Source organism: Pelobates fuscus, chromosome 4, assembly GCF_036172605.1.
Source record: "Pelobates fuscus isolate aPelFus1 chromosome 4, aPelFus1.pri, whole genome shotgun sequence".
In the NCBI taxonomy this organism is placed as follows: Eukaryota; Metazoa; Chordata; class Amphibia; order Anura; family Pelobatidae; genus Pelobates; species Pelobates fuscus.
The window spans coordinates 322,987,509-323,059,597 of record NC_086320.1 but is presented as its reverse complement, the minus strand read 5'-3'; the positions used below and the strand labels follow the sequence as shown (position 1 = coordinate 323,059,597).

General features: G+C 44.1%; 1 protein-coding gene across 2 annotated transcripts; it reads left to right on the top strand.

The window, feature by feature from the left end:
- Window positions 1–32,502: 32,502 nt before the first annotated feature.
- Window positions 32,503–56,769, top strand: TRA2A (transformer 2 alpha homolog). 2 transcript variants are annotated; one of them, XM_063452372.1, is made up of 8 exons: window positions 32,503–32,735; window positions 42,034–42,167; window positions 45,902–46,109; window positions 47,110–47,298; window positions 54,222–54,337; window positions 55,365–55,508; window positions 55,987–56,054; window positions 56,330–56,769. In XM_063452372.1, the coding sequence occupies exons 1-8, from the start codon at window positions 32,700–32,702 to the stop codon at window positions 56,338–56,340; spliced, it is 906 nt and encodes a 301-aa protein (XP_063308442.1). In that variant the 5' UTR covers window positions 32,503–32,699; the 3' UTR covers window positions 56,341–56,769. The 2 variants fall into 2 exon arrangements, with proteins under 2 accessions (XP_063308442.1, XP_063308443.1); XM_063452373.1 differs by having other exon boundaries at window positions 32,504–32,735; window positions 45,902–46,067.
- Window positions 56,770–72,089: the final 15,320 nt, after the last annotated feature.

Here is a 72,089-nt window from a genome sequence, read left to right as displayed (position 1 = left end):
TCGGCTTGGGAGAGGGACCTAGGCCCGACAGAGGACCTGTCTGACTGGGCAGACATTTGGGAAGCAACTGCCACAATCTCCATATGTGTTAATCATAAGGAACAAACCTATAAAACTTTAATGAGGTGGTATCTCACACCACTCAAACTGAAACAGATGGGCAGGTCTGACACAGACTAATGCTGGAAAAGATGCGGACACAAGGTAACTTACTTCCACCTGTGGTGGGAATGCACCTCAATTGCCCAACTGTGGCAACAGGTTGCAGACATGGTGTCACGGATCTTACATACGAATATCCCACTAAACCCATGGATATGGCTTCTGTCCAAACCACACTCAGACACACCCAGAGCACAAAACAAACTAATCGCCCGCATCGCGCTACCCACGAGACGAGCCCTGTCCGAAAAGTGGGGAAGCCTGGACACTCCCTCCATAGACACGGTGCAACGCAAAATCACATCCACCATAAAAATGGACGAACTGTCCACACTAATACACGACACAACAAGACACTTCCAAAAAATCTGGGACCCTTGGTATTGCGAATTCCCGGTTTCCACTTAGCTGCATAGAAACAACTACACTACAGAAAGAACCTATAGATACCAAAGTACACTTAAACACAAACACAACGAACACGCAGGTCCTATAGCATAACGCTTCCCTATCTGGATCCCCCTCTCCTTTTTTTTTTTTTTTCTCTCTCTCTCTCTTCTGTTCTCCCTCCTCCTTTGCTTCCGTCTCCGTACCCACTAGTCCTAACCAGGCCCACTCCAACAGGTCTGACCACTCTCCCAACACCATGCCTCGTTCGGTTTAACACGACCTGGGCCCAAGCACAGTATGAATCACAGTGAACACACTACTGCCGGCTCCTCAAGAAGACCAAGCAACTCGCTTCCTGCTCACCACACCGACTACATGATGGTCTGTGCATAACTAGGCCAAAACCCCATTGGGCGACATACAGGACTTGGTAACGGAGACCAGAAGAAACCCATCACCCCGTTGAAAGTGTATTATACCTTCTCTGACCCGCCCCGCCCTCCCCTATTCTATTTGGTCGCCTTACCCACACCCAAGGGAGGAAGACCGATTCTCATCTCATTCTCATCCCCCTCTAAAACACAAAAAACGAGTTTACTGGTTTTTATTTCAATTACCGTTGTTGCTTTGATTTCCCACTTTTATAATGACAAACCACAGAGGTTAACTTACGCGCCTTGAGCTATATCGGACATATAAGTGAACTAGTGACCTCACAAGCTCACTGAACCACACCAAAGCACTGAACCTCTGTGTCAAGTCGATTTATCCCCCATTGTTAAAAGTTGAAAAACTCATGTTCAATATTGATTGTAACCGTCTTGCATTGTCTCAAAACTGTAAGCATTGCACTTTGAAAATAAAGAATTTTGAGGAAAAAAAAAACAAAAAAACAGACAACAGATTTACAATATTGTTAAAAATCAATAGTAAATTCACCCTCTGCCATGCTGCAGCTGCACTTATCTTTTCACATCTCTTCCTGGCTCAGATTAAATTGCATAAACATGTGCTAGTAGTTGTCAAGGCAACTTGTGATCGTGTTTTTTTTTTTTTTTCAATCTAAACAGTGACTCCTTTGGATCTCTGCTAAAGCTTACCTCTGGAGGATATTTTAGGCCAAGACTTATTCTCTATCCTAATAACAGCAGGGAGTGAGAAAGAGCCAAAGGGGAAGTACACTTTTTAGAGAACGGGGGGTAACCCCAAAGGTAACATAGCGACAAGGAAAGGCAAAAGTGTACCTATGTATATTAAATGATTGCTCAAAATTACGTTAATGCGGAGAGAGCTAAGGTGAGCTATACACAGAGTATTCAACTGTGGGACAACGTCTACCTTAGGTACGATGCTCAGCAAAAAAAGAGAAAAGAAAAAGAAAAATAAATAAATTTTATTAATAAATATAAAACCACAACGTGCTAGTGTACACAACTGTAAACCTAAGTTAGTGTTAACCAAAAACCCAACATAAGTGTAGTAAGTGAAAAAATATATTAAAAAGAGAGAACAATCTCTTCCAGGACCTCTATCTTATTCATATATAGTGAGGAATATCAGGACTTATTGAGTTTATTCCAGGCCGCTGGGTAGGTGTGTAAAAGACCTCAAACCCTACTTGAGGTAACTCCCGGGCAACACTTATATTGTAGGTCCATATAATAAGGTTTCGTCCTGAATTGGGAATATATAGGTAAAGATAGACCGAGGGAACAGGCACTTTTGCACCTTGCCCGCGGAAAAATAGTTGCGGTCACAATTTGTATACACACTGCTGTGTAGCTAAATTAGTAATTTGTTAGCGGTCTAGTTGTAAGATACTTAGTGGCCGTAGGATTGTCCATATGGTATCTGCAGCCTAAAGACTTTGATAGTCAAATATTACATAGATTGTCGGCTGTTTGTATAATTAACGGACTCCTCACATGAACCCTAGTAAGGTGCTGAACACGGTGCAGTGATTATAAGGAAGAGGAAAGCTTCCTCCCCGTGCCTACACAAGCACTTGGCGATACAGTCACTTTACAGACAGAATATCCAAAGGTATAATGACTTAGTGCGGAAACCAAGCACAGTCAATAAGCGGTCTAATGAAAGGAACCGCCACTCCCCGTGCCTTCGAGGGCACCTAACACCCAACCCGCTCGAACAAGCAAAGTAGACTGAGTATATAAATTAGCTTAGTATGGTTACTAGAGCGGAGTTGGTCAGTCGTCTTATGAGGAGAGAAATTTGCTAGTCCCCGTGCCTTCATGGGCACCTAACAGTAATCCCACTAAGTCGTTTAAGATTGTCTTAGTTAATCAAAGTAGATAGTTAATTTCAAAAGTCATTATTGCTAGGTGAGAAGGCTGGTCTGCCTGTGTAGCCAAGTTATTCTGCCATCGCCCTGGATAACTGTGCCTTCGAGGGCACCTAAATGCTAACACCCCTGGAAGAGATGTCTATCCTCAGTGTGGCGAGGATCTGATAAGAACTTCTAACTAATAGTGCGCTGCCTGATGGCTCGAATGGGCACACAAGCCTTCGAATATAGGAGAAATTCAATATAGTTAGAGAGTAGCGTGGTCGCTGGTTACAGTGCTTAACACTAAATCATAGGAGAAGCACTGAAGGACACCCTGACGCGCGCGTTTCGCCCGACCTGGCTCGTCAGAGGGGTCAGGTCGGGCCAGGTCGGGCGAAACGCGCGCGTCAGGGTGTCCTTCAGTGCTTCTCCTATGATTTAGTGTTAAGCACTGTAACCAGCGACCACGCTACTCTCTAACTATATTGAATTTCTCCTATATTCGAAGGCTTGTGTGCCCATTCGAGCCATCAGGCAGCGCACTATTAGTTAGAAGTTCTTATCAGATCCTCGCCACACTGAGGATAGACATCTCTTCCAGGGGTATTAGCATTTAGGTGCCCTCGAAGGCACAGTTATCCAGGGCGATGGCAGAATAACTTGGCTACACAGGCAGACCAGCCTTCTCACCTAGCAATAATGACTTTTGAAATTAACTATCTACTTTGATTAACTAAGACAATCTTAAACGACTTAGTGGGATTACTGTTAGGTGCCCATGAAGGCACGGGGACTAGCAAATTTCTCTCCTCATAAGACGACTGACCAACTCCGCTCTAGTAACCATACTAAGCTAATTTATATACTCAGTCTACTTTGCTTGTTCGAGCGGGTTGGGTGTTAGGTGCCCTCGAAGGCACGGGGAGTGGCGGTTCCTTTCATTAGACCGCTTATTGACTGTGCTTGGTTTCCGCACTAAGTCATTATACCTTTGGATATTCTGTCTGTAAAGTGACTGTATCGCCAAGTGCTTGTGTAGGCACGGGGAGGAAGCTTTCCTCTTCCTTATAATCACTGCACCGTGTTCAGCACCTTACTAGGGTTCATGTGAGGAGTCCGTTAATTATACAAACAGCCGACAATCTATGTAATATTTGACTATCAAAGTCTTTAGGCTGCAGATACCATATGGACAATCCTACGGCCACTAAGTATCTTACAACTAGACCGCTAACAAATTACTAATTTAGCTACACAGCAGTGTGTATACAAATTGTGACCGCAACTATTTTTCCGCGGGCAAGGTGCAAAAGTGCCTGTTCCCTCGGTCTATCTTTACCTATATATTCCCAATTCAGGACGAAACCTTATTATATGGACCTACAATATAAGTGTTGCCCGGGAGTTACCGCAAGTAGGGTTTGAGGTCTTTTACACACCTACCCAGCGGCCTGGAATAAACTCAATAAGTCCTGATATTCCTCACTATATATGAATAAGATAGAGGTCCTGGAAGAGATTGTTCTCTCTTTTTAATATATTTTTTCACTTACTACACTTATGTTGGGTTTTTGGTTAACACTAACTTAGGTTTACAGTTGTGTACACTAGCACGTTGTGGTTTTATATTTATTAATAAAATTTATTTATTTTTCTTTTTCTTTTCTCTTTTTTTGCTGAGCATCGTACCTAAGGTAGACGTTGTCCCACAGTTGAATACTCTGTGTATAGCTCACCTTAGCTCTCTCCGCATTAACGTATTTTTGAGCAATCACTCAATATACATAGGTACACTTTTGCCTTTCCTTGTCGCTATCCTAATAACATTTTAATGTATTTTAGACATCACAATGAATAGAGAATTAGGGAGAATTGTGAATATATTTTCAGTAGTCTGGCAAAGAGATGAGCTTGGTAGTCACCTCGTCATCAATGAACTAGGGCTGGTGTGGCCAAAAGGTCTATTGCGATCTACCAGTCGACCTATAAATGATGAATGGGAGATCGCCATCCTTACAGTTATCTAACAATAAGAGGATGAATAAGTCATTCAATTTAAAATTCACTTTCCAATATAAAAAAAAAAAAAAAAAAAAACACAGTGCAGCAGAGCAATCAAGCAAGAGCTATACAGGAATAAAGCTTCACCCCTAAAGCTTTGTCATACGACACAATTTTCACCTACCGCTAAGTCACCTCATTTTCACTTTCCATCTTACTGCTCCTTGGTTGTGATTAAACAGCTATGCAACTGTTTTCTGTCATCACCCTGTGTTCATACCATAGCAGGGAGACTACCAGGTTCAATTTGACCTCTTCCTAAAATTATCCCAGCCAGTATGTAATATTATTAATTATAAACCGCCAACAAGTTCCACGGTGCTGTACAACAGGTATAAGTCATTTACCTATTTTGATTGAAGTAATACTCCTCAAATCATAGAGCTGTCAACAATTTCTAACAACTTTTATTGCCTGGTGATATTATGTATTAAATATAAAATTATTTCTAACCAGTGGGTGGCAATGGCCATGGGTTGAGGCTGACTGGGGAGGTAAGAAGACCCCCCTTGCAAGCCCACGCAGGACCCACTCTGTGTGCCGTGATGGGCCAGATCAAAGTCCTCCTTAACCGGCCCGCTCCTACCTTACTGTGGCAGAGGAGAGAGAGGATTAGAGAACTCTAGCCTGCAGCTCCGCTGTGTTCCTCTTCTCGCAAGCTCAGAGCGTTGCCGTGGTTTCCATGGCAACACTTGGATCTCGCGAGAGTGAACTCTAGCCCCAGGAGCTGCAACCTAGAGTTTACTCACCATTAGGACCACCAGGGATTACAAGCAATGTTCCCCCTCCTGGCCAAGCTAAGAATGGGGGGGATATAAAGTATATTGTTTATTATATATATATATATATATATATATATATATATATTGAAGCAAAAGGGCTGCACTCACCTGAACATGCATAAATGGGGCTAATTTGTACAATACACAAGATCCAGCACACTTACTTATCCACTAAACAGCAACTTCAAAGTTCACAGATTGTATTAGTTTTTCTAAAAAAAAAAAAAAAACACCTAATCTAGGCAAAAATAATGGGGGTTTAGTTACAGTCTATAATCATACAATGCATAAGTCTGGCCCAACGTCAATGTACCCCATCTTTGACAGGCCCTACTCTATCCGCCTAATGTCTGCTTTTATGAGATTAACCCACTTACTTGGGGAAAGAATTCCATCTGGGGCTCTCTGCAATACAAGACTAAGTAGGCCCTGGTACGAGGCACCTGTGACAGGGAGGCACGTCGTACTCTATCAGCCTAATGTCTGCTCTTATGGTTTATGCATTGTATGATCATATACTGTAACTTAACCCCCATTATTTTTGCCTAGATTAGGTGTTTAAAAAAAATAAAATAAAATATGTGCGCTTTGAAGTTGCTGTTTTGTGGATAAGTGAGTGCGCTGGATCTTGTGTATTGTGTGTGTTTATATATATATATATATATTCAGAATACTGAAGAGATTATACATCACCAATAAATTCAAGAAGATGAACGGCTCCTGATTCAGTACAAACCTCCCTTATTTTATATTCAACATGCACGCATATACTTGTCAACTAAAAGTGTGTTTCCTTTCTCAAGTACAGGTAGTAAGAAATATGCCTGTCTTTCTTGGCTCAGGACTCGGCTTTGGAAATTGCATACATCAACACAACAATAATTACCAGACCACCTGCTTGGTAATTGAACACAAATTTGGTGTTCTTGAATCCACATTCCTATGCCTTTACAAGTAAAGTGGATTTCTATTGTACCCTCCAAGGAAGGCGGTGATATCATGCTCCACATGCTACATTATTGCTGCACAATATAGCCCTGCGGGGTTGTGCAACAATACAGTCAACTGCTTTAGGAACAGTAATAACTTGCTTCAAGAGGACATATTTCCTGATGTTGCTGTGGATCCTTGTGAATGAGGTATACAGATTAGGGTGCAATTATTCACCTTACACTTTGTACATAACTTAATGTATTCATGCAATTGTAATAATTATCCCACATATACATTGTTATTATAATTCATTTTACCCACAAAATCCAGATTGTAATATGATAGGTCTCCTTGCAAGTGACTTTTGTTTTCTCCCACTCAGAGGTGAAGAATCTTAGGTGTCAACCATGCATGCCTAAAGGAACACTCCAAGCACCATTAACACTAACCCTCCTTCTTAGTACGCATTCAAACTGTGGCGGAATTCCCTTGAGTACTCAGGTTTGCCCAGCCAAGGTTACCCTTTACCTTGTTATTATAGCACCAGAGTGATTATGCTCTCTTCTGCAGTATATACCGCTAGTTGAGACTTAGTGAAGGGTGAACAATACAATTGCAACTTCCCGACGCCTTCGTGTTTGTACCTGATCAGTTAATTAAATTAGTGGTTTGGCACCGGGGCACAAAAAACATCAATAACTTTGGCTCCCATGCCCACATCACCACACAACCGTTGTCCCCATGAAGCTTGTGTCAGAGCGCCCACTTAGGCCAAAAAGCACCTAGATTGAATATGGCTAGCCCAAGTTAGGTGGAAGTCCAAGATTCAGTGGGTCACGGCTAGCCTCTGATCCAGCACTGGGTTCCATGAAGTTGGGTTGGGTTGATGGCGCTTTGCATCAGTCCATGAAGCTCACACAAGTCCTTGTTACCGTTAGATGCCTCGCCACATTTCCTGTCTCCCCTCCAAGAAGTACCCTGATTGTTGTTTCCGAGAGCATCCTAGGCAAAGTTTTACAAGACCGCGACTGTGACAGACGCTGCTTCCCGCGTACATTTGCTACGGACTCCTGGAGGAGTGTAGAAGCCGACCTCCTGCCCACCAACTAATGTCCAGGTCTGGAACACCATTTGGGAGTTACGCTGTCCAGCCGCAACTAGTAGCTTTCCCTTGGTGCCCCTGGTTCGGCACTCTCCCTTATGCGAATTGAACCAAACACTGGCTCTCTAGCGGCCGTTTACATGAACCAAACCCACGAATAGTCGCAGCGGCACTTAGCCGCGACCGCTATGGAACTAAATTCGGCATGGAGACTTCATGGGTTCCCGGTCACCAATGTTATGGAACTGTTTTCTGCATGAGGTGACCATGCTGTTCTTGGACAACTTGGTTCGCGGTTTTGAACCACTTTGAAATCCCCCCCTGGGAGGGGCTTGTGGTGAAGACAATGGAGACCCCCTGGGGTCTGTGTATGAAAAGGCTTTGTTTGGATGCATTAAACCAGTTGTACTCCCAGAACTGTGTGTCATCCAGTTGCTGGAGAGGAGGGTGAATATCTACTTGGTGTTTTTTGTTCCTGATTTTACTCTTGGGTGATCCAGCCGAGAGAAAGTCCCTGCTAGGACTAGGGCTCTGCTACAGCAGCAACCCCACAATCCGATCAGTAGTTCCAGGCAATATGTGGGTAACTACCTGTCAGGCGCTACTCCTGGGCAAGGAAAGAGGGGAGGCACGTATTGGAGGGGGAAAATGTCAGTGATAACATAGTTACATAGTTACATAGCTGAAAAGAGACTTGCGCCCATCACAGTTTCTTTGGGAGGAGGTGGTGGCTGGGAGCCATGTCCTAGGTGACCGAGTGGTCAGTCACACAAAACTTTTTAGAATGGTTTAACTTCTTAGCTGGGGTCTTCTGGGTGCCACTCTCTGCCTCCACCAATTTTGACAGAAAGACAGAAACTAAAAAAGCTCCTGAGCAAGAGCTTCCATTAGCTCTCCTGACCTAAGCCTTGAAGTGCATGGTTAGCTCATTGGATGAGAGTGTCAGCTGATTGCTCTCAGTGAGTGAGCTAAGGCATACATCTCCGGGCTTAGATAAGACAGAAAGCTATTGGTTCCATAACTGAAGTAGCAAAGACAGAAAGAGGTGCCCAGCGGATCGCAGGTAAGAAATGAAACTGGAAAAAAAGTAAAACTGATGGATTCCTTCACAAGGAGAAATAAAAAGCCTCAATCTGCAAAAACAAGGAAAATAAATGAACCTTTATTCAATTAAGGTAACATCTTGGCTTGGGCATGCCAGGGAAGTACTGAATCAATTCTGATGCATTTTGTGCCTACTCTGGCACTTTTTTTTTTATTTCCTGCAGTAGTCCATTTTTTTCTGTTATGAAGAAGTGAGAGGAGGGTTGGGGTGCCTCTGCACTCATGACCATAGTCACGACAGCCACAGAAAACATTTAGAACATTTATTTTGAAATCCACTAATTTGTTCTAATGTAATAAAAGGATTGATTGGTTGATTTTACCTACACTAAAAAGTCCAGAGATTTCACACAGTCCAATATAGCAAGTTTGTCAAGTTCCACTGTAATAGCAAGTAACCACATGTAGCAAACAGGTTGCTAACAGTCACACTACATAAAATGAAACAGTTAATAATTGCAATAAAGTTGCTTCTGTCTAGGCACAGAGTGATCCTTTAAGGGATACTATAGGCACCAAAAGAATTTTGGCTTCAATAAACACTATAGTGCCAGGAATGCAAACATGTATTCCTGTCACTATAGTGCCTGTGTGGCTGTTTAGGTCGGAACCCCCTAGATGGTTCTGAAAAGGTAATTTTACACACCCTTTTCCCCACGCCATGTCAGTCTCGCCTCGACTCTGTGGCTGAAATCTTCAATCTTAATGATCTCAGCCAAACTAATACTTTCCTATAGGAAAGCATTGGGAGGCCATTGTGCATGTGCAGCAAAAAGCCACAATCAGCATATCCTCTTAGAGATGCATTAAATCAATGCATCTCTATGGGAAACAATTAGTGTCTCCATGCAAAGCGTGGAGATGCTGAACACCAGTGCTACACACTGTACAGCACTGACAGAGGAAGCACCTCTTCTGACAGTCTGATTGGCTGCAACTAGAAATGTTACTAGGCACCAATGTAAACACTGCCACTTATCTGAAAGGGCAGGGTTTACATTGAAAATACTGCAGGGACAGGCTATAGACAACAGGATGACTATATTAAGCTGTAGTTGTTCTGGTGGCTATAGTGTCCCTTTAACTAAGCAGTTTTTGTTTTTTTTTAGTTTTTGCACCAAACTGTTAGAGGGGACATGTAAGTGCAAAACGTAAGATCAGAAGTCAGCACTCCAGAACCCTAAAGCACTTTAGCTTCCTGAAAAGCTTTATCTGTGAAGAGCATGTCCTATTTTTTCATTTTGGAAAAAGTGCAGATTGCAAAAGAAATGTACACTTTTATAAATTATACTGGTTACTAGACTTGGCCATTCTTATTCAGACAAATGCATTTTCGGGTGCAAATTTGATTTTATTTCGTCCATTCGTTCAATTACCGAATGGGGAGCAAAAGGAACAAACAAATTGGCCCCTAACAGTTACACAGTTACATAGCTGAAAAGAGACTTGCGTCCATCAAGTTCAGCCTTCCTCACATATGTTTTTGCTGTTGATCCAAAATAAGACATAAAACCCAGTCTGAAGCGCTTCCAATCTTGCAACAAACTAAGAAAAAAATCCTTCTTGACCCCAAAATAGCAGTCAGATATCTCCTTGGATCAAGCAGATATTAGCCCACTAATTAGAAATTATATCCCTGTATGTTATGTTTTTGCAAGTATTTATCCAATTGCTGTTTGAACATCTGTATGGACTCTGATAAAACCACCTCTTCAGGCAAAGTATTCCATATCCTTATTGCTCTTGATGTAAAACAACCTTTTCCTTGCCTTAGATGAAATCTCCTTTCTTCCAGCCTAAATGCGTGACCTCGTGTCCTATGTATAGCTCTGTTTTTGAATAGATTTTCAGATAATGGTTTGTACTGGTCCCGAATATATTTGTATAATGTTATCATATCCCCTCTGAGGTGCCGTTTTTCCAAACTGAAGATATTTAAATTCTTTAACCTTTCTTCGTAACTAAAATGCTCCATTCCTTTTATCAATTTTTTAGCTCGTCTCTGCACTTTTTCTAGTGCCATGATATCCTTCTTTAAAACAAGTGCCCAAAATTGCACACCATTTTCAAGGTGTGGTCTAACCAGCGATTTATAAAGAGACAAAATTACATTTTCATCCCTATAATTTATGCCCCTATTTATATATGACAAAACCTTACTGGCCTTAGAAACTGGAGATTGACATTGCATATTGTTGCCTAATTTGTTGTCTATAACAATTCTCAAATCCTTCTTGTGTGTGGTTATCCCTAATTCACTACCATTTAGGGTGTAAGTTGCTTGTGCATTATTGACCCCAAAGTGCATAACTTTGCATTTCTCTACATTAAATTTCATCTGCCATTTTAGTGCCCAGCCCCTCAATCTATCTACATCCTTCTGCAGCAAAGCAATATCTTGCTCACATTTTATTACTTTAAAAAGTTTTGTGTCATCTGCAAACACTGAAACATGACTTTCAATGCCTATTTCAAGATCATTTATAAATGTTAAATAGAAGTGGTCCCAAAAAAGAACCATGAGGGACACCAATTACCACTTTTGTCCACTTTGAAAATTTACCATTAATGACAACTCATTGTACTCTATCCTTAAGCCAATGTTCTACCCAAGAACAAGAATATCCATCTAGACCAATTTATTTTATTTTGAAGACTAACCTATTGTGAGGAACCGTATCAAGTGCCTTGGCAAAATCCAAGTAGATCACATCCACTGCAACACCCTGATCTATACTTCTACTTACCTCTTCGTAGAATGCCATTAGGTTAGTTTGACATGACCTATGTTTCATAAAACCATGCTGATTATTGCTAATAACACAGTTCTTCCCAATGAATTCCTGAATATTATACCTTAATAGCCCTTTAAATATTTTCCCAGTCACAGAAGTAAAGCTCACAGGTCTATAATTTCCAGGCAAGGATTTTGAACCCTATTTTTTTTTAATTCTTTATTTTCTGTTGTGCATAGAATAACAATAGGCTTGTTCAGCCACAATAGCATTCACAAGCATTATAGTAACATAGTAAACATGGTGTGGCCAGGGCAGGCCTTTGGGGTGTGCGAGCTGTGCGGCCGCACAGGGCGCCATGCCAGTAGGGGGCGCCATGCTGCTGACACAGCTCACACATGGCCCCAGTGAAAGCTGTGAGTGAATGCTCAGAGTCAGAGCTCTCCCCTAATGCTGGTCACGCTGCACAGCAAAACCAGCATTATAGGAGTGCTCTGAGCACCCCTAACACAGCACCCGGATTTTATTATCCTCCACTCTGGTGTATTAGAGAGCCGGGGGCGGAGCTACACGACCGGCGGGGGCGGGGCTACACGACCGGCAGGGGCGGAGCTACACACACTGAACCCTCTGCCTGGTAAGTGAGAGGGGGAAGCAGGAAGGAGTGCCTGCTCCCTCACATAGCTTCACACTGCCCTGCTCCCCTCCACCTACCCACTGGGCTCCTGCTCCCCCCCACCTACCCACTGGGCTCCTGCTCCCCCCCACTGTGCCCCTGCTCCCCCTTACCTACCCACTGGGCTTCTGCTCCCTCCCACCTACCCACTGTGCCCCTGCTCCCCCTTACCTACCCACTGGGCTCCTGCTCCCCCCCACTGTGCCCCTGCTCCCCCTTACCTACCCACTGGGCTCCTGCTCCCCCCCACTGTGCCCCTGCTCCCCCTTACCTACCCACTGGGCTCCTGCTCCCCCCCACCTACCCACTGTGCCCCTGCTCCCCCTTACCAACCCACTGGGCTCCTGCTCCCACCTACCCACAGTGCCCCTGCTCCCCCCCACCTACCCACTGTGCCCCTGCTCCCCCCCACCTACCCACTGTGCCCCTGCTCCCCCCACCTACCCACTGTGCCTCTGCTCCCCCTTACCTACCCACAGTGTCCCTGCTCCCCCACCTACCCACTGGGCTCCTGCTCCCCCCCACCTACCCACTGGGTCCCTGCTCCCCCCACCTACCCACTGTGCCCCTGCTCCCCCTTACCTACCCACTGGGCTCCTGCTCCCACCTAATCACTGTGCCCCTGCTCCCCCCCACCTACCCACTGCGCCTCTGCTCCCCCTTACCTACCCACTGGGCTCCTGCTCCCACCTACCCACTGTGCCCCTGCTCCCCCCACCTACCCACTGGGTTCCTGCTCCCCCCACCTACCCACTGTGCCTCTGCTCCCCCTTACCTACCCACTGTGCCCCTGCTCCCCCCACCTACCCACAGTGCCCCTGCTCCCCCCACCTACCCACTGTGCCCCTGCTCCCCCCACCTACCCACTGTGCCCCTGCTCCCCCCACCTACCCACTGTGCCCCTGCTCCCCCTTACCTACCCACTGGGCTCCTGCTCCCACCTAATCACTGTGCCCCTGCTCCCCCCCACCTACCCACTGTGCCTCTGCTCCCCCTTACCTACCCACTGGGCTCCTGCTCCCACCTAACCACAGTGCCCCTGCCCCCCCCACCTACACACTGTGCCCCTGCTCCCCCCCCTACCCACTGGGCTCCTGCTCCCCCTTACCTACCCACTGTGCCCCTGGGACTGTGTGCAGCGTAAATATCACACACATATATGACACAATACAACCATTACAAATATTACACACAACCTACACGCCTATCTCACACAGACACCACGCACTCTACATAATATTATTATGCACCTGGTAGAGGCGCCGACCAGATTCTTAGCATACTGAATCACCAGAGATCATCATGCCCCCCCTCCCTGCAAGGTAACAGGGAATACATTTTTGTTTTTAAATAATTATTACTTTAATACATATTATATATAAACATAACAAATATTGACACACACTACACATGGATGATGGGGTATGACTGGCGGGGGGGGGGGGGGATGCTGTGATGAATTTTCGCACAGGATGCCTAAAGGCCTAAGGCCGGCCCTGGGTGTGGCGTGTGAGTAGTCAGCACATTTTTTAGATTTTGTTAGAGAAGCTGAAGACAGTGGGTAAACATAACATGTCAGCCTTTTAGCTTTTCTTTTGTCTGCGTCGTGCGCATGTTTTATAGAATAATGGTTAACTCGCTGTGCCAGATGACTCAGTTTCACGGGGTTAAGTCCCGGGCTATGGGCATCCCTGCATTCCACCAGTGCCTTAATGCGTTAGGTGGAACATGGTATGCATGGGTGTGGTGTGTTCATTAGTAGTGTTGCGCTCTGTGTTTATGCCAACATTACCAGTGGTTCAGTACCCTATGCCCCAGAGTGCCCGTTTAGATGGGATATACTACCAAGGAGGGGTACAATACTAAGATGGGAGCTATGTAGCAGGCAGTTAGATGTGCATGAAGTGTCATGTGGGATGTATGTTTGCGTCTGCTAAGGCATAATTGTATAACTGTAACACAAGGAAAATAACAAATGAGGAGAGGCAGGATACATGTTTGTGTATGTATATGCCATATCCCTTGGCTAGAGTGGGTGGCTATGGAGTCTTTGCGGTGGCGACAGTTTAACCAATGCCTGCCTGAGGATGCACAGAGTCCCGAAGCCATATAATGTGCTGCAGGCTGTCCCAGCTTGATTTGGGTGTCGGCAGGTGGGGGCTATCTCTGGGGGGTTCCCCTTGGTACCTTCATCGTAGTGTACACTCTGGTGTATTCTGTCAGGATCGGGACAGGGATCCAACACGCAGAGTACAAACAGGTGGTAGGTACGTATACCGGACCTTAGAATGGCCGGACTTAACGTAAGGAGTAAGTAGAGAATGGTCTAGGGACAAGCCGAGGTCGAGGGAACGAGAGGACAGGTAAGCGAGAGACAAGCCGAGTCAAAGGGTAACAGAGATAAACAGAGTAGTACAAACAAGCCGGGTCAGAACCAAAGGGACAACTAGAATACAAGAGCACTGAGTGACTAGACAGGCTAGAACCACGACAGGGCAATGAGCAGATGCCGAAAGCCTTACTTTATACCTTGATTCTAGAGGGTAATCACGCCCCCGACGAGTCCTGATTAGTGCTCGGGACTTGACTGACAGGTCGACCCGGGTTGGCGTCATGACGTCGACTACTGAGCGTCGCGTCATATAAGGAAGTGGATCCCTCGCGGTCGGCTTGTAAATGGCCGAGAGGACCGCGAGGAACGGAAGAAACAACCCCTCTGGGAGGATAAACGTCTAAGTCTCTCACCTCCTCTGAGGTAGAGACTACAGGTACCCTGACAGTACCCCCCCCCCTCAGAAACGCCCACCGGGCAGAAGGAACCGGGACGAGATGGAAAACGGGAGTGAAAAGCCCTGCGGAGGCGAGGAGCATGTACATCCTCCTGAGGTACCCAAGTCCTCTCCTCAGGACCATATCCCTTGCAGTCAATAAGATATTGTAACTTCCCCTGGGAGATTCGAGAATCGATGATGGAGTTGATTTCATACTCCTCCTGACCCTCAACCTGAACAGGGCGAGGCGAGGATATAGTGGAGGAAAATCTGTTACAGACTAGCGGTTTCAGTAAGGAAACATGAAAGGAGTTAGGAATGCGTAAGGCAGCTGGAAGAGCTAGGCGATACGCAACTGGGTTAATTCGAGTCAGAACCCTGTAAGGGCCAATGTAACGAGGAGCAAATTTCATAGAAGGAACCTTTAAACGAATGTTTCTTGTACTCAACCATACCCTATCACCTGGAACAAAAACCGGAGCCGCCCTTCTGTGCTTATCAGCGTGTTTCTTGAACAACATGGAATTATGTAGGAGAATTTGTCGAGTCTGATCCCACAACTTCCTCAAATTGGCAACATGAACATCAACCGACGGTACCCCTTGGGAAGGAGAAACCGAGGGAAGAATGGAAGGATGAAAGCCATAATTCATGAAGAAGGGGCTGGAACAAGTAGAATCACAAACGAGATTATTGTGTGCAAACTCCGCCCAAGGAATCAAACCGACCCAATCATCCTGGTGTTCAGAAACAAAACAACGCAAATATTGTTCAATCTTTTGATTGGTACTTTCAGCAGCTCCGTTAGACTGAGGGTGATAGGCAGAAGAAAAATTCAATTTGATGCCTAGTTGAGAACAGAAGGATCTCCAAAATGTGAAACAAATTGGGAACCTGTCACGGTAATATACCCCAACACGCAGGAATAGTTCACAGTCAAGAGACAAGAAACAGAGTTCGTCTTACCGGACCTTAGAATGGCCGGACTAGGACGAGAGAAAGACAGAGTCAGAACAAGCCGAGGTCAAGGGAACTGAGAGACAGCGTAACGTAGAACAAGCCGAGGACTGGTACACAGAGGACAAAACAGCGGATAAGCAAGCAAGGATAAGGAGAGAGCGGAGTCAGGAACAAAGCCAAGGTCAAGCACCAAAAAACCAACTGAACGATACAAGCACTAAAGGGAACTGGACAGAAACCACGATAGGGCAAAGAGCAAGGGAAACAGGTGAGTATAAATACCCTTAAGGTTCACTTTGATTGGCCCCTGTCATATCCACGCCCCCAAAACGTGAGTGTATGGGGAATGTGGCCTGACAGGGGCCAATGGGAGACTGATTCTAATTTAGTCTCCCACTGTCCCTTTAAGAGCGCGCCCGAGACGCGCGGCGCGCTCTTAGTGTCGGGCGGGACATGTGACCGCTTCTCGCGGTCACTGCCCGCCTGACTGATCCCATCGTTGGCTGAGCCGCGCGCGGCTCGTGCAGGAGCAGGACCGCGCGCGGCGAGAAGGGAGGACCCCGGCCGGCCCCTGGAGAGGGTAAGTACCGCTACAGTACCCCCCCCTGAAGACACGCCCACCGGGCGGGGAGGAGCAGGCCTGGCAGGAAAACGAGCGTGGAAAGAACGCACAAGGCGAGGAGCGTGAACAGCGTCAGCGGAAATCCAACTGCGTTCCTCAGGCCCATAGCCCTTCCAATGTACCAGATATTGGAGGCGACCCCGAAGCAAGCGAGAGTCAATTACAGCCGCCACTTCAAACTCCTCATGGCCCTCCACCGAAACCGGAGGAGGAGGGGGGACATGCCGAGTAAAACGGTTGCACAGGAGGGGTTTTAACAAGGAGGTATGAAACACGTTAGGAATGCGTAAATTTTTTGGAAGATCCAATGCATACGAGACAGGATTAACCACATGCAAGATACGAAAAGGACCAATAAAACGAGGGGCCAACTTCATAGAAGGCACACGAAGACGAATATTGCGAGTAGAAAGCCAAACCCGGTCTCCCACAGCATAGGATGGAGCCGCCCTGCGATGCTTGTCAGCGTGAACCTTCTGGCGAGCAGCTGAGGCCACCAAAGAACACTGAACCTGCTCCCAAGTATTACGTAGACTAGCCAAATGTTCGTCCAGAGCTGGCATGCCCTGTAAGGAGAATGCAGCTGGAAGAACCACGGGATGCCGGCCATAAACAACGTAAAAAGGGCTGTTACCGGAGGATTCATGAGCAGCATTATTACGAGCAAACTCAGCCCAAGGAAGCAGGTCAGCCCAATTGTTCTGATGGTGGGACACGAAACAGCGAAGATACTGCTCCAGAGATTGGTTGGCACGTTCAGCAGCTCCATTAGACTGGGGGTGGTAGGCTGAAGAAAACGAGAGGGAGATACCCATCTCTGCACAAAACGCTCTCCAGAATCTGGAAATAAACTGGCTACCCCTATCGGACACGATCGAAGTGGGAATACCATGCAACCGAAACACCTCCCCGGCAAAGATAGAGGCAAGTTCCTTAGATGATGGCAATTTGAGAAGAGACACAAAATGAGCCATCTTAGAAAAACGATCCACAATCATCAGGATGACAGTTTTACCATTAGAGGGAGGTAATTCAACAATAAAATCCATGGATATATTGGACCATGGCCTCTCGGGTATGGGCAACGGATGCAACAACCCACAAGGAACTCTGTGGGAGGACTTCATACTGGCACAAGTGCTACAGGCATTAACGTAATCGGTGACGTCCTTGCGCAAGGAAGCCCACCAGAAATATCTAGAAACTGCTGAGACTGTCTTAGAAATACCAGGGTGTCCAGCAGTTCTAGTGTCATGATATAATGACAAGATGTCTCGTCTCTCTGGTATATCAACGAATAGCTTATCAGCAGGCCTCTCCTCAGGAGCCAAGTTTTGTTTAGCCTGAATAGTTTGTAAGAGAGAAGATGAAATAGAAAGAACAGTAGTCGCTATTATTCTGTCAGGCGGAATGACAGGGGTAACATCGACCTCGAGTTTGTCAGTAGTTTCGAATTGTCTGGACAGAGCGTCAGCTTTAGTATTACGATCACCCGGTCTGTAAGTGATTATGTAATTAAAACGAGACAAAAAGAGAGACCACCTGGCCTGCCTAGAAGACAATCTTTTTGCTTCACTAAGGTATGAGAGGTTTTTGTGATCCGTTAAAATGAGGATAGGATCCCTGGTACCCTCTAGCAGATGTCTCCATTCCTTGAGCGCCAAAATGATAGCAAGGAGTTCACGATTGCCTACATCATAATTCCTCTCTGCTTTGGACATCTGTCTGGAAAAGAAGCCACAAGGGTGTAACGGCTTTTCAGGTGAATCTCTTTGAGACAAGATAGCACCTACCCCTATCTCAGAAGCATCAACCTCAAGAATAAAGGGCAGTGAAGGGACAGGATGCTGTAAAACAGGAGCAGAGGCAAATGTAGCTTTCAAGAATTCAAAGGCCTCGAGTGCTTCTGGTTTCCAGACATGAGTATTACCATCCTTCTTGGTCATTCTGGTTATAGGCGCTACAATGGCAGAAAATCCTTTAATAAAACGCCTATAATAATTAGAGAACCCCAGAAAACGCTGAATGGCTTTCAAACCCTGGGGCAGAGGCCATTCCATAATGGCAGACAGTTTCTTGGGATCCATACGAAAACCCTTGGCAGAGATTATATAACCCAAGAATTGGACTTCAGATTGATCAAATGAACATTTTTCGAGTTTGCAATAGAGACCGTTAACCAGAAGAGTTCTCAACACTAATTTAACATGCATGTGATGAGTCTGTAAATCATTAGAATAAATTAATATGTCGTCCAAGTATACTATAACGAATGTATGTATAAATTGACGTAGGACATCATTAATAAATTCTTGAAAAACTGCTGGGGCGTTACAAAGACCAAAGGGCATCACAGTGTACTCGTAGTGGCCACTCCTGGTATTGAAAGCAGTCTTCCACTCGTGATCCTTTTTGATACGTATGAGGTTGTAAGCACCCCTAAGGTCCAATTTAGTAAAAACTGTGGCCTGTTTAAGCCTATCAAAAAGTTCTGTGATCAAAGGTATGGGGTACGCATTTTTGACGGTGATTTTATTAAGGCCCCTATAGTCAATACAAGGCCTTAATTCGCCATCTTTCTTAGACACAAAGAAGAACCCAGCCCCTGCCGGGGAAGAGGATCTTCTTATAAATCCCTTCTCTAGAGATTCCTTGATATATTCCTCCATAACCAGATTCTCCTGAGGAGATAAAGGATATATTCTCCCTTTGGGAGGCATCGTACCAGGTAATAAATTAATTGCACAATCGTAAGGCCTGTGAGGTGGCAATCTTTCAGCCTCCCTTTTATCAAAAACAGATTTAAGAGACAGGTACTGAGAGGGTATGACCGTAGGCACGGGAGGAATATGAGTAGAATTCAAAGGGGTGACTTTAACAACACAAGACTCTTGGCAAGAATCACTCCAAGAAACTATTTGTCCTGACTCCCAATCAATGGTGGGATTATGAGTACGTAACCAAGGATACCCTAACACGAGGTGAGAGGAAGGAGAAGTAATGATCTGAAACCTAATGGTCTCAGAGTGTAACACCCCTGTAGACATATGTAGGGGAACAGTCTCATGTGTGATAATTGGAGAGCATAATGGTCTACCATCTATGGCCTCAACGGCCAAGGGTGTCTCCTTCTCTCTGGTGGGTATGTTATTCTCCTTGACAAAACTGGAATCAATAAAGTTTTCGGCCGCTCCGGAATCAACCAGGGCTAGTATATTCCCTGCTATGCAGTCACTATCAAGGTGCAGGGAAACAGGAAGAAGTAACTTATTAAGAGGCAAATGTGAGGACTGTGATGTCACACCCAAGGCCAGTCCTCTATACGGTCTTAGGTGCGATAGTTTCCCGGACGCACGGGACATTCTTGTCTCATATGACCCCTCCTACCACAATAAGGACAAAGTCCCTCCTTTCTCCTATAAAGCTTTTCAGCGTCGGTAAGTTTAGCAACCCCTAACTGCATAGGTTCCTCCTCAGAACCTTTAGATCCCTCGGGAATCTCAGCTCTAGGGGAGTTAAAGGGAACAAAATGTCTATTTCTGGACCTGGTATATAACCTGTCACGGATCCTGTTATCTATATCGATAAGATAGTCAATCAGGTCCTCCAGGGGTACAGGGAGGTCCTTAGCTGCTACCTCATCTAAGATAGTATCAGACAGACCTTCCATAAAGGCAGTAGTAAGGCCATTATTAGTCCAATCTACCTGTGAGGCAAGTGTCCGGAACTGAATAGCATAATCGGCTACAGATTTAGATCCTTGCTTTATTCTCATTAATGCCCTGGCGGCATTTTTTGACCTTTTAGTCGTGTCAAATGTTCTACGGAACGCTGTGAGGAAGCTATTGAAGTCGTGTACCATAGGCCCATTAGCCTCCCAAATAGGATTTGCCCATTCTAGTGCCTTATCCGTAAGCTGGTGCATAAGAAAACCCACCTTAGATCTGTCAGTGGGAAATGAACGTGGGTACATTTCGAAGTGGAATTCCACTTGATTAAGGAATCCCCTACATGTCTTAGCGTCCCCTCCATACCTAGGTGGCGGGGTTAGATGTGCAGAAGCATTAGACATATTAGCTGTGTCCGGTATAGGGTTTACAGGAGGCGTAGGTACAGGTACCGGAACAGATCTGGATAACAGTGTCTGGATGGCTTGAGCCATTTGATCCATACGGTGATCCTGTTCTGCGAATCTAGCCTCATGAGTGGCCATCTGTTGACCTAAACCTGCGGGGTCCATGGCCCTATCGTAATGACACGGTAATATACCCCAACACGCAGGAATAGTTCACAGTCAAGAGACAAGAAACAGAGTTCGTCTTACCGGACCTTAGAATGGCCGGACTAGGACGAGAGAAAGACAGAGTCAGAACAAGCCGAGGTCAAGGGAACTGAGAGACAGCGTAACGTAGAACAAGCCGAGGACTGGTACACAGAGGACAAAACAGCGGATAAGCAAGCAAGGATAAGGAGAGAGCGGAGTCAGGAACAAAGCCAAGGTCAAGCACCAAAAAACCAACTGAACGATACAAGCACTAAAGGGAACTGGACAGAAACCACGATAGGGCAAAGAGCAAGGGAAACAGGTGAGTATAAATACCCTTAAGGTTCACTTTGATTGGCCCCTGTCATATCCACGCCCCCAAAACGTGAGTGTATGGGGAATGTGGCCTGACAGGGGCCAATGGGAGACTGATTCTAATTTAGTCTCCCACTGTCCCTTTAAGAGCGCGCCCGAGACGCGCGGCGCGCTCTTAGTGTCGGGCGGGACATGTGACCGCTTCTCGCGGTCACTGCCCGCCTGACTGATCCCATCGTTGGCTGAGCCGTGCGCGGCTCGTGCAGGAGCAGGACCGCGCGCGGCGAGAAGGGAGGACCCCGGCCGGCCCCTGGAGAGGGTAAGTACCGCTACAGAACCTCTATCGGAAACAATTTCGGAAGGTATCCCATGTAAGCGAAAAATCTCTCTCGCGAATATCTCCGCCAATTCAGGAGAAGTCGGGAGTTTAGTTAAGGGCACGAAATGAGCCATCTTAGTAAACCTATCAACCACCGTGAGGATCACAGTCTGTTTTTTAGAAACAGGCAAATCTACAATGAAGTCCATAGCCAAACAGGACCATGGTCTCTCTGGAATGTTCAAGGGATGTAAGAAACCACATGGAAGCGTATGAGGTTGCTTAGTCTTCATACAGACCTCACATGCTCCGATGAAATCCCTAATATCCTTCCGTAAAGAAGGCCACCAGAAATCTTTAGAGATCAAGGAACATGTCTTGCGAATACCCGGATGCCCAGCCGCCTTACTGTTGTGAAAACACTGTAAGAGTTCCAGTTGGAGTTCAGGGGGAACGAAATGCCTTGCCCCAGGAGTCTGTCTAGGCGCCAGATGCTGCAACTTCATGATCTGACCAAGCAACGGAGAGTGAATCTTGAGACTCGTGTTGGCGATAATATTGCACCTGGGTACTATAGAAGACAAAACCGGCTCAGATATTGCAGAAGGTTCATATTGGCGAGACAAAGCATCGGCTTTAGAATTCTTAGAACCAGGTCTATAAGTGAGCACGTAATTGAAATGCGTGAGGAATAAAGACCAACGAGCTTGCCTGGAGGACAAGCGCTTGGCCTCCCCAATATAGGACAAGTTCTTGTGGTCTGTCAAAATAGTAACAGGATGTAAGGTGCCTTCCAATAAATGTCTCCACTCCTTTAAATCCATGATAACTGCTAGTAGTTCCCTGTCACCAATGTCATATCTGCTCTCAGGACCTGATAGTTTCTTGGAAAAAAAAACACATGGATGTAAGGGCTTATCCACACCTAACCTTTGGGACAGGATAGCACCTATACCTGTCTCTGAGGCGTCTACCTCGAGTAGGAAAGGCAGAGTCGTATCAGGGTGAACTAAAATTGGTGCAGAAGCAAACAGTTCCTTGAGTGTTTTGAAGGCAAGAAGGGCTTCAGTAGACCAGTTCTTAGTGTCAGCCCCCTGTCTGGTCATATTGGTAATAGGAGCTAAAATTGAAGAGTATCCCTTAATAAAGCGCCTATAATAGTTGGAGAATCCAATAAACCTATGAATGGCCTTGAGGCCCCTGGGTAAAGGCCAATCTAAAATGGACTGGAGCTTATCCGGGTCCATCTTAAACCCTTCCCCAGAAATCACATAACCAAGAAAGTTTATCTGGGATTGGTCAAAGCTGCATTTCTCCAATTTGCAGTACAGGCCATGTTGAAGAAGCTTGCGCAATACCCTTCTGACTTGTCTGTGGTGAGTCTCAATCTCTCTAGAGTGTATAAGTATATCATCCAGATATACAATAACGCAGTCATGTTGAAATTCCCTAAGAACTTCATTGATCAGGTCCTGAAATACTGCCGGTGCATTACAGAGACCAAAAGGCATTACTGTGTATTCATAGTGCCCATAACGGGTATTGAACGCCGTCATCCACTCGTGTCCCTGCTGAATTCTCACCAAGTTATACGCCCCTCTGAGATCTAACTTGGTGAAAATCTTGGAGCCTTTTAGACGATCAAAGAGCTCGGTAATCAAAGGAATTGGGTAGGCATTTCTAATGGTTATTTTGTTCAAACCTCGATAATCAATGCAAGGTCTTAGTGTACCATCCTTCTTCTTAACAAAAAAAAAAACCCAGCCCCGGCAGGAGAGGAGGATCTCCTAATGAATCCTTTTTCAAGGTTCTCACGAATATACTCCTCTAAGACTAAGTTCTCTTTAGTGGACAAAGGATATACATTACCCCTGGGAGGCATAGTACCAGGTAGTAGATTAATCTTACAATCAAAAGACCTGTGTGGAGGTAAAGTATCAGCATTCTTTTTGTCAAATACTGCCTTTAAATCCAGGTACAGGGGCGGTATTTGTACCTCTGTAGAGTAGGTAGAATTAATCGGTGTGTTAACTGCGCAAAGCGGTGACACTGTCCGTAAGCACCTGTCCTGACAACCCTGACCCCATGAGACTATCTCCCCTAGTTCCCAATCAATAATAGGGTTATGTTTTTTTTAACCAAGGATGCCCCAGGACTATGGGAACAGAAGGAGACGAAATAAGCAATAAAGATATGTCCTCCTCGTGTAAGATACCAACAGTTAATTTAACGGGTATGGTTTCACGAAAAATAACAGGCTCAACTAAAGGTCTACCATCTATGGCCTCAACGGCCAAGGGTGTTTCCCTTAACTGGGATGGGATAGCGTGTTTGGTAACAAAATTTGGTCGATAAAGCTCTCAGCAGCTCCGGAATCTATCAATGCCATAGTTTCTAGTACTCCCTTCTCCCAAGTTAAAGAAACGGGTAGCAGAAGCCTGTGATCTTTATAATTATGATTAGAGGACAAAATAGAAACACCCAAGGCCTGTCCTCTAGAGAAACTTAGGTGCGAGCGTTTCCCGAGCGATTAGGACAATTTAGACGTAAATGACCTCTGACTCCACAGTACATACACAACCCCTCCCTTCTCCTGTACTGTCTCTCCTCTTCTGAGAGGCGAGTATTGCCTATCTGCATAGGTTCTGGAAAAAGTGAGGTTGTGGATTCAGAACTTTGAAATGAAGGAGCTAGTTTAAAGGAAGGTCTACGGTTTCTCTCTCGAGTGTTCTGCCTCTCTCTTAAACGTTCATCAATGCGAGAAATAAAAGAAATTAAATCCTCCAAATTTTCAGGAAGCTCTCTAGTAGCAACCTCGTCAAGGATTACGTCTGATAACCCGTTTAAAAATACATCTATATAAGCCTGTTCATTCCACTTAACTTCTGCCGCCAAGGACCTGAACTCTAATGCATAATCCACAAGTGTTCGGTTATCTTCTCTAAGGCGCAACAGTAATCTAGCTGCATTGACCTTTCTACCTGGAGGGTCAAAAGTTCTTCTGAAAGCAGCTACAAAGGCATTATAATTATATACTAACAGATTATCATTTTCCCACAATGGATTGGCCCATCTCAGAGCTTTCTCAACAAGTAATGTGATAATAAATCCAACCTTCGCCCTATCTGTAGGATAGGAGCGGGGTTGTAATTCGAAATGGATACCTATTTGGTTTAAGAAACCACGACATTTCTCTGGAGAACCACCATAACGTACAGGTGGAGTAATACGGGAAGAAGCACCTACAGTGGCTACCTCTAGACCTGAACTCACAGGGGAGATAGAAGTATTACGCATCTCTTCTGGTTGATTACTAGAACGAGATAGTAACTCCTGTAGTGCTAGAGCCATCTGATCCATTCTGTGATCCATGGCGTCGAACCTAGAGTCAGAAGGACCAACCTGAGTGTTTGTACCTGCAGGATCCATTGGCCCTGTCGTAATGTCAGGATCGGGACAGGGATCCAACACGCAGAGTACAAACAGGTGGTAGGTACGTATACCGGACCTTTGAATGGCCGGACTTAACGTAAGGAGTAAGTAGAGAATGGTCTAGGGACAAGCCGAGGTCGAGGGAACGAGAGGACAGGTAAGCGAGAGACAAGCCGAGTCAAAGGGTAACAGAGATAAACAGAGTAGTACAAACAAGCCGGGTCAGAACCAAAGGGACAACTAGAATACAAGAGCACTGAGTGACTAGACAGGCTAGAACCACGACAGGGCAATGAGCAGATGCCGAAAGCCTTACTTTATACCTTGATTCTAGAGGGTAATCACGCCCCCGACGAGTCCTGATTAGTGCTCGGGACTTGACTGACAGGTCGACCCGGGTTGGTGTCATGACGTCGACTACTGAGCGTCGCGTCATATAAGGAAGTGGATCCCTCACGGTCGGCTTGTAAATGGCCGAGAGGACCGCGAGGAACGGAAGAAACAACCCCTCTGGGAGGATAAACGTCTAAGTCTCTCACCTCCTCTGAGGTAGAGACTACAGGTACCCTGACATATTCCCGCTGTTGGCGCGGCAGTCTCTTGTGGGGGTTCCCGTGTCCCGCTCTGTGTGGGCGAACAGGATCGCGGGCAGGCTGGAGGTGTCGATTTCTCCAGCGCCCATTGCCAACTCTCTTCCGCTTGATGGTTGCCTGTCGTCGGCGGGTGCTGGTTGATGGTGCTTCTGGTAGGGTCACCTCTGCCTTCCGGGGTTGCGCTTGCTCTATTCTGTCAGCTAATTTTTCCCAAAATGCTGCGAAGGTGCGTTCTAGCCGGGTCAGGATGTCAGGTTCCCCAGCACTGTGGTTAGTTGCGCCATTATGGTTTTCCCTGTTGCTGCGGGCTGTCCATGTGGGCTAGTCGCTTGTTTCCATGATGGCCGGGCTTTCTCCTGTGTTTGGACCAGGATGACCCCCACCGGTCCGGGGGGGGAGGAGTGTCGTGTCTCCCGGGCTGCTAGCGAGAGGACAGGGAAAGCGCCCGTCTCTCCCCAAATCCAGCGCCTGCAGGCCGCGGTCGTACATCTCGGGTCACCTTGTGCCGATTCTCTCTCTCAAGATGTCTGGAGGTTCTGGAGGTCTTGCTGAGCTCCGATTTGGTAGCCTCGTGAAGGTGAGACCCTTTAAAGTCGATTCTTAGGGCGATTAATTGTTTTTGCTGCAGGAGTACAGTGATCATGCGTCTGGTCAGGAAGCTGGTCAGGCTCCGCCCCCCTGAACCCTTTTTAAATATAGGAACAACATCTGCCTTTCTCCAATCCTCCGGTACAATACATGAAACAAAAGAATCTTGAAATAGTAAATTCAGAGGTTTACTTATTTCCCCACTTAGCTCCTTAAGTACTCGTGGGTGAATACCGTCAGGCCCAGGAACTTTATTTACATTCATTTTTTTTAACTGCTGTAGCACCTTGTCTCGAGTCATCCAATCACAAGTCATCTGCAAGTTTTTTTTATTTTTTAAAATTCTTTATTTTTGAGTGCAGAGTTTAGTACAGGCGTAAACAGTGACTTGTTCAGTATTACATATCATATTAAATATTTGGCACAGGTAGTCAAGAGGTACTGCACTTTTTTTTTATAACAAGATAGGAACACAAGTAAGACAGGTTATGGCATATTAGTGATGCACAAGGTTTAACCCCTTAAGGACACATGACATGTCATGATTCCCTTTTATTCCAGAAGTTTGGTCTTTAAGGGGTTAAACAGATGGAATGGATGGGAATTTTGTAATTTAGGTACTGTTCCAAAGATCACTGTGACAGTATTGACAGTGTTTAGGAAGAGTTAGTTTCTTGTGATCCACTTTTCTACCTCTGTGAACTGGTCTTGGAGCACAGCCTCAAGCTACGGTAGATTGCATTTCCTTGCATAGTTTACTATGTCGTATGCGTACATTTGAGGATTTGCAGACATTAGGCAGATCATTTATAAATAATGTGAATAGTAGGGGGCCGAGAATGGAAACTTGGGGAACACTACACGTGACTGGGAGAGGAAGACAGTCTCTGTCAGAAATGCACACATATTATGAGCGATCCGATACATATGATCGAAACCAGGTTAGCGGATGATTACCAATACCTGAGTTTTTTAGTTAGTGCAGTAGAATGTCGTGGTCTACGGTGTCAAAAGCCTTTGCAAAATCAGGGAAAATAGCTCCTGTTAGGTCTCCTTGTTCCATGCCAGTTTGGATGTCATTGCAAACTTTTAAGAGAGCAGTTGTAGTGGAGTGACTCGGCCAAAAACCTGATTGAGCAGGGGTCAGATAGTTAGATTGTTGGTAATTCTCACATAGTTGCATATGGACAAATTTTTCTAAGATTACTGACAACACAGGGAGCAATTATGTTGGGCGATAGTTAAAAAAAACAAAGTAGGGTAACCACTTTTATGGATGGGCACTACTCTCGCAGTCTTCCAAAGTTTGGGTATGTATCCAGACACCAAGGATTCGCTAATTAGGTTTGTGACGGGTTTAGCTGTTGCCTGAGCTTCAACAGCATTGCTGGGATTTGATCAGGTCCAGACTGTTTTTTGTCTTTTAGATTATTAAGGGGTTTCTTAATGACACTAATAGAAACAGGTCTAAAATTAAACTTTTCTTTATTGGGTCTTTGCAAATTTAGTAGAGCCTGATCCACATTTGTAGTTTCAGGATGCTTGTCATTTATTAGCTTGGCAATCAGGGTGGTGACGCATCCGACAAAATAATTGTTAAAGGCATTTGCTACATCTAAGGGAAGTTGCAGAGTTTGGTTGTCCACTTTGGCACTAGAGGTTTGGGGGTGGATTGGGGGAGTTTGTAAGTTATTTATGACTTTCAAAAAGTTTCTAGGGTTTGTTATGTTATTGTTTAGATTTTCACAGAATTAATGGGACTTGGCCAATTGTTTGTTTGTTTTGTGCATATATTTCGCCATTGTCTATATACGCAGTGATCGTTCATAGAGGCAGTGCGTTCAAACTTTGACTACAATGAATCCCAAAACTGGTACATTTGAATGAAGTCAGCTGTGATCCAATTCATATGTGCCCCTTTTACTCTCACCTTATGCAGCGGGGCATGCAAATTCCAAACTTGTAGGAGTTCAGACTGAAAGAAGTCTAGATCTGGGATAAGGTTTCATCTGTTCTTGATTTAATTTAGAAAGTATTCAAGATTAAATTTTTTGAAGGACCTGGTAATTTTTACCTTTGGAGAGCATTTAGAAGCCTTTATTTTGCGCACGCAGTACACATAGTTGCATACGCTAAAAAGAGACAGGTATCCATCAAGTTCAGCCTTCCTCACATTTGTTTTTTGCTGTTGATCCAAAAGAAGGCAAAAAAAATCCAGTTTGAAGCACTTCCAATTTTGCAACAAACTAGGAAATAAATTCCCTCTTGACCCAAGAATGGCAGTCAAATCTATCCTTGGATCAATAAGCTATTATCCTATGGTTGAAAAAATATATAATTGAATATTCTGATTTTGCAAGCATGCATCTAGTTGCTGTTTAAACATCTGTAAAGGCTCTGATAAAACAACTTCTTCAGGCTTATCCTTACTATTCTTATGGTAAAAAAACCCTTTCCTTTGCCTTAGCCTAAATTTTCTTTCTTCCAGTCTAAACGTATGACCTCGCGTCCTATGTAAAGTCCTGTTTGTGAATAAATTTACACACAATGGTTTGTATTGACCCCAGATATATTTGTATAATTTTATCATATCCCCTCTCAGGCAACGTTTTTCTAAACTAAAGAGGTTTACATTTGTTAACCTTTCTTCATAGCTAAAATTTTCAATTTCTTTTATTACATTTTGTAGCTTGCCTTTGAACTATTTTTAGTGCCATAATATCCTTCTATAGAACAGGTGATTTATAAAGAGGCAAAATGATATTCTCATATCGAGAATGAATGCCCTTTTTCATGCATGACAATACCTTACTGGCCTTAGCCACTGCTGATTGACATTGCACAATCAATTGTTGCATAGTTTGTTGTCTATAACAATGCCCAAGTCCTTCTCATGTGTTGTTATCCCTAATTTGCTTCCATTAAGGGTACAAGTTGCTTGTGCATTCTTTACGCCAAAGTGCGTAACTTTGCATTTTTCTATATTAAATTTCATCTGCCATTTGAGTGCCCAATTCCCCAGTCTATTTAAATCCCTCTGCAGCAAAGTAATATCTTGCTCACATTGTATTACACTGAAACATGACGTTCAATGCTTTTTTCAACAGAACAGAACCCCGAGGAACACAACTTACCACCTCTGTCCAGCAAATCTACCATTAATGAAAACGCTCTAAACTCTATTTAAATTCAACGTTCTACCCAAGAATAAGAATTTTCATCTAGACCGATTTCTTTGAGTTTGAACACTAATCTATTGTGTGGAACTGTATCAAACGCCTTGGCAAAATCCAAATAGATCACATCCACTGCAACATCCTGATCTATAGTTCTACTCACTTCTTTGTAGAATGCAATCAAGTTAGTTTGACATGACCTCTGCTTCCGAAAACCATGCTGATTTTTGCTGAAAACCACATTCTTCTCAAGGAATTCTTGAATATGATTCATTATATACATAAGGATAGCAAATCAGGAAATTATCTATTACACTGCTTAAAGCTCCAAATTTAAGCGCATATTCTAATTTTAGAAAAGTCTGTTATTCTTAAATCTAAAACTTTTTTTGTTTGAGTGACTCTTCTTATATTAAACCACACTGACTGGTGATCACTAAATCCTAAACTTTAACCTACAGCAATGTCTGATACTAAATCTCCATTTGTTAACACTAAAGAAAGTATTGACGCTTTCCCTTTGGGGAAGTTGAAGACGTTGGACATCCTCATGCAAAGCGTGAGGACGTCCAGCTTTGTAAGAGCAGAAAGTGCCTCTAGTGGCTGTCCAGTAGATAGCCACCAGATGCGCTCTTTTTAAATTCTTTATTTTTCGACGTGCAGAGTGGATTACACAAGACACAATTGGTGAATGGCATAACAAGTTGTAGACATACAAAAAACAACAAGATTTACTGCACTTTTTTTTTTTTATAGAAATGGTAACAGGGTTGAGTCACGTTAATGTCAAAAGAAGCATATAACAGAATATTACTTATAAACCGGCTTATAGACTAACAGTTGTTATCTTGTACACGTTTAAAATGCTTATTTATCTAAGTCAGGGATATTTTAAACTTCGGTCTCTCGCTTTTAAGTTACAGATGCGCTCTTAACACTGCAATATAAACATTGACATTTCTCGTACTGCAGGGCTAAGTGGCATTCAATAAGATGAAATGGTCTGGGTGCCGAGTCTTTGTCATGTTCCTCACACCATTCTATCACAATTTTTGCAGAGTGGGTTACCACTGCCATAAGGGAACACCAATGCCATGAAGGGATGTCCGTAGTTTGCAAAAAACTGTGGGTAGGGTCATATGATCAAAGTAACATCAACATGAATGCCAGGACCTTCTTCCCCAGGTAAATGAGTACAACCACCCCGCCTAGAGAAATTGTGATTCAGTAGACCAGGCAACAATCTTCCATTGTTCCATGTCCTAGCTTTGACGGGTCATCATAGGTATTCTGATAAGTTCGATGCTACGCAGGCCCATATGCAGCAAATGGTCACGAATTGTATGTTCTGACACCTTTCTATCTCGGACCAGACAGACTAGCCTTACCCAGACACCGGTTATGCTTCCTTGCACCCCTTTTGGTAGGTAATAAACACTGCATACCAGGAACACCTGACAAGACTTATTGTTTTGGAGATGTTCTTACCCAGTCATCTAGCCATCACTATTTGGCCCTTGTCAAAGTCACTCAGATCTTTTCGCTTGCCCATTTTTCCTGCATCCAACATATGAAATGTAAAAACTGACTGCCTAATATCCCACCTATTGACAGGTGTCACTGTAACAACATAAGCAATGTTATTCACTTAACCGGTTGTGTAACCAGCAGACAGTGAAAAACCTGTAACCCTCCTATTTACTGTTGAACTGTATTTTCACGTGTGGCTCCAAGCATGCCTGAACGTGCCAATAAATCTCGCTTTTGTAACTTGTGTATGACTAAAGCACCTGCCTATTGTTGCGTTCACCGGCCCGCCGAGCCTCACGGTCGTGCCCGACCGGCACGACCGCTCCGACTACACGAGCTTACCTGCTCGTCGGCGAGCCGGGAACCGCGCGTGTAGTTCTTCCGGGCATCACGCCCGAATCCAATATGGCGCCGACCACGTGGTCGCGTCTATGGATAGCCCCGCCCCCGAGAATTATACTAACGTGTGCGTGACGTCACGACGTCAACGCACACGCACGTTCTGGGGTCAGAGGTCGCCCTCTGACCAATCATAGCTTAGAGAGGGGTATTTAAACCCCTAATTCACCCTAGTACTTTGCCATGTCGTGGTTTCAGTTTCCTGGTTTCCTGAAAGTGCTAGTTTCGTGTTTCTGATTTCCTGGTATCCTGATCCTTGGCGTTTCCCTGGTTATTCTGATCTCTGGTTTCCCTGACTTGGCTTGTCTTATCGGTATTGAGTATTTTCTGGCTTCCTTGACCTCGGCTTTCCCTTTGACTATTCTCTGTCTCTAGCGTATTAGTCCGGCCATTCTAAGGTCCGGTTTACGCTCTGTCCTGTTATTTTTCCTTTTCTGACTTATGTATATGTTTACATAGATTCTGCGTGCTGGACCACATTACTAGTCGTGACACCTATTTGCGCACACCTATAACAAATAATAGTAAGTGCTCTGAGGTGCCCAATATGGCGTTAGCATTCACCGTACTGGTTATGAGGCCTACCTATGCTACTTTTACCATCATTCCTTTGCATCTTCTGAATCTCACACTTTGGAAACAGTTTTTTTTCCTGTTCAACTGAAGTGCGCCTTCCATAACTTATAACGTCATAAATGGGTTCAATGTACAATAGCCAAAAACACTGAACTATTAAAGGGTCCCTGTGTATGGCTGCTGTAATTAATTCCCACATGATATTGAAATGTAGGCCTCCTACAGCTTCCAATGCAGGGAGGCATGCTCCAGGCAGTTGCCCCACTTGTTGAATTACATCTCCCATGATGTTTAATCCAGCTTTAAAGGCCAGTAATGGCTCAGCTTCCACACAAACTGTCTTCGGGCTAATACTCTCCACAGAATACTGCCAATCTGGGGGGAGGGGGAGCAAACAAAAAAAATAATTTAGTATAAAAATTAATATTAGCAGTGGCGACACGCTAATTTATCAATCCCTGAAAAATTCCCTCAGAATTTAAAAAATAAAATAAAAAGTTTAATAAATAACTTTTTGCTTTAAGCTGTGGTTTTTAACTGCATACAGTCCATGTTACACTTCCTACAAAGATTTTTTTGCTAACAAACATCTACATAAAAGGTTTCCCCCCCTCCCAGCTCCCTCCAAAACAATCCTGGTCTCCCAGAGACACACAGCTATTGTGTTGCCGCCGCCATTACCGTCCTCGCTCCTCCCCCTCCCCCGGCTCGCCCCTTTATCAACCGCCAGAGAGAGGCGCTGCCGCCATTTTGTGAGCGCGGCTGGTGGATGCTGAAAGACGCAGTGAGGTCTGCGAGAGGAAAAATAACCCCAGAAGTTGGAGGGGGTGGGAGAGCAACGTTACCACAGACCCGCCGCCGGTGAAGCAACCGCTCTCTTCATCCAGCGAGCCGAGTTTTTATATTAAAATACACCGCAGCTATGAGCGACACCGAAGGGAATAACTACAATGGCAGAGTGAGTATCTTCTCCTCCTAAAGCCGCCTGTCAGGCGTTGCGGCTACCGATTTCTCTCTCTGTGTGTGTGTGTGTGTGTGTGTGTGTGTGTGTGTGTTTCCGAAATAACTGGTGGGTGATTTCGGTACGGAGACCCCCGGAGCTGGCGCAGGTTGCCCGCCCAGGTCGGTACTCCGGACTTGGATTAAAACTGCCGGCATCCTGTGACGCGCCATGGCGGCGGGGGCCGATCGGTGTGCAGCAAGGTGGCGGCTTTGTGTGTGTCTGTGTCTGGCCCAAGATGGCTCCCGAGCGCCAGACAGCCGAGGAAGAGGGGGTGCTGCCGGCTGGGGCGAACCGTCTTGGCTGTGCTGCCTCACACAGAGCTTGATACGCAGTAATGACCTATGGCTTTATTATATGTTAGGTTGGGTTATGGTGCATTTTATGTGGGTGATGGACAAACCGGTTCACAAGTACAGCAAGGATGGGGGTTACTTATTATATCAGGAATTGGGTGGACCAGGGGATAAAAAGCTACAGTTTAGACTAAGGTAGAGGACCTTGAAAACCTGTACAGGTGGGCTTTTTTTTTTTGTTTTGTTCTTAAAGGTATTTGACAATTTGTACATTGCTATTTGTCCATCCTGCCCCATTAAAAGCTTTTTTTTAGCTGAATCCACTACCAATATTGCTCCTTTGATATACAGGTCTCACAATGTCCAAACAAAGGCTTCTAATAGAGAAGCCTGTGATTAGAGCGTTTGCCTGCTCAGTGTATACATGCGCTCTATGCCAGCGGATGTGTTTAGTTAAAAAAAAAAGTGTGTGTGTGTATATATATCTACAATTTATGTAATGGCGAGAACGCACAGAATTGAGAGAATATGCTTCCCATGGCAATCGTGATGCTAGCAAGGGTGAAGATGGTCTGTCAGGGTGCTGGCAGGCGTAATTTTTTTTTTTTTAAAACAGAATTTACTTTTGGCAGTCTGGAACAGAGTTTAGGGTTGCCAACAAAGTCATGTGCGCTTAGGTGTAGCTAGTACTTGGCACCCAAGCGCACATCTCTCTGAACGTGCTTCGCTTCGTACACACTCCTACCACCATGACCACTTCAAATCACTGAATTGGTGGTGGTTGAAATAACCCTTTAATGTTTGTGACTTATAACATCCAGGTACTTTGCCAGCTGCCACAATTCCTGGTTTAGTGCATAATGCTTGGTTATCAGTTTATGCAGTAATGGCATATCCATGCACATCTGACCGTGATGTGATAAAGTCCATCTCCAGTTCTCGAAGCATATCCTTCACGTTTAATGTGGCATTATTTCTTGTAAGCAATACCATCTTTTCTTAATTCAAACCAGGTGTTCCCCGTGGGCAAATGTGCAGACACTGCAGGTTGCACATGTTTGGAAAGTTCATATCTTTATTGCCTGGCTCTATCCTGGTGTAACTGAACTGTGTTTTTTTTTTCTAGTTTACTCGCTAAATAGAATTGCTATATCTTCTCAAATCTCGGTATTTGGTCGATGTTGCAATTGAGTTGGTTTTTCACTCCATTTCACTGTGGCTGGAAATGTCAGATGCCTGATAATCTGCTAAAATCTAGTTCAGTAAGGAACTGTTAGAATCTCTGCCAGTCTAACAGTTGAGCTCACTTTTAGTCGCAGACCCCCCTCCCCACACACATCTTCTTGTTCATACAGGCTAATTAACTTTTTAGTAACTCCAGTATTTATTAAAGGAACACTATAGTCACCTAAACTACTTTAGCTAAATAAAGCAGTTTTAGTGTATAGATCATTCCTCTGCAATGTCACTGCTCAATTCACTGTCATTTAGGAGTTAAATCACTTTGTTTCTGTTTATGCAGCCCTAGCCACACCTCTCCTGGCTATGATTGACGGAGCCTGCATGGAAAAAAAAACTGGTTTCACTTTCAAACAGATGTAATTTACCTTAAATAATTGTATCTCAATCTCTAAATTGAACTTTAATCACATACAGGAGGCTCTTGCAGGGTCTAGGAAGCTATTAACATGGCAGGGGATAAGAAAATCTTAATTAAATAGAACTTGCAATAAAGAGAGCCTAAATAGGGCTCTCTTTACAGGAAGTGTTTATGGAAGGCTGTGCAAGTCACATGCAGGGAGGTGTGACTAGGGTTCATAAACAAAGGGATTTAACTTCTAAATGGCAGAGGATTGAGCAGTGAGGCTGCAGGGGCATGTTCTATACACCAAAACTGCTTCATTAAGCTAAAGTTGTTCAGGTGACCTAGTGTCCCTTTAAAGAAGTGTCACTATGTTGTATAGAAATATGTGATTACTTTAAAATTGGAAGTGGTATAACCATCATGGGTCATATGATTTGCAAATTAGTTTACTTCTTAAATTGAGGTAATTGGCATACAAGAAGAGTCCCTGTTTTGTGTGCGCATATCACCTTGTTTAAGTGTATCTGGTGACAATACACTTGGGTGTTTGTTGCACTAGTTAACTGTGTATCTTTAAGCGCCACTTACTCCTTCTTTGGGTTATAAAACCTGTTTGTTTGCTTGAACATGTTTACTTGGCCTTTTAATGTTGGCTTTGCAATTCCTGTCTGGCAGTTTGTCTACGCTTCTTTTATATGTGCTGCTTCCAAAACTCCTGGCTTAAATAATATAGATATTAAAAGGTTAGAAGATTCATGTTATACTAAAGTGCCATGATAAATGTAATCTATAGAAGGCATCCAAATCTTGGGACTTGTGTGCTACTGCTTGTTTTATATTCCTATCCTTGTAATTAGTATATGTGTAATAATTGGGCAAGATTGTAAGAATAGTAACATTCCACTATTAGACTGTAATTAATGGGGAGGTATTTAGTGAACCTGCTATCAATAAGTTCACCTTCAAGTCGCTAAATTATTCAGTATGCAAATAAATATTGCACGCTGGCAACTGACATATTGAGCTTTTTTGTAGAGCCTGCAAGGGCATTTTCTGCCCTCACAACCTCCCTTTACTCACCATAGTGCCTTTAAAAAAACAAAAAAAATTGTCCAACCCTTCCAGTGTCCCCCTCCCACCAGCACACATTGAGTACTGGCTGAGCCAGCAAAATGGTCCTATATGGATGCAGACTTTTAAAGGGACACTGCACTGCTCGAATCCCCCCAAAAATCCAATGCAGTTCAGTGAGCCATTTTTGCAAGGCAGGTGCTTTGGGTAATAGCATGCCTCTTGAGTTTTTACTCCACTGAGCTAAACTACCAGAAGTAACAAGAGTGGTTGTCTGACAGTCAATGGGATGTTACAAGGTTAATTAATAAAAGGCCAATTTCTAGTGAAATCTTCACGTTTTGTAAAATAAAGATATCTTCACACCTATAGCACTTAATCAAGCTAAAATGCTTTTGTCTGGAGGTCATTCAAAGGATGGCTAAAGTCACCCAGGGCACTTAATCTCCATAAAGTGGCCAGGGTACACTGGTCCTCTCCTTTAAACTCTGCAATGTAAAACATTTAATGTGGGTTTTGAGGTGTTTACACAGTGCAGATGAAAACTTGGTCTCTGGATGCGGAAGCTCCCATTGGACAGAATTGATTCAATGCTTTCCTATGGAGAGGGTTGGGTGTGTATGGTGCTCACCACAAATTCACATCTGATCCTCAATGCTTTGTTATGAGGAGCTCTATTTTATAACAATTTATGGGTTAGGGGTGTTCTGCAACGAAAGACAGGGACACTTAAGTGTTAAAGGACCACTCTAGGCACCCAGACCACTTCAGCTTAATGAAGTGGTCTGGGTGCCAGGTCCAGCTAGGGTTAACTAATTGTTTTATAAACATAGCAGTTTCAGAGAAACTGCTATGTTTATCAATTAGTTAAGCCTTCCCCTATTTCCTCTAGTGGCTGTCTCACTGACAGCCGCTAGAGGCGCTTGCGTGATTCTCACTGTGAAAATCACAGTGAGAGCACGCAAGCGTCCATAGGAAAGCATTATGAATGCTTTCCTATGTGACCGGCTGAATGCGCGCGCAGCTCTTGCCGCGCGTGCGCATTCAGCCGACGGGGAGGAACGGAGGCGGAGAGGAGGAGGAGAGATCCCCGCCCAGCGCTGGAAAAAGGTAAGTTTTTACCCCTTTCCAGAGCCGGGCGGGAAGGGGTCCCTGAGTGTGGGGGCACCCTCAGGGCACTCTAGTGCCAGGAAAACGAGTATGCTTTCCTGGCACTAGAGTGGTCCTTTAAGAATTCAGATTTGTGTTCTTCTAATTTCCAGTAATTGTCTTGTTAATAAAGTACAGTGTGAAGAGGCATGTCCTGCTGTGATGATGTAGAAAGGAGACCTAAAAAGCTCAACAGGGAATTTAGATTTCCCTCAAAAATAATTCAGTAAGGATGGAGTAAAGGTGCTGGAGATTAAAGATCAGCTTCCTAAAACGATGCAATAAAATTTAGTGGTAATGGCTCGTGCGTTGAATGTTCATTTGAATTATTTACAGAAGTGTATCTAGTTCTGACTTGTGCAGGTAACTGCATTTAGTCTTGTTTGGCTGTTAGTTCTTTGACACGCTATTTTGCAAAAAGGATCGGCGTGTAGCATTTCTTGCTTTTAACAATTTTACTGAGCCTTTGGGATGGTTTACTTTTCTAGTGTAAAAACTTTAATAGTACTACCCTTATATCCTGGTTTCACTTTATTCAAGGGCAGATGAACTAGTCACACTGACAGTGCAGTCTCTTGCTTGTAGTAGATTTGTCTTGTCGACTAAAATGCTCTGGAGACTTGGTAGACTAAATTGAAATTTACTGCCAAAATTAACACTGGTTTAATAGACACTGCACCCAAACTACTTTAATGAGCTGAAGCGGTCTGGGTGTCTATAGTGACCCTTTAAGAATTGTATTTTTGACATTGATAAAACCTGGCTTCTAGATTCTAAGGAAATGTGTCAAGTCCTGTCCTAGTTTGCATTTAGATATGGTTGCGATCAGCTTTTTGCTCTTGATAATATTTTGGGTGCTGGGGTTCTACTGTTTGAAAATGTATTGGTTCTTATATAGTGCTTCTGTCACAAATATCTTATTTACAAACACCTGAACAATTGGATTAACAAACACTTTGATCTATTTGTTGAAAAAAAATGGAGATGCCATGTCACTCTATTTACTATGCAAATTGCCTCCTGGTATGAGCTTTGCAATGTTATTTAATTTTTTTTGTACACACTGCCTTTAGAAGTGTGTTGCAATCAAAGTTCTGCTTGCCTTTGGCTTGTTTTTAAAATGCAAAAACAAGCCGATCATGCAGCCTTGTGCTATTCTGCAATTTTTATAACGTACCCTGTTGTTTAATTTTCAAGTTTGTGTCTTTGCACAGTTCTTCCTACTTCCTTTGTAATCCTTCATACCTGGCCATCCACATGTTTAGGCTACTTCAAGAGTTCAGTTAATGTTTACCATTAAAGCAACACTAAAGGAAAATCATTACTTTGCATTCGGAAGCCTTCTCCCATATTCGATTCTGTGAACAGTGCATGTGTGGAAATGATGGCACTTAAAGCGGCACTGTCATGCCGAATCCCGTTTTTTTTTTTTAACTCCCCTCCCGCCTCCACTACATCCAATCGACCCCCTAGTCACCCCCAAATGCCCCTAAGCCCCCCACATTACCTATTTATTAATCTTTATTTTCTGCCCCGATCTATATTCAGGGCGCCGCCATCTTTGTGTGGGTAGGTGAAGTCCCTGTGGGACACGTCATCTACCCACACTACACAGACTGTGAGATTCCTGCACATGCCCAGTGAAACACCTGGACATGCGAACAGGAATTTCATCTATTCATTCATTCATTCATCAGACAGACGAATGAATGAATAGAAAAATCAGACGAACAAACGAACACTGAGTATCAGTGTTCATTTGTTCGTTCAGTTTATTACAAGGAGGGAGCTACCGGCGTGCAGCTCCCTCCTTGTAATATGTAAAGACAGAAGCGGCAGGGAGCTGTGCTCCCCACCACTTCATTAGCCCCCCATAATAGCATAAGGGAGATTCAAATCTCCCCAATGCCCCTACTCGCTATACCGCGAGTAGGGGCATGTCCAGGCTGCTAACTGTAAAAAAAAAAAGGGTAATAAGGGGGGGGGGGACCTACTGTCCTCCCCTGCCGGCCCCCACCCCTGGGCAGCGGGTGGGGGCCATAATGGGAATGAGGGGGGGGACCTACTGTCCTCCCCCGCCGGCCCTCACCCCTGGGCAGCGGGTGGGGGCCATAATGGGAATGAGGGGGGGGGGGACCTACTGTCCTCCCCACCCCTGGGCGGCGTGTGGGGGCCATAATAGTAATAAGGGGGGAGGGGACCTACTGTCCTCCCCGGCCCCCACCCCTGGGCGGCGGGTGGGGGCCATAATGGTAATAAGGGGGGGGGGACCTACTGTCCTCCCCCCGCCCCCACCCCTGGGCGGCGGGTGGGGGCACTAAGTAAAGTCCCCTAGTCACCCACCCCCCACCCAAATAAAAATGCCCCTAACTACCCCTCTCACCCTAAAAAATAGTGAGGGGGGAATAACATTGCTAACCTGTAAAGTAAAATTAAACTTACCATTCGACGTCTTCTTTTTTCTAAAATCTTCATTTTTCAGCCCCAAAAAAGGCCAAATAAAAAACCATCATACCAGTCGAACTAAAAATAAAATAAAAAACCCGAGCGCAAAAAAAACGACGAAAAAGAAAAAACCCGAGCACAAAAAAAATAATCAATCTTCACCCATGGAGGGCTCCGCGCAGACTGAGCTCCGCAGGGTGGGGCAAGGCTTATAAAGCCTTGCCCCGCCCTGCAATTAGGCTAAGAACACTCTGATTGGTGGGTTTAAGCCAATCAGAGTGCACTTTGTCATTTTACAAGCGTGGGGAAGTTCTTTGGAATTTTCCCACGCTGTGTAAAATGACACAGAGCACTGTGATTGGATGGATTTCAAGCCATCCAATCACAGTGCTCTGTGTCATTTTACAAGCGTGGGAAAGTTCTTTGGAATTTTCCCACGCTTGTAAAATGACACAGAGCACTGTGATTGGATGGATTTCAATATGTAAAAATATGTAACAGGGGGCGGAGTCTGACTGCCGAGGCCATAATGGTAATAATGGGGGGGGGGGACCTTCTCTCCCCCCCCACCCCCCCCATAATTTTACTTAATTAGGTTATTTTATTAATTACAATTAGCAGGACCTGCCTGACAACCCAAGCCAAAAGTCCAGGGAATTTAATTTGCTAGCACTATATTTAACCCTGTAACTTTCCAAGACACCATAAAACTTGTACATGGGGGGTACTGTTTTACTCTGAAGACTTCACTGAACACAAATATTAGTGTTTTTTAAAACGGTAACATGTATTACAACGAAGATATTGTCAGAGAAAGTGAATTTTTTTTTTTGCATTTATCACAGCCAAATGGTACTTACACGGACAATATAATTGATACATTTTACGGTTTTAAAACAGTAATATTTGTGTTCAGCGAAGTCTCCCAAAGAGAACAGTACCCCTCATGTACAGGTTTTATGGTGTTTTCCAAAGGTAGAAAGTCAAATATGAGGCTTGGGTTTCAGTTTTTTCACATTGAAATTCACCAGATTGGTTATGTTGCCTTTGAGACTGTACGGTATCCCAGGAATGAGAACTACCCCCATAATGGCATACCATTTGCAAAAGTAGACAACCCAAGGTATTGCAAATGGGGTATGTCAAGTCTTTTTTAGTAGCCACTTAGTCACAAACACAGAAAAATGTAACATGCTATATTTGACCCTGTAACTTCCGAAAACACCATAAAACCTGTACATAGGGGGGTACTGTTTTACACGCAAGACATTGCTGAATACAAATATGTGTATTTTATTGCAGCAAAATCAAACAGTATGACATTCACAGTTAGAATGTCACGTAGATCTAAACATTGATATGAAAGAGGTGAATTACGCCTGAACAGATATATAGTGCAAATTCCAGTTTTTGTTTACGTTTTGTTTTGATCACAACATGTACCTTTGGCTCAGTCCTTAAGGGGTTAATGGTTACCCTAGTAACGGATTTGAGATACATATATCTAGTGCAGTTTTATGCCTCTTTAGAGGAAGGTGGAATTAATATATTTAGTTTGTATCGGTGTAGAAGATTTTAAGTAGCTTGCAAGTTCTTGGTTAAAATATTTTGCAGATCCTAATGTAATTTCTATGGGTGATCTGTGCAAGCGTAAGTTTTCAAGATATAGATGGCAGGTGCTTTTGTTGACTGAGTAGGTAATTTTACAAAGTTTCACTTGAGTACTTGGTTAGTGGTAACTGTGTATTACCTTGTGAGGCAAAATGAGGAACAGAGGCTATATTGGTTGGTTAGCTAGCTATGTTAATATGCTGTATTAACTTTATTCCAGGGTTTTCCTTTTTTTTTTTTTTTTTTATAAAATTGTTCTAAAAAAAAAAGCACTGTGGAAAGGTAGTGCTAGACAAAATAGTGTAGGCTTTGTGTTGGAGTTTCTTGACTGTTGTAGATACCCTCAAGGGATGCTTAATAAACTTTAGGTAAGGCAGTGCCAAATCCTTTGAGGAAATGAGCGTTGACTTTCTTTTTATTTTTTTTTATACCTGCTGGCATTATACTTTTAGGCTAAATTTCAGTTCCCCAGCAGAGTATTCTAGTCCCTATTTGATTATATATACTAAATGTTCTTTTTCCATTAAGGTTAATGTTCGGGAAGAAATTGAAGAGTTCTTTCCAAGAATATGGAAGATAAAGCAAGATAAACGAAGGCTAATGAAAAGTTATAAAGATCAGAAAAATTCAATTGAATGGGGGAAATTTTTGAACAGAAGATTGGTCAGATAGAAGCACTTGAATATTTTTAAGGCTTTAATGAATTGTTTGAATTGGGGAAGAATACACGAAGTTGAAAAATGGAAAAAAAAAATGAAGAATGAAGAAAAGTATTAATCAAGAGAGACGTAGAATTAAAAGAATCTGGAAGAATGAATGGGTCCTAGGTTAAGTAAATGTATGGTTTATGTTCCAGTGTCTGTATGAACAAGTTAATGACTTTGCATGATATGTTAGCTAACTGAAATGGTCATCTGGTTGGAATAGGGTACTGCTAGCAAAATTGGCATAATGGGTTAAATACAGGATTATGGAGGGTCAAAACCTTATAACCTAACCACTTATTTTTCAGGTTTTTTAATCTAATTTGTGATATTTTTTGTAAAATGGGAGGCATTTACTAGAAACGTTCCAATTTTAATACATTCTATTGTATTAGGGATCCCGCTCCCGTAGTAAGTCACCAGATGGAAGTGCTGCCCGTGCAAAATCTGAGAGCAGGTCTGGATCACGCAGTGCGTCAAGGGCTTCAAAGCATTCAGACTCCCGTTCCCGATCCAGATCAAAATCCAGGTATGTAAATGTTTTGCAGTACACCCATGCTATGCAATTACTGACCCCCAAGCTTCGTACAGTGTCAGTACTTGAGGGATGTCCAAGTTAATGGGAAAAGTAGCATCCTAGGTGGGTGTCTATTGTGGCTTGTGGCACAATTACAGAATGATCTGTGCACTCCTATTTTTTTTCTGACGCACACAGAATGGTGCACTTTGACTGCCTTAGGCCAACTCGCAAAGTCATTAATCATGTTACAGGCCCTGCATGAGCATAAGCAAATGAAACACCTGCTACTAGTGCAAAACTCTCCAGGCTATTTAAAGAGGAAAATTCCATCCCACCAATGTCCACCATACCTCCACATAACCCTGAAGCTAGTTAAGGTTTGGATAAAACCCCGTTGGCTCAAAAACTGGGAACAATCTATTCTGAGTTGGAAGGAGGATGTGTAATCTTTTTGAGTGAATTTATAAACCAAGAAGGGAAATCTTTTTTGAAGGATTAAGAAGAGACTGAGAATCAGCAAGGCCATTTCCAAGTATTCAAAGAAACCCTTTGTTCCATCAGGCAGGCAATGGGCCTGTTGGGGTTACTCACTTCTGCCATTCCAGCACTAAAATGCAACGAAGGCTTACATCTGGTGTCTGCACGGAGAAATATTGTTGAACTGGAATCTAGACAATCTGGACATGGAGCTCTGTATTTCGGAAAAAGCTTGGGAGGGAAACCAAAGCCGGTGGAGAAAATTCAATATTTGTTCATTAAGGCCTGTCTCTTGCTCACAGGCGGGGTATCAATTACTACAGACACGTCTGGGTCAGGATGTGGGTGCTCACATAAATCCCTTGATGGATCAAGGAAGTTGTTCTTCAAAGGACATCTTCATGTTTCAAGGAATAGATAAAAAATCAACCAGACAACCTCATGAGCGTGATTTTAAACAAGCAAGGAGGAACAAGAAGCCAATATCTAGCAAAATTATGCAAAACCATAATCACATGGTCTGCTCTCAGGCATCCACTTACAGACTATAGAAAATCAGTTGAGACTATCTCAGCAGGGACTTCTGGAAACAAACTCTTCTCTCAGTCCTCACATTCTCAATGCATTCTCAGTGTGGTGGTGATTTCAGATGGCATATTTTATTTTTTCCATCTGGCTATGATTCCAAAGGTCCTTCCAAAAAAAAAATAAAAAAAAATACAGACTGATCCTCTGTACTTGCAATTATTTAATTTTGGTCAAATCGCAGCTGGTATTCTTTCATACTCCAAATTGCAATAGCAGAATTTTGGGAACTTCCAGTGTCAGAACAAATGGACAACAAAGATGTGATTATAGTATGTCAGAACACTTTCAACCTAAGGGCATGGAAACTGCAATGCTGAAACATAGTGGACATTGTTACCAGCTACAAGGAAAACCCATCTTTAGAATTTTACGTATTTTGGGGGGTAAAGTCGTTGCATGGTATCAGATAAATCTTAAAGGAGCACTATAGTGTTATTAAAACTGAGGTGGAACATAATGCACAGTGAGCACCATGGAAAGGCATTGAGTCATTGCTTTCCTATGGGGGATTTGAAGACTGGATGTCCTCATGCACAGAGACTTTGCGAGTTGGCCTAAGGCAGTCAAAGTGCACCATTCTGTGTGCGTCAGAAAATTGGCTTCTAAACTATTTAAGGTTTGATTCTCCCATTCAAAGTTAAGGTTCCTTCTGCTAGAGCTATAGCCACTTCATGGGTGGCAAGAGCTGTGTCCCCTTTAGAGGATGCCTGCAAGGCTGCCACCTGGTCCTCCTTCTAATATCTGGGCCCCAACGGATGCTTTCGGGTGTAAAGTGTTAAATTCAACTATTTAGGGAGTTTCTTCACATCTCTCTCAGGTACTGCTGCTGTATGCAGGGGAAAAAACGAAATTTTACTTGCTGTAAGTTTGATTTTTATTTTTTTCTTCTCCCTTCTTGGAATCAACCGCTTTGAATAGACTTGATGTTTTTGCATTATATTGTAGTTGTGTAATCTCTTGTATAACTGATCTGCTTAGTTGCTTAAAGGGATACTGTAGGCACCCAGACCACTTCTGCACATTGGAGTGGTCTGGGTGCCAACTCGCACTACCCTTAACCCTGCAAGTGTAATTATTGCAGGTTTTTTTAAAACTGCAATTACCTTGCAGGGTTAAGTCCTCCCCTAGTGGCTGTCTATTAGACAGCCACTAGAGGGAATTTCCTGCTCTATAGCCACAGGTTTTCTGTGCTAGAGCGTCGCTGGACGTCCTCACGCTGTGTGAGTACCTCCAGCGTCGCTCAATTCCCCATAGAAAGCATTGAAAACATCTTCAATGCTTTCCTATGGAGAGCTCTAATGCGCGGCATTGCTGCGCATGCGCATTAGGTCTCCTCAGCCGGCGGGCGGGATCGGATCAGTCTCGCCCACCGGCTGATGTAAGGAAGAGGAGGAGCGGAAGAGAGCAGAAACCACCGCCGAGGGACATCGGCAGGGGTCTCAGGTAAGTGACTGAAAGGGTTTTCATCCATTCAGCAACTGGGGGTGGGAGGGAGAGAGGGGACCTGCAGTGCCAGGAAAACAATCAATTTTCCTGGCACTGCAGGTCCCCTCTCCCTCCCACGGCGTGAGGATGTCCAGCGACGCTCTAGCACAGAAAACCTGTGCTATAGAGCAGGAAGTGCCCTCTAGTTGGTGGTCTAATAGACAGTCACTAGGGGAGGACTTAACCCTGCAAGGTAATTATTGTAGTTTATAAAAAAACTGCAATAATTACACTTGCAGGGTTAAGGGTAGTGGGAGTTGGCACCCAGACCACTCCAATGAGCAGAAGTGGTCTGGGTGCCTGGAGTGTCCCTTTAAGCAACTAAGCAGATCAGTTATACAAGAGATTACACCACGACAATATAATGCAAAAACATCAAGTTGATTCCAAGAAGGAAAAAAAAAAAACTGGAGTGTCCCTTTAAGTTATTTATAGCGCAAGGGGATGAAATCTCTAACATTTTTAATTATAGCAAGGAGGCTACTTGTCCCACCAACATAAACAACCCTCAGATAATACCACAAGTACGAAGGGAAATAATTTTTTTTTATTTTTTTTTTTTACAGGACTTAAAATTTCTTATTTTGTGTGTAGAGTAAAAGGGGAATGGTCACTTCTGGTATTTACATAATTGACCAAAAATTGCCAATAACTTTACTGTACGATTAGTTACTGTACTGCACTACATAAAGTGGAAAATACATCCTACACAAACAAAACCCTGACATTGTTATGCAATAAATGTCTGACAATAGATTTCATATTGAAGCATATGGCACTGCTTGTGTATTAAAATATTTTTTTTTTTCTTGTGTGCGTTATTGCCGTGTTAAGTAGATCCGTTATGCTTTTACTGGCTGAGCTACCTCTTTTCAGAAGAGAAACAAATACTTGACTTTGAACCTGACAGAAGCCTTCAGGTAGACTGACTTCTCTTCTCCGCATTCTTAAAACTCTACAGGAGCTCATATGGTTCTGTCATAAAGTCTCACAGAAGACTTATTCTATCCCAAGCTATGTTTAACAAATAGTAATGGAGTACAGATTATACACACAGGTGGCCAGGCAAATGCAGAATGCAACACTAACACATATGGCAAAAATATAGAAAATTTAATTTTGGTGCCTTTTTGTTCTTCTTATGATATATGAATATTTAGTTTGTGGATTTTTTTGTTTTATTTTTATTAAAGGTCCCGGTCAAGGAGGCATTCCCATAAGCGTTATTCACGCTCCAGGTCCAGATCTCACTCTCATAGAAGAAGGTCAAAGAGCAGATCCTACACCCCAGAATATCGCAGACGGAGAAGTCGCAGTCATTCTCCTATGTCCAACCGTAGAAGGCACAACGGCAGCAGGGTAGGTTCTCACTCTAGAATGAGAACAGGTCTGCCTAGAGAGGTTTGTCAACATCTATATTTTTGCCAATAAGTGGATTTGTCACTTTACTAATGTAAATGTTTAAAGTCTATAGTGGGTGTCTACAAAATGAAGAGCCATGGGGAAGTATTTAACACATGGGAGCACGTTCAATAAATGTGTGTGATGAAAAATGTCATCTTGCAAACAGGAATGGCAGCCCAATTGTGAAAGATAAATTCATAGTGTTTAAGACCTTAAAAATTTCACATGAAAAACATTTTACCATTTTTTGTTCCCTGCATAATATACCTTTAGGATTGCAGCTATTAGTTTACTTTTTACCCCACATATATAAAAAGGCCTTTAGCACATCAGAGAATGGCATTGTGATGCATATTGAGACCCTTTATTTAGAGGGGCACTGTATCACGTGGTAACTTATTTAGAACAACTTGATATAGGCATCCTAGTACTTCCAATCTGCTTTAGCAAGACTAACACTGTCAAATTGCGGACGTTTATGAAGTGTCTGGAAGTTATTTAATGTGCAATGGCAGTCTGACACCGGATACTAGTAGGCATTGTGGGTTACTGAAGTGCTTAGTTAAGTGTATAACTGTTCAAAAACAAAATAACGGTTATAAACTTAGTGTGATTCTAATTGTTTCTAACTACTACATATTGTGATTACGAGTGAAGTACCCTCTGTACCCTCTTTCAAGCATCTTGAAGGCTGACTGCATTTGCAATGCCGGCAGGCATAGATTTCTTGCCCAATAGCCATTAGTGAGCATTGTTACATGTACAGGGCTATTCACTAAAGTGAATTTCAAATTTAAGGCCAGAGTAGCCCAACTGAATGCATTGCTGACTGGGAGAATGTTTCTATTTCTGCTATTTTGACCTTTATATTTTAAATTCTCATTTCAGAGAATAAACCTGTCAGGCTGTTAGAAATCATACCATTTTAAAGATCTATATTATTGTATTGAAGGAGTTACTCTAAATGTGCAATTTGCACCTATTCTTTCTCTCACAGGCAAACCCTGATCCAAACACATGCGTTGGTGTTTTTGGCTTGAGTTTATACACAACAGAGCGAGATATTAGAGAAGTGTTTTCTCGTTATGGTCCTCTCAGTGGTGTCAATGTAGTTTATGATCAGCGGACTGGACGATCAAGAGGATTTGCGTTTGTCTATTTTGAACGCATAGAGGATTCCAGAGAGGTAACTTTGTGTTTTCTAGAAGTTATTCATTTTTATGTAGCGCACACTTACACTAATCCAACTACGTATCACAATTCTGCTATACATGATGTCTCAACATATGTTCCTATGAGTTGTTAATCTTTCTACAGCATAAAGTTTATCGAAACTAAACAATTCAGAATTCACTGCTTTTGCCGTAAGCTCTGCTTATAGTTAAGCTTAGCAGTGCTATAGGAAGTTGAAGGTATCATAATTATTTAACTTCTGGTCTTGCTGGTGCTCCTTTTTGCAGCAGATTAATTTTGAACCATCTTTTTAAATTGTCTTCATATATGGGGGGGTGGGATATGGGCAATCTCTAGCCTACAGTGTAAATTTAAAGGCACACTCCATGCACTAATTATCAACATTAAGCCGTGATTGAGCCAATTGGTTTCAGGATAGAGGTGTGAGTATATGAATTAACTTGTCATTGCCTCTCAACTTTATTTCAGTATAGGAATAAACAAAGATATTAAACATCTGTAGTTTGGGTCCAAAGAATGCACAGGTTTCTTTTTATTTTACTTGCTGAGTAGTCATGCTGTAAGTTAGAAAAACCTTGCAGAACATGTTTAACAAAGTTTTTGTAATGCAGTCATTAAGTGTGCATATCCATCATTCATTCAGTATTTTCAAAATGTTGAGTATTTACCATAAAATTCTACAACTTTGTTACTCTTGGTACATAAACCTTGTGTCCACTTGACATTTAGAAATGTCAAATTTTGTGAGCAAGATAGTGGTTGTTTATGGTAATCTAAAGCATTGTATAGTTGGCTGAACTCTGAGACTGTGTATTAGTCTTTAAAGTTCGACTTCTAATGTTTTTTTTTGTGGAAGGCACATTTTTTTTCCAAATGTAGCATATCACATGGTACACAATTTTCACTAGTATAAAGTGTTACTCTTATTTTAGACATGGTTATGGTGGTAGCAATCTGTATATGCAGTGTTTCACCAATAAACTGCCTATACAGAGAAATCTCTCATTTTATTCAGAGATATTGTTACAACCTCTGCCCATGTGACTTGGACAGCCTGGAACGCTATGCTATGCTGACTAATGTGTGATATAAAATTGGCATTCTATGCCCTCTCCCCCCCCCTCGATCAATCCAGGACTTGAGGATTACCCAGTTGTGTTTAGGGAGGTTTTAGAAATAAAAATACTTTAGACACAACTGTGAAATCCTTAAATCCTGGACTGGTAGGGATGTGAGGACTGATTTGGGAACTACTGCTTTACGCACTGGCAACAGACTTGGAGCCCTTACTTGCAGGCAGCTCTGTGCCTAAAAGTAGAACCCCAGCTTGCCAGCACGCTGTCCACCTCGCTGTACAACCCTCCCTTTACCAGCGATAGGAAGGAGGGCGGGCTTTAGTGTCGAGATGAGTGAACCCTATGCGCAGTATAGCGTTCAGTGGTCCAACAGTGCTTCACTAGGAGAAGCATTTGATTGGACCACGGGTGCAAAGAGGACAACTATAATTGTAGTATCAAGTGGAACACAAAATTGGCCTTTAGAAGGTAATGTTTGTTTCTTGAATTGTTATGAAAGACAATGTGTCCTTTCTGTCATTGTTGCATATAGTACTGAAACAGTCTAATGTAAACTTTCTTGCGAACGTTAAGGATTCTATTTGAGCAGTTGCCATGTTTGCAAGGCTGTAAATGTTTCAAATTAAACATGAAATTGCGGGTAAATACTTGTAATTAAGGAAGATGTGATACGAGATTAAGGTAGTGTGTATATATACACCATTAACTAGAACTCTCTCCAGTAGGTTCTTGAAGAACCACCAGATTATGAAAGAAAGGTGCATTAAAGCTACTTTTACTAAGTAGTAGGTTAAATGTACATACAAGGGATCGACCGATATTGAGCGTTTTTTTTTTTTATAGCTGATCCGATAATCTTTGAAATGTCAGGCCGATAGCCGATAAGTTACCGATATTCTGTACATTTACCACTTCGAAAAAATAAACAATTTCTAAAGTAAATGCACAAAATATACATGCCACATGTAGTGGATGCAGTGTGTTTACAGGCGAGGTTTGTGTGTTTGTGTAGTGTATATAATGTGTGTAGTGTTTTTTTTTTTTTTTGGTAAGTCGTTCCCCCCCTCCCTGTTGCCTGGCCAGGGAGGGATATGCTATTCCCCGTTGGTCCGGTGGCAGGGACTGTGCAGTGGGGGCCCAGCAAGCGCTTACTTACCTTCCCTTCAGCTCCCCTGTTTAACTCTCGCTGCCTACTTGCTGTGCAGAGCATTGCCATGGTAACCCGTGGCAACGGTCTGACGGCTGCGGGTCTTACGAGATTTACACAGTGGAGCTGCTGGGAAGGTAAGTAAGAGCTTCCTGCGGGTCCCCCCAGGACCACCGAACTTGTAATGGGCCTGGCGGTCCTGGTATGTAATATCGGTATCTTTATTTGCCGACACAGATATTATTGCTGAAAATACTGAATATTGCCAGATATCTGTCGATCCCTAGTACATACAGCAGATAAATTATATCTGCATATAGGTGCCAATGTTTTTGTTTATGCTTACACAGAATCTGATAAGTGATACTTAGAGATGCTTAAGAGTTGTACTCAAAGGATCAAAGCAGTTTTCCTGACACAATAGTGCCCTGAGGGTGCCCTCAACTTCGGGGTCCTCCTCCCTTGGTGCTGAAAGGGTTAAAACCCCTTCAGGAGCTTACCTTTATCCAGTGCCGGGCTTTCTTGGCGCTGGTGACCTCTTCTCCCCGCCGACGTCCGCTCCCGAGTGGAGCGGAATGCGCGGCAAGTGCCACGCGCGCATTCAAACAGTCCATAGGAATGCATTTCTCAATGCTTTACTGTGGACGTTCTGCACACTGGATGCAAATTTCGCATCCAGTGTCGAGATGCGCCTTTAGTGGCTGTCAGGAAGACAGCCACTAGAGGTTGGATTAACCCTGCTATGTAAACATACATTCTTTGAAACTATGTTCACAATGTGAAGGGTTAAAACCTTCGGGGGCCTGGCACCCAGACAACTTCATTGATATAAAGTGGTCTGGGTGACTATGGTGTCACTTTAATGTTCTAGGATTGGGTGTTTTATTAGACCACTGAGGTCTGCTTCTACGTGACCCTTATTTAATAGGGTATCTAATGAAAACCAATGACAGAGGTACTCCAAACACAGATCAGGTTATACTTTTTGATGGGTGTTTAATTTTTTTCATTAAGTTTGCATCTTAAGCCCTTCCCTTGTGCCCCAACCTTTAGTCTGTAGGTTCTTTTTGTAATAAGCACAAGTCATTACATGCACAACAGAGTTGTAGTTTAACCTTTTAAATGCATTTTACACTAGAAAATTAAAACACTTCTCTGAAATCCTTCCTGTGGCCATTTAATATAGCTTATGGGGATGAGCTCAGGAGTGCTGTGAAAAGTTGAGGGAGAAATGGTCAGTTGGTGTCATAAACACCAAAAAAACAAAGCACAGGGCGCCACAATCACTAAAGGCAATATAAAATGGGGGTAAAAAAGGAATATAGAAACAAAGATAAATAGCAAGAATTTATCGATAAAGTATACACACTTCGCAGCACAAAACAAAAATTAATAAATATAAAAGGCCACAATAGGCCAAAGACCCTTAGGTATAGCTGCTTAACACAACATAATACTGGACTGAATGAACAAAGTGTAAGTAAAGATAGAAGTAAAGGTGCACAAAGTCAACCACTTTCAAGTTCAATATATAATGAACTAAAGGCAAAATATTGCACAAACAATTAAAAACCTGCATATATGCAAATAAAACCGCTAATACCAAACTGCAGGGTCACAGGATATGCTCAACGCGTTTCGTCTTGTGACTTCCTCCGCATATATGCTGGTTTTTAATTGTTTGTGCAATATTTCGCCTTTAGTTTCATACAGTTGGCTTTAATTTAGCCAACTGTATGCAACCCAGACCATCATCATGCAGATGATCATAGGGATAAGACTGCCTCTAGTGACTGTGAAAAGCAGGATACACTTCCAGTGGTCGTTTGGTAGACAGAGATGAACTCGGTAAAACACTGAACAATCTTTGCACAAGGACGTCCAGTGTCTGGGAAGAACGAATGTGCCGTGCACATTGTTGCCCCTTGCGATGACTATGGACAAGGCAGTTTTGTTTTTTTTTGTGAAACCTTTAATTGCTGTGCGATTGACACTAAAGTGTTAGCAGTTTTGTATACCTAAAAACTGTTCCCCTTACCTGTGAGTCAGTTCTCTGCACAAGAGGGTATGAGATCTGGTTCTCCTATCACGACTACAGAATATCTGATGTTGTCCTTAGTACTCTAGTCTAACACAAGGATTCAGTCCTTGCTGTTCAGATGTGAGTAAGGCAAGTTGTCTCCTACTTGTGTGTGTTCCCAAGTAGTGCTGAGAGAGGGGAGGGGTTACTATAAGATAACACTCAACAAACCTGGTGTGACTTTATAATGCAAGAAATTCCTGAAAAGCCATAACCTGGATTACATGGTTTAGAAAATATTTAAAATGAACCTGTCATGACACTCGCTTAACTGCCTTTTGCAATAATGTATGATTGAAGGTCATTTATAGAAATTGTACAATGTGAGGTTAGGGGGTTTAGCCTCTTGCAAAATGGTGCAAGATTGAAGTGACTTGCCCCTTGAGTGCATGAATTGATACTAGTAAGAATATTTACTGTTGGAATATTCATTTAAACAATCTAAATGTGTAATTTGTAGGTTAATACAAATACTATATAAAAACACTAAATAAAGGCCCTCTGAAACTTTGATTTAGAGTGCCTCATTTAGTCCGTGAAAAAGGATGGCTACTCATACTATTAACTGGGCGCTCTTGTTGTGTGCCACTAGGTGGCAGGATCGAGATCCCTTTTCGGAACGGATTTCCACGTGTCTACATTAAAGCAATAAATGGCTTTTTGTCATCATGACTTTGGACAGGAGTCTGCACAATCACAATATTTGTGTGATTCTAATCTAGCGCCATCCATACTGGACCTTGTGTCCGCCTTACTAGACTTAGTCTGCATGTAGTAAGTACGGGGATTGCAGACACGGCGTGTGTTTAATAGTCTATATTATCCTGACACCTCGCCTCATACACCATGAATGTGAGCTCGGTACCGGGTTAGAAAGTGGGGTGTATCGTGTCCCTACACAAACCTGACTCGGGCATTTCTAATAATGTAGAACATATGTAGCGGCCTCACAATGCTTCTAAACTACATTTCCCATTATGCTTAGCCAGCTTTAGTTGGTCGAGCATTATAGGAGATGTAGTTTTGGGTTGAGCGCAGAGATTAGCGAAATAATTGAGAATGGGAGATACGGGCGGTAGTGATACTGAGAGCATGGCGTGTGTGCGGTTCGGGGAATCTGATAATTCAGAATTAAAGCCGCCCGTGTTACGGGACTCGGGTGACACGTGGTGTCCTGGATGGGAATAATTGGTGTTTGCCGCATGGTGCTGTCCGTGGCGTGGTTTCGGTGTCCAGGCGGGCTTGGTGGCCATCATTCCGTATCCGCTATCAGGCGGCGGGGAGACGGACTGGCCCCGGCCAGGTATCCCCGACTCCTGCTCCCATGGCGAGCCTGGCCCACGCCTCGTGTCACTGCGTGCTTTGCGTAAAGCTGCGCCCGCGTGTGTCATGCTCTTTACCAGGCCCAGGCCGCCATTTTGTCGTTGGTGATGAGAGGTGGGGGCGGGGAAAGACTTGTGCTGAGATGGACGCTGCGAGGCGGGGAGAAGCGCGAAATGGCAGCCCGACCACGTGCATGGGAGCTCGTGCCGTTCCAATCCTCTCGCGGGCGCGCGCAGACCCTCTGCACGAGTAAACCGCTGTGTGGGGCGGGGTTAACCAGTTAGCGGCCGCCTGGGAGTCCTGGCTACATTGTGCGCGTTCACTGCTGTGGGGGCGGGGTTGGGGTCACGATGCGTGTGGCTCCTAAGCTTTAAAAAAAAAAGTGGTCGGAAAAAAGGCTTTTGTGAAAGTGCCGTGTATATATATATTTTTTCTCTAAATTGTGTTGGTGAAACTCCGTAACGTCCACGTTTTGCTGCCACAAAAAGACAATTTCTCGTTTAAACGTTGCAGTTTTGTGTAGTTTGCTGCTGTTGTACATTGCAGAGGTGGTTTTCATAATTTCATTTAGCATTGACAATATCTGGTACTTTCTATCAGAAATTTAATACACACTGAAAATCATGAGCTAGTGGCTTACTTTGCAAGCTGTTCTGTGGATTTTAGTCAGATTTTTCACTCAAAAATGAACACTCACTAGTACCCTCTACCACTCTTAAGAGTTATTGAAATACACATCATGGGATTTGGTAGCAGCTCCCCAATGCATGTAGAAGAAGGACGTTGTTATAGGACAAAAGGGTACTCCAAATCATGGATAGACATGCTTGTCTGACTAGCTTATACTAGTTTAGTGCAGTGTACTTTAGAATAAATCTAAATGAAAAATTGGTCCTGCCATGTGACGTGGGATTTTGTTGCACTAGACCAGCGGTGGGGAACAGGCTCTCCAGATGTTTTGGACTACACCTCCCATGATGCTTTTCCAGCATTATGTGTGTAAGAGCATTATGGGGGATGTAGTCCACAACATCTGGAGAGCCGAAGGTTGCCTATCCCTGCACTAGACACAGTACTTCACCAGCACCATCTCCTGCATACAGGACTTTAATTCTGTATTTCATCAAACCGTGTAACATCATTTATTTAAAAACCTAATATTTGAACATAATGTACAGAGGCAGGGCACAAAGAAGGGAGACATTAGTGCATTTTCTTCTTTGCAAGGAATTTCCTCAGATTTCACATCAAATGTCAAGACATCTCTAATATTTTTTTTTCTTTTCTAGGCCATGGAACATGCCAATGGTATGGAACTAGATGGCAGAAGGATACGGGTTGATTATTCAATAACGAAGCGGGCACACACACCAACTCCAGGCATTTATATGGGAAGACCTACACAGTAAGTCACAACATATGAGCTACTCTTTTGTTTTTAGAAATCTGTGGTATTGTACATTGCAATGATGTTAAAAGCCTTGTAACTGCAGATATTTAAAACTTTAATCCCCCATATGTAAATAGTCAAAACATTTTTAGGATGTTTTGAACGGTTGTCATGTTCTCAGGTGTCTGCCAAGTGCCTCTATGCCCTACTACTGCATCAAGTCAGGTAGAAGCCATCTGCCTGAGCTAAGCTCATTAACGGAGAGCACTGCATGAGTTTCTGGCTCTCCTGAAAGCTTAAAGGAGGTGGTAGACGGACTGCAAGTTTATTATGTGTTTGTCACGAGCAAATTAAAGTGGCTCTGTATTATTCACAAAGGCTCCCAATGGTGACTTCTCTGCTTAGTGTGTGGTGTTTTTAAAAGCTGTCACTTGCATTTGCATATGTTGGGTAATGTTCGATGTACTTCATTTGCCAGGAGCCCATGTCATTGTTGTACTCTTCTGCATATGTGACTGTTCAACACTGAGGTTTATGTGGATTCTGCAGTAGCTTCCATAGGTGTCTTGCTATATATAGGGTGAGGTAGAGGCAAAAAATGCCAGCAAAATTCTAAATGTAAACAAAGAACAAGTTAGACCTGTGCTGCAGATACTCCACCACACTGAAGTCCCAACAGTGTATATACAACCAAAAAACAAACACGAGTCCTGCACATCCAGTATAGGTGTACACACCCAGGTGCTACCACAATTTATTTGAGGACAAAGTTAAAACAGCAAACGTTTCGAGCAGCAGCCCTTTCTCATTCGCATTGAGAAAGGGCTGCTGCTCGAAACGTTTGCTGTTTTAACTTTGTTGCGCACACACACAAACTCCATGGAAGCTCCACCTAATGTCAAATTCGGGAAAAGATGCATAAAGCAAAGTAGTCCTTGCATTTCAGGGAGTATTTTCTTGTACAATATATATATATATATATTTTTTTTAAAAGCATATTTCTACTTGTGGCATCGGTGTTAATGCTAACGTTTTGTTACAGTGGTGGTGGAGGTGGAGGTGGCAGCGGCGGTGGTGGTGGCAGTAGTGGCGGCGGTAGCAGCAGTGGTGGAGGTGGACGTCGTCGGGATTCTTACTATGACAGAGGATATGACAGAGGATATGACGAATATGATTATAGATACAGGTAAGTGACCACGTAATTCTGTTACATTTAACCCTTTTAGTTTGTGTTTATACTAGATGCACGCATTTGTCACCCCTTTTCCAAGAGAGATCTAGGAAGTTTATATTTTAACCCCTTAAGGACACGTGACATGTCATGATTCCCTTTTATTCCATAAGTCTGGTCCTTAAGGGGTTAAACGTGAGAAAGATGACTCATTTTATGCTTTCGGTCCTTTTAATGCCAGTTGCAAAAGTGTCAATTTTCCTCCTTAAAACGGTTTTAGTATTAATATAGTAGCTTGTACCTAGTTGTATTTGACATTCACTCCATGAAAACTTGCACCCAGCATAGTAAAATTTGTAGTTTTATAATTTTCCTTCATGTTTGTATTTCAACATGTTAATGGAATGCAAAAACTGAGATTTAGCAGTCTGTAGTGTTTGTCTTTTTTTTTTTTTTTTTAAAACAAATTCACATGTTCCTCCCTAACTTACAGGAGACGATCACCTTCACCTTACTACAGCCGCTACAGATCCAGATCACGATCACGCTCATACAGTCCAAGTGAGTAAAAACTGTGTCTACCCTATTCTGCTGAATAGGAGATATATTGGCAATACTTAAACACCAAAATGAGCCACCTGCCCTACATTTCATGTGATTCTTCTGAGGTGTCTAACGTTTAGGAAAGTTCACTTCCATCCCGCTTATGCTAAACCTCTCATTACCATTAAATGTAAATGGTCACTTGAACACTGACATTTTAAAATGTTCAAATAAATTTGAGTAACCTGTTGCCCAGATAAACTGTAAAATTGTTTTTATTTTTCTCCTTATAGGGCGCTACTAAGACATTGAAGACTCAGATTTTTTTTTTGATTTTTTTTTATTTTTTTTAAGTGGAAACCTCCTATGATCTGTTTTTAAGAACATCTTGAATCTGCAGTTTTCTGTTTAAATGTATTGTTCTATTCCTTGCAAAACAATAGTATTGCTGTAGGTTTTATGCATTGGAATATCCATAGCATATAGAAGTGAAACACAATTTTGATAGTGGTATTACCTTGCAATGTTGTCTTGCAATCTTTAGAGTCCTGGTAACTGGGAACCTTTTGAGATGCTTCATTTAATTCATATTTTGTTTTTCTTGCTTATTTTATTTTTCTCCCTTGCAACTTTTTGGTTTTGTACCAGCCACACCTGAACATTATTTTGAAGGGAGCGATTTTTGTGATAGTAACTGCGTGTATATTGAAAATAAAAAACCTTGTACATTGTCTATTATGTTTCATATTTTGTGTGTAAAATTTATATATATTTTATTTCATTTGCCATTGGCATAATCAAAGTGCACAGTTTCAGTGTTTGGCAATTATGTCCCAGTGATTTCCCAGATGTTTGCTTCCAAGTCAGTTATTTTATGTTTATGTACATAAACAGTTTTGTTAGAATATGGATTTTAAGACTCAAGGCTAAGACTGTGGATATTGGTGTTCATCTCCATTTGAGGGGGAATTTCTGTTTAAAACGTTCAAAACTTTTATGAAGTAGAAAATCTTCTCTCTCCACCAAAAACACCAATCTTTTTAAGTGCTAGTAGTAGATAAATGGAAGTATTAAACCTGAAAGAACATTTTCGTGGAATAAAAGAATGGGAAATCCATAGATGTTAGCAGTATGGTTTGGAAAGCGATAAGTGGTTTCCCATTAGGGATCAACCGATTATCGGTTTTACCGATATAATTGGCCGATATTCGGTATTTTCGTCAATATCGGTATCGGCCAATTCAGATACCGATATTGCCGATAATACCTCCTAGGACCGACAGGCTCCCGTCAGAGCGTTGCCACTGGTTACCATGGCAACACTCCGTGCGGCACGCTGGCCACGAGACTTACCCCAGTGGAGCTGGAGGAGCTTCCCCACCAACAGCTCAGCCAATGCCACTGGACCACCAGGGATTAACATATCCCCCCCCTCCCTGGCCAGGTGACAAGCAGGGAGGGAGGGGGGGGGGGGGGGGGAGAACAACAACAACAAAATAGAGTGCCGGGCCGACTGGGCGCCATCCGCATGGGCTCCAGCACCAAACCCCCCAAAAAGACACTGAAAACCGTCCCAGCCTAATTCCGCATACCTCGACATCATTGAACGGAAAGCGACCCCAGCTCAGTCCCGTTGCCGGCAAGAAGCTCATCACCAGCCGGGCAAGCTGGAGACCATGCACGGCCTACATGTGGCCGCACAAATGAAAGCTGACAGCTATAGGGAGCTATAGTGCCAGGAAAACAACTTTGTTTTCCTGGCACTTTAGTTTTCCTTTAAATCTGATATTCACTTTGAATTCCTGACAGTTCTCACATTAGGGAATAACCCCAATTTCCTCTGTGATTATACACAAGTGATACAAATCTATGTCTAAGCATGAAAACCTATGGAATGATGGGCTCCAGAAAGGAACATTCTGCTCAGTTTAAACTTAAAAACGTATTTCACACAAACCGTACATTTGATTGCATAGAATAAACCGTTGCCTTTTCGCACAGTTTACCATGAACAATTGTTCCATTTGTTAAATACGTGTCAGGGGATGGAGTGAAATTGAATGTCTGTTGTAGCTTGAACTGGTAACCTGGTCAACACCGAATGTATTAGTCAACACAAAACCTCCAAGTAGTTACACTCAACAGTAAACAGAATAATATCTTATTAAATCACCATATAACTTCAGTCAAATACGCAGCTAATCAGGAGCCAGAACTGCAGAGTGTTAAGACAATCACTAATGTCCTAAGAGTACAATAGTTTATTGTTCTCAAACAAACCAATCTGCCTGATCAGATCTTGCTCACAACAGGCTGCCAAAGATCACTTGAAATAAAAATCCACACAATGGGAAACCAATAAAATGTTCTCCTTGCCCCTCACTATGCATGCGACCCCCCAGACATGTTTACAAAGGACTACAAAAGTAAGTACATATTTATATCTAGCCTTTGGCATACAGATTTGTAATTGTAATGCAAACTGTGTGGTTTACTAAATATTGGATTTTGTTAGGATGGACAACATCTGGTGAAAAATTCAGAATTTAATCTGAAATATTCCCTGGCAAGAAAATTGTCACCCCCCATCCCCACTGTACCTAGATGCTAGGTGTCCCTAAGCAACAAGCCACCTCCCCCAATGAAAAACAAGCCTACCTATCCACTCACCCTAACCATTGTGAGAGCAGAGCTAAAAAATGCAAACCTTGTTTCTTCTTACGCCTCTAATTGAATATTAAAAAAAACAAAAAAATAAACGTGTTTTGCAAAAACCTGCCAAAAATATTTTAAAATGTGCCACAACAAGTGAGCCCCTCGAGGACTCTGAAGAGAATAAGCTTCAAGGTGGGAAAAGGGATATATTTTATTAGCCCCAAACTGCTGCCTGTTGGAGAGGCTGGGGGGGTGGACATGAGGTCGTCCTTCCTGGTTAGCATGTAAATCGAACAAATCAGACGCATCCTATATAAGGAAGCCAATAATGCTTGCAAAAAGGAAATTAAAGTGGCTAAACTAGAAAAGGAGAAATTGATAGCCAAAGAGTGCAAAACCAACCACCAAAATTTTTCAAGTACATCAATTCTAAAGAAAAAAAATTTAAAAAATGGAAGTGAAGGTACACTGGCAACATAGATAAGTCTGTTAATTAATGAAGACCAGGAAAAGGCAGACATTTTAAATAACTTTTTTTTTCTTCAGTATATATTAATGAGGATCCTATGGCAAGAGATATGCAAATGATTGCTGCAAAAAACTTGCAGATACGACTCGAGACAAGGTATTACAGCAGTTAAAGGAAATAAATGTAAATAAAGCCAGAGGAGGCTCTTTAATCAGGCGGCTTAGGTGGCCGCCTAAGGCCTCGTGCTGGCTGGGGCCTCGGGGCCGCCTAAACTGCCTAAGGGCAGACTGTGTCGGGTCCAAGGTCAGTGACCGAGGACCCGACACCAGGAGGAGGCCCCTCCTGTCTGCTCGGCCAGTCATCAGAGACACCAGTCTGCAATCCGCAGAGCTGCAGACCATGTGTCTCGCCGAGAACTGACCAATCAGACCAATCTGATGGGTCTCGCGAGATACATGGGCTGCAGCTCTGCGGAGCTGCAGACCGGATGTAATGGCCACCGGACCGCCAGGGAGCCCACTGAACCACCAGGGAATAAAGGTATTTAGTACCCCCATCACCCCCTCCCTCTGACCATCACCACCCTTTAATATCACCCCTCTCACTCCCCCACCCTCTCACGATCACCCCCCTCTCACCATCACCTCCCTCACACCATCACCCCCCTCCCTCACACCATCACCCCCCCTATCCCTCACACCATCACCCCCCCTATCCCTCACACCATCACCCCCCCCCCCCTCACTCCATCACCCCTCCTCTCCCTCACACCATCATCTACTCACACACAGGATACACACACATAGGATCACCCCCCTTACACACTCAGCCTCCCCAGACATACTGTTAGCATCCCCTTACACTGCCTCCTCCCCCTACATTGTCGTCACCCCCACACTGTCAGGCTCTTCATGCATCCACACTCACATTAACCACTCCTAATCCTGTTACTCTAACCCCTTCCAAACTCACCTGCCTTCACTCTGCCACACTCACCCTGTCACATTAACCCCCCTTAATCCTGTCACACTCGTCCCTCCTACCATGCCACAATTGCCCTGACACACTTACCTCTACTCACCCTGTCACACTTCCTCATCCAAGCATGTCATACTCCCTCTATCTCACTCACAACCCCCCCACCCTGTCCATTTACCCTTTTTGCCCTGTCACACTCTCCCTGCCACTGGTACCCCTTTACTCCCCTTCTAACAGTCACCAGCTGAAGACATTCATCATACACACAGGAAACATAGCTTTGCCATAAACACAATGCACAAAGGCCACAGGCAGACCCCCCATACACACAACACACTTCAAGCAGCTACCCTATACACATACGTCCTAGATAAAAATGCAAACATGCTCACAGAGACATACATTCACACTCACAAGGATACTCTCTGTCAGACACACTCTCAGGCACATACACAGGTAAACAGTGCATCAATGTGTATATGTGACATGTATTGCAAAAACTATTTTTTTCACTGGTGTTGGTGGGGCCTCATGTTTGAGTTTCGCCTAAGGCAGGGGTTCTCAACCCAGTCCTCAAGGACCCCCTACCAGTCCAGGATTTAGGTATTATCAGGGTGTGTCTAAGGTGTTTAGAAAAGAAACAAAAAACACACAGACTCTAAGGCAGGGCTTGACAAATTTGTTTGGAATATAGGAGCCAGCAATTTTTAACAAGAATGTGCAATTCTTAAAGGGACACTATAGTCACCAGAACCACTACAGTTTGATGTAGTTGTTCTGGTGTCAATATCCTGTTCCTGCAGGCGTTTCAGTGTAAACACTGCCTTTTCCGCGAAAAGGCAGTTTACATTGCTGCTTAGTAACACCTCTAGTGACAGTCACTCAGATGGCCACTAGAGAGTCCTGGGTCACTGCTGCAGCACCCAGGTTCAGTGTCTCCAAGCTCTGTATGGAGGCGCTGAATGTTCCTCATAGAGATTGATTAATATAGCATCTCTATGAGGAGATGCAGATTGGTACATTTGCTGCGCTTGCACAAAATCCTGCCAATGTTTTCCTAAGGGAAAGCATTGCCTTAGCTGAGATCATAAAGATTGATCATCTCAGCATGGCGAAACTGGCACGGTATGGGAAAATGGGAAGAAAGGTGAGTAAAAACACCTTCCTCATGTGATCGGTGGCGGCAGGTACCTAAACGTGCACACACTGACAGGCTCTCAAACACTCTTACACTGACACCAGGCTTGCACACACAAACTCTGACAGGCTCTCGCTCACACCCACATACATACAGACACTGACAGGCACTCACACACACTCTTACGCTGACAACAGGCTTGCACGCACACACTCTGACAGACTCGCACACGCAAACTCAGACAGGCGCTCAAGCACACTTTCTTGACGGGCTCTCGCTCTCACAGACACTCTGACAGGCACACACACACACACACTCTCACTCACTCTCTGACAGGCTTGCTCGCACACACTCTGACAGGGTCACGCACACACAAACTCAGACAGGCGCTCAAACGCACTCTTGACGTTCTCACAGACACTCTGACAGCCTCTCACACACACTCTGACAGCCTCTCACACACACACACACACACTCTGACAGGCTCTCTCACACACACACACTCTGACAGGCTCTCTCACACACACACACTCTGACAGGCTCTCTCACACACACACTCTGACAGGCTCTCACACACACACACTCTGACAGGCTCTCACACACACACACTCTGACAGGCTCTCACACACACACACTCTGACAGGCTCTCACACACACACTCTGACAGGCTCTCACACACACACTCTGACAGGCTCTCACACACACACTGACAGGCTCTCACACACACACACTCTGACAGGCTCTCACACACACACACACTCTGACAGGCTCTCACACACACACACTCTGACAGGCTCTCACACACACACACTCTGACAGGCTCTCACACACACACACACTCTGACAGGCTCTCACACACACACACACTCTGACAGGCTCTCACACACACACTCTGACAGGCTCTCACACACACACTCTGACAGGCTCTCACACACACACACTCTGACAGGCTCTCACACACACACTCTGACAGGCTCTCACACACACTCTGACAGGCTCTCACACACACACTCTGACAGGCTCTCACACACACACACTCTGACAGGCTCTCACACACACACACTCTGACAGGCTCTCACACACACACACTCTGACAGGCTCTCACACACACACACTCTGACAGGCTCTCACACACACACACTCTGACAGGCTCTCACACACACACACTCTGACAGGCTCTCACACACACACACACACACACACACTCTGACAGGCTCTCACACACACACACACACACTCTGACAGGCTCTCACACACACACACACTCTGACAGGCTCTCACACACACATTCTGACAGGCTCTCACACACACATTCTGACAGGCTCTCACACACACATTCTGACAGGCTCTCACACACACTCTGACAGGCTCTCACACACACTCTGACAGGCTCTCACACACACTCTGACAGGCTCTCACACACACTCTGACAGGCTCTCACACACACTCTGACAGGCTCTCACACACACTCTGACAGGCTCTCACACACACTCTGACAGGCTCTCACACACACTCTGACAGGCTCTCACACACACTCTGACAGGCTCTCACACACACACACACACTCTGACAGGCTCTCACACACACACACTCTGACAGGCTCTCACACACACACTCTGACAGGCTCTCACACACACACTCTGACAGGCTCTCACACACACATTCTGACAGGCTCTCACACACACTCTGACAGGCTCTCACACACACTCTGACAGGCTCTCACACACACACACTCTGACAGGCTCTCACACACACACTCTGACAGGCTCTCACACACACACTCTGACAGGCTCTCACACACACACTCTGACAGGCTCTCACACACACACACTCTGACAGGCTCTCACACACACACTCTGACAGGCTCTCACACACACACTCTGACAGGCTCTCACACACACACTCTGACAGGCTCTCACACACACACACTCTGACAGGCTCTCACACACACACTCTGACAGGCTCTCACACACACACTCTGACAGGCTCTCACACAAACACTCTGACAGGCTCTCACACACACACTCTGACAGGCTCTCACACACACACACTCTGACAGGCTCTCACACACACACACTCTGACAGGCTCTCACACACACACACTCTGACAGGCTCTCACACACACACTCTCTGACAGGCTCTCACACACACACACTCTGACAGGCTCTCACACACACACACTCTGACAGGCTCTCACACACACACACTCTGACAGGCTCTCACACACACACACTCTGACAGGCTCTCACACACACACACTCTGACAGGCTCTCACACACACACACTCTGACAGGCTCTCACACACACACACTCTGACAGGCTCTCACACACACACACTCTGACAGGCTCTCACACACACACACTCTGACAGGCTCTCACACACACACACTCTGACAGGCTCTCACACACACACACTCTGACAGGCTCTCACACACACACACTCTGACAGGCTCTCACACACACACACTCTGACAGGCTCTCACACACACACACACACACACTCTGACAGGCTCTCACACACACACACTCTGACAGGCTCTCACACACACACACTCTGACAGGCTCTCACACACACACACTCTGACAGGCTCTCACACACACACACACTCTGACAGGCTCTCACACACACATTCTGACAGGCTCTCACACACACATTCTGACAGGCTCTCACACACACTCTGACAGGCTCTCACACACACTCTGACAGGCTCTCACACACACTCTGACAGGCTCTCACACACACTCTGACAGGCTCTCACACACACTCTGACAGGCTCTCACACACACTCTGACAGGCTCTCACACACACACACACACTCTGACAGGCTCTCACACACACACACACACTCTGACAGGCTCTCACACACACACACACACTCTGACAGGCTCTCACACACACACACTCTGACAGGCTCACACACACACACTCTGACAGGCTCTCACACACACACTCTGACAGGCTCTCACACACACACTCTGACAGGCTCTCACACACACATTCTGACAGGCTCTCACACACACTCTGACAGGCTCTCACACACACTCTGACAGGCTCTCACACACACTCTGACAGGCTCTCACACACACTCTGACAGGCTCTCACACACACTCTGACAGGCTCTCACACACACTCTGACAGGCTCTCACACACACTCTGACAGGCTCTCACACACACTCTGACAGGCTCTCACACACACTCTGACAGGCTCTCACACACACTCTGACAGGCTCTCACACACACTCTGACAGGCTCTCACACACTCTCTTGACAGACTCTCACACACACACACACACACACACACACACACATTTTTGTTTGAATTGAAACCCACTCAGCCTCCCTACCTTTACGTCATGACGTCATACTCCGGCTCCCGACATCATTAGACAGCGCGAGGGAGCAGAGAGGAGCTACAGGCAGAGTACTGCTCCCTCGTGCGCCGCCCACAATGCTCCTGCGGGCGGGCGGCCGCCTCCTCCATGTTCTTCAGGGCGGGCAGCCGCCTCCATGTACCCGCCTCCAATATTCTCCATGACGGCCGCCGTCAAAGCTCCCTCCCAAACTAGAGAGCTGGCAAATCCCAGACACCAGGGTGACATTTCTAGTCGCCGTGGCGATTTGTCGAGCCCTGCTCTAAGGTTTTTGTTTTTTTTCTCTAAACACCTTAGACACACCCAGGTAATCCCTAAATCCTGGACTGGTAGTGGGTCGTTGAGGACTGGGTTGAGAACACTTGGCCCAAGATCTCATAAAGTCTAAATAAAGCTCTGTGGCCTGACAGTATTCACCCACGAGTACTCAAGGAGCTAAGTGAGGAAATAAGTGAACCTCTGTATTTAATTTATTAAGATTCTTTTGTTTCAGGCATTGTACTGGAGTATTGGAGGAAGGCAATATTTAAAAATTAAATATTAATTAAAAATGATTTTAAAAGGGTTCAAAATCCTTGCTTGGAAAAATTAGACCTGTGAGCTTAACTTCTGTACAAAATTATTACTTGTGTTGGCACTCAATTACTAAACGGTGCAGGTATTTGGAGGTATTCCCCATCAAAGACCTCAACAATATATACAAAACAGCAATTAAATACCGCACTCATATGCATCATCGTATGCATGAAAAAATAATAAGAGAGTCTCTATTTGATATAGTCTCTTCTCAGCCATGTAACTATGTCTATGAATCTTTCTGAAAGACCTTCTGCCCATAAAAAAAATAAATGCCCACAGACTCAACTTAACAAACAGTCCTAGCTTAAGTTCCCTGAATAGAAATCTAATATGAAAACTGACTCTGCAGCTATTGATATTGAAGATATTCTACACAATAGGTTCTGACTCTTAGCTCAAGGTTGCGGAAATGAGAGGGATGTTAGCAGAGTTTCACAGTGATACTTACACAAGCAATGGAGACATGGGTGAATGATATTATCACACCAGAATGACCTTGCAGACCAACATGTTACCCTACTTAAAGGGGAGTGCATACTCAAACAACGTTACAGACCCTGAAGACATATTGTGCAGAAACAAACTTACTATATATCTGAAAAGGTCAAAATATTTCGTACATCAAACACTTTGTTAATGAAAACATAGCAAGGAATAGTATATTGGACTGCACTCACAAATCGCCAAAACCAAATAAGTTTCTTATTCTACTATAAAAAGGAAGAAGACTAAATTTAGCATGACAGAGCTCCACTGTAATAAAGCTCACAATAATATGAAGTAATGTGTGTGTTAGGCATAATGGCTGATGTGTATGCTATGTGTTGACTGTGTGTGATACTTGTGCTGGGTGTATTGGCTGTGTGTGATTGGGATTTAATTCAGATAAAAATGTGTTAATGCAGGTGTATATTTTTGCAGAGTCACATGCACAGAGTACCAAAGTTAGATGAACAGAGTTAGACAATAGACATATAGACTGTTAAATACAGCTACATGCACTCAGTCCCAGGTACACAATCACACACACAGTTACAGGCAGACAGTGATACACAAACAGTTATAGGCAGACACACACACACACCATTACAGACAGACACTCACACACACATAGACACAGTTAGACAGTCACACCCACAGTTACAGGCAGACAAACACATACAGCTGTAGACAGATAGTCATATACACACATAAACACAGTTAGACAGTCAAACATGCTGTTACAGGCAGACAGTCACACACACTTATAGGCACTTACACATAGTTTCAGGCACTCACACACACACACCGTTACAGGTAGACAGTCACACACGCACATACAGTTACAGACAGTCTTACAGTCAGTCACACTCACAAATACAGTTACAGGCAGTCACACACACATAACGTAACATAGTCACGGGGGGCAGAGCCTAGCATCCAGGATGAGCAGACGTGCCAAGATTAAGCTCCTACTAAAAATCACACATTTAGGGGGGTAATCCCCCAAATATCGGCACATCCACCCTCTGGAGGGCTATAAACGAGTTGGGGACACCCGGGCGAACCTTTTGACACCAGACTCACACCTATAACTAACCGGGAACCCATAATAATTGACTGAGGCCTACCGGGGAGAGGCGGCCACTCTCCTTGCTGGCAAACCCACGTATGGAACCCACAGCTCTCTTACCTCCTACCCCCTTTGGACTGGCAGAGGATATCCCGGTCCTCACTGGGTGTCTGGGGCAGTCAGCCCAGGTTGAACCCAAATACTTGTGTAACAACTGTGTAGCTTCCTCTAGCACGGCACACTTAAGATGGCAGCTGACAGCACACCGCACGAGCAGAACATGCTGCCAAACCACAGGCTCCATCAAGATACCACCGACGACACCATGCAGCGCCTAGAAATATTCCACCGCTTCTGGGAGCAGCAGCGAGCAGCCTGGACCGAGCAGCAAATCTTGCCAACGACGGGTGAGCAGGGTCGCAGGCAGTGGGGAGTAAAGTTGAAATCCTCAGATGCAGCATTAGTACACCCACCTATTCTCACCCTCCTTGGCCCACCCGGGCTGAAGGCCATAATGGCGAAGACCTGGAAGCATCGCCCACAACAGCGGAGGCCTACGCATCGCAAGTGGCAGCAGACCACCAGGCCTCCGGAACTCTCACATGTGGAGGAAACCCGGGCTCCAGAAACCACAGAGTTTGGAGCCAGGGGATGCAGGCCTATACACCAGCCTGGGGCTGGAGGGACACCTTCACTGGCACCTGTGCAGTAGCTGCCCTCCATGGCTCACCGGGTGGCTCAAGTCGTTTCCCTACAGAGGCAATCGGATGACAAGGACACACTATCTCATGCCTCCAGTACTTTCCCCACCGTGTCACAGTGCATTTAATTTAGACATGCTGTCTCGCACAACTATGACTGTAAGGATTAGGGCATGGAGTGCCTTTTTAATGGGGCTCTGGAAATAGAATCTTCAACATAGCCTGTTATGATTTATTATATGTTTATTTACACGTTGGTTATTTTATGTTATTTTTTGCACGCTAAGCATGTCACACTGCACACACGGGAAACTACGTGTCTAGCTCAGCCTAATTATCTCACTAGCGATCCGGATCTATACCCAGACTATTTGTCCCAGCATTTTACACCTATGTATACACGTTTACTTAATGCGACACCCTGCGGTTTAAAGTGTGTGGTTTAGCATGGAATATTAGGCTACCAATACAAGCTGGTTTCATCATATCCAGTCTATCCGGACATTACTCATTGTCATTACCATGTTATCATATACTAAAAATGTGCCAATGTTTCTGATACCATGATGTACTAGAACTGTTTTCGAGTTGCCTGCTTTTACCGTCGTGGTATTGCAAGTCTGTTTATTATCACGTGCACAAAACAAAAAAAGTTACATAGTCACACGCACATACAGTTACAGACAGTCGCACACACACACACACACACATACATACATAGTTACAGGCAGACAGTCACACACACAGTTACAGACAGTCACACACATACACATTTACCTCTTTCCATTATGGGCTGGAGTGAAGAGTGGAGGCACTGCAGTTCCTGAAACCTGGTAAATAGCGAAGTAGGGACTCCTTCCTGCTTCCCACCTAGTAAGCAGAGCTTACGGGCAGCGGAGGCTTTTAGCTTTGCCCCAGCTTCCCTTTTAGCTCGGCCTCCGTATCTCATTAAACCCAGCCCTCCGATGCGCATAAAGCTCCATCCCAGCTGCCAACTTCTTAATTTTTATTTTTTTTATAGTCTCGGGTGGACAATACTGAATTTCTCCACCCAGGTGGCCGGATTTGCAGTATACGGGTGCTCTTGCACCCCCTCACACCTGTCACCTTGGGCATGTGTAAGCTATGTTAGCAGCATGGTGCCCCCTACTGGCATGGTGCCCTATGCTTCTGCACAGCTCGCACACCCCTGAGGCCGGCCCTGCACAGGCACAGTGGGGTTGAGGGCCCTGCTTAATGAGCTTACATGCTAGAGGTAGTGAGGTTTAGTGACACAAAAGGTAAGGGTAGAGTAGAAAACTATGGTTGGTAGAATAGTATTCACTTTTTTAAATGTTTTTATATGACAGGGTGCGAAGGGTGAAAGCTGTTAGCAGTTTAATTGATATGCTTTTCTAGAGAAGTGAGTTTTCAATGATTTTTTTTGAAGGTCTGGAGACTGGGTGAAAGTCTAACGGAGAAGGGAGTTCAAAAGGAACGATGCAGCCCTAGACAGTGCCATCTTAACAGCATTGTAGGCCCCGGGGCAAAGCAGTGCACTGGGACCCTGCCTACACAACCACTCATAGGAGCAAAAATCTAAATTATCGATAAAATTAAGCTTATATTTATTGCTTCCTCCAACAAATGCAATACACACATACAATACATACACACGGTATGCTGAATACATACACACAGAGTCTTCTGAATACACACACACAGACTGCCGAATATACATATGCACAGGGCCATCTTTAATATTGATTGGGCCCTGGGCAAGCATTTGCTTGGGCCCCCTGGACCCACTCCCTGGCATTCAATCATGCCTCCACCCCAACGCAGTGGGCGAACTAAAGTAGAAAGAGTCCTGGTGCAAGAATTTCATTTGGACCCCCAATTGCAAGGTTGGAAAGAAGGTAGAACCCTATCTGTCGTGCAACTCCAACAATGTATTGACAGGTGGGGCTCTCCAATTTCCCATGCTTGCAGGGTTGTATTTAGCACTATGTTTGTATGTAAACATTTTTTTTGTATGGAGTATGTTTGTGTGAATGTGTTTGTATGTAGTATTAGAGTTTGAATGCAAGTGTACATTTAAGTATAGTGCTGGTTTTTGAATGTAGGGCTTTGTTTATATATAATTTTGGTGTTTAACACAGAGGTGTGTTTGTATGAAGTGTTGACTTTCAATGCAGGAGTGTGTTTGTATGTAATGTTGAAGTTTGAATGGAGGGGTGTATTTGTATTTATTGTTGGTGCTCTGACACAGGTAAACACGCTGACACACAAGCAGATACACACACTGACTACATACAGATACGCACACAGATAAACACACACAGACAGATAAACTGAGACATACTGAGACACATAAAAACATACAATGATAGACATACTGACACACACACTGACACAAACTGTCACACAGGCACATACGATGACAAACATACTGACACACATATACGTATACTGACACACACACAGGCACAAACACTGATAGATATACTGACACACACACACAGGCACATATACAGACATACTAACACACACACAGTATCTCTATCAGCCATGGTGGCTATGTGTGTGTCAGTATGTCTGTATATGTGCCTGTGTGTGTGTCAGTGTATCTATCAGTATAAGTGCCTGTGTGTGTGTCAGTATGTCTGTATATGTGTGTGTGTGTGTGTGTGTCAGTATGTCTATCAGTGTATGTGCCTGTGTCAGTATGTATATCAGTGTATGTGCCTGACACACACACACACACCCACACACACAGACACACTGGAAGACATACTGACACACAGGCACATACACTGGCAGACATACTGACACACACAGACACATACACTGATAGACATACAGACACACAAACACATACACTGTCAGACATACTGACACACACAGACAAATACACTGGCAGACATACTGACATACACACACAGATATACTGACACGCACAGACACATACACTATCAGACATACTGACACACACAGACACATACACTGTCAGACATACTGACATACACACACAGAGACATACACGGTCAGACAGACATACTGACACATACAGACACATACACTATCAGACATACTGACACACACAGACACATACACTATCAGACATACTGACACACACAGACACATACACTATCAGACATACTGACACACACACTGTCAGACATACTGACATACACACACACACATACATACTGACACACACAGACACATACACAGATACACGGACAGACAAACTGACATACATATAAAATTTACATTTTAAGCCCACCCTCCAGTTTCCTACCTTTTGCTGGAGGTTGGCATCCCTGGGATCCAGTGTGCTGCCTGAGGATGATGTGAGTGAGGAGCCCCCATCCTCACTGCCTCCTCCTCCTCCTCCTCCTCCTCCCTCCCGTGCAGGTCCTTCTTCTCCCGCGCAGCAGCTCTTTATGGGAGGAAGTGACGCTCGGAACTCACTTCCTCCCAGCGCTGCTGAAAAGCTAGGGGCCCGGTCGCGCTGTTAAAGGGCCACAGCGCCCGAGGGCCCCTGCTAGTACAAGCCCACTGGGTGGCCCTAAGTGCATGGGTCACCCGGTGGGATTCCTTACAGTGCGGGGCCCGCCTAAAGAGGCCGGGAAACCTTTTTTTTTTTTAGGGCAGTGGGGCCCACGGGACAGCTGCCTTGGGCCCCCAGGAGTAATTGGGCCCGGGACAGCTGCCCCGTTTGCCCCGTGTTAAAGACGGTCCTGCATATACACATAGATTGCCGAATGCACACACACAGACTGCTGAGTATACACACACAAACTGCTAAATACACGAACTGCAGTGAGGAGTGAGGTTGTGGTAAGGAAGGACCATTGCAGGGCAGAAACCTCTTCCATTGTAGCTAGTGCAAATAAGCATAGAACAGCGGAGGGGTTGCAGTTGGAGAAAGTATTAGTAGGGGAAGGTCTCTTCCCTGATTGTAGAAATCTTCTCAGTGAAGTAAGTTTCAAAGGTTGTGGAAATCAAGTTAGTAGGAGGAGGAGGAAAAATAGGGCAAAGAAGAGCGTTAAAAGTGTGAAAAGACCGCTTGTGTTTGTGAGAGTGCATAGTTATGAGGTTATTAAAGTAGTGTACTATAGGAACTATAGAAGCGCAGCATAAATGTATAGTGAAGGAAGTTAGAGGCAGAGTGAGACTTTCTCCAGCAGCCTTTAACAGTTCTGGAACATTTTTGGAGGTATTGGGGCAACACTGTGTGCCAAGGTTGTAGTACGGGGCGTGTGCTGTGTTTAAATGTAGGAGGTGTCACAATGTCTAGTTGAGAGGAGAGGGTAGAGTTGTAGACGGAGGATGCAGAATTGGGGCAGGGGAAGTTTGAAATTTGTAAAAAGGGAATTTGGAGGTTGGTGCCCGCTCTCCTCCAGCTGAACAAAGCTAAGTCTAGCACGACTCTAACCCCCCCCCCCCCCCCTTTGGACCGGCGGGGATTATCCTGGTCCCCCCCTGGAGTGCAGGTAGCTACATCTGCAGCCCGCTAAACTGACCACACAAACACTCATATCCCCACAATGGGGGACGAAGCCCGCACAATAACACATGGCACAGCTACCACAGAGGGAACACCCAGCAACGCCTATACCTA

What these genes read in the sequence shown, in the direction of transcription:
- TRA2A (XM_063452372.1), top strand. Translation starts at nt 32,700, where the DNA reads ATGAGCGACACCGAAGGGAATAACTACAATGGCAGA. An exon ending in CGATCCAGATCAAAATCCAG is followed by an intron (nt 42,168 to 45,901) that starts GTATGTAAATGT and finishes TTTTTATTAAAG; the next exon opens with GTCCCGGTCAAGGAGGCATT. An exon ending in GAATATGATTATAGATACAG is followed by an intron (nt 55,509 to 55,986) that starts GTAAGTGACCAC and finishes CCTAACTTACAG; the next exon opens with GAGACGATCACCTTCACCTT.